The sequence below is a fragment of the Psammomys obesus genome, unplaced genomic scaffold (assembly GCF_907164565.1).
Source record: "Psammomys obesus unplaced genomic scaffold, mPsaObe1.curated_primary_1811, whole genome shotgun sequence".
NCBI lineage: Eukaryota > Metazoa > Chordata > Mammalia > Rodentia > Muridae > Psammomys > Psammomys obesus.
Genome location: NW_026585987.1, coordinates 12,740,943 through 12,813,031, shown reverse-complemented (window position 1 = coordinate 12,813,031; position 72,089 = coordinate 12,740,943). Strand labels below are relative to the sequence as shown.

The window sequence follows — 72,089 nt, the reverse complement described above, 5'->3', positions numbered from 1 at the left end:
ACAAATGATGAGGTGGCAAGATTAAACTAGTGCCAGAGGAGTGACCTCCAAGAGCCTTTAGTCTCCACTTTCAATGAAGAGGTGAATGGAAAAAGTAATGCTCTTTTCTCTATTTCTTCTTTAACTTTACTTATAAGTGCTACATTTAGAGTATGTGTATTGAGCAGGGAATATGGACCATCTGTGCATATGCACTGTGCAGAGCTTAAAACAGGTGGAACATTCTGATAAATGCACCATCTTCTATCAGTGACCATTACCATCATCTCTACCATCACCACCACCAACACTGCCACCAACTTCCAAATGTCAAGAGACTTTAGAGCATCTTCCTCCTTTGTCTTTTTGTGAGTTTCATTTCTGCCAATTTACAGAGCTGCCTGTCATGCCTCCTCCCCAGTAGCTTCCTGCTTCCTGACAGTGTGACAATCTTGCTTTCAGAAATCTGTGTCAGTCTTCCATACTTCTGTTGTAGCCAGAATAGTAGTGCTATGCAGACTGGCCTTTGTATTTCAAATATGCCTTTTCCAGTTCCTACAGGGCACCCAGGTGCCCTTCACACTGAATTCTGGGTCTGCAGAGTCTTGGAGCCTACTATGTGAACTACTCTCAGGACATATGTCTATTACTTTGGGGAAAATCTCCCTAACCTCTTTTTCTAGTTGGGGATCATAAGAAGGCTTGACTTGTGAATACAATGAGAATGTTTCAAAGGAAACCATAGGTTAACTGTTCTCTTTGAAGGTGATTGCAGGCTCTCCAGATCTTTCTCTTCATAAAGCAGTTTTAAGGCTTCCATGTTATAGCCTTTCTGGGACAAAGCAAAATGCATCATTGTATTAAATGAAGACATATCTGGTGTCATGGTGGAGGCTCATTTAATTAGTTGTATAGGAACAAACATGGTTATTCTGGGGGAGAGATGAGGGAGTAGACAGAATCTATTTTGTCATCTGTGTGCAGCAGTGGCTACTAATTTTAAAGTACTTAATAGGAACGTTCTCCAGGCCCTACAGAAAACCTACAGCTTTCAGTATCAGTGCAATTAAAGACAATTTAAAGCACATTGCAATACATTCAATATTTTCTTATTCCAGAGAAACCCTGTCTCAAAAAATAAAAAATAGATAAACATAAGGACATTATCTGTGGATTAGTGTCTCTCCCTCTACTCTGCTCTCTATTTTTTTCCTTCTTACAGGGAAAAGACTAGAGCATTGCTGATCCAAAGGCCTATTTTATCAAGCCAATTCTGGCTGTGATGTAGCCATAGAAAACAAAGATCCTAAGACATAGATGGTGCATTCATTTCCATGACTCTGCTGACAGGACACTGAGAAGTCTGAGATTCTCAAACCAGGGGCTTGAGCAGAATAGCAGAAGCCCAGAAGCCATCACTGTGCCCAAGGAGCCTGGGCAGAGTGGATGACATTGAGGCTGAGTGAAGAATAGTATGGGTTCCATTCCCACTTGGAGGGAGCAACTCAGAATATGTTGTTATGCATTTGGAGACTACTGTGTTATGAAAGGCTTTATCAGTTCGATTATGTTGGGAAGGTTTCTCTCCACCATGAGTTCTTTTTTGTATTCTAAGATAAATATGACATGGAAGGCCTTCCCACAGGATTATATATATAGGGTTTCTTTTTTCCTTTATGTGTTCAGACAAAATGCCTTGCAAAGGCTTTACTATATTGAATAATAACTTTCATATGGTTACTGTCTCATATGAATTATTTTGCACCTTTGAAGATGCCATTAATATGCAAAGGCTTTGCCACATTGATAACATTTATAGAGTTTCTCTCCAGTGTCTATTCTTCTATTTATTCGGAGAATACTGTGACAAAGGCTTTACGACCTTGGTTATATTCATAGTGTTAATCTTCAGTATGTATTCTTTATGTATTAAATCAAGGTGACCTGCAAAGGCTTTCCCACATTGGTTACATACATATATTTTCTCTCCAGTATGTGCTCTTCTGTGCATTAGAAAATCACTGTGATGTGCAAAGGCCTCACCACATTGATTGTCAAGATGCTAAGCCTTCATCTTCCAAAGAATCAGAAGGGTTCAGTCTTCTTGGAAATGAGAGACACTCTGCCAGATCACTCCAGTTACTTTATTCAAACATTATACGAAGTTCATTGGGGTTGGGAAAGGTTCAAACTACCAAAGTTATCTTGCCCTTGCTGCCTGTGAGAGGAGACAACCCACAGGTAAGAACTCCACATTTGCCAGGAGCATTTTAGGACCAAGGTCAGTGCAGCTGCAAGTTACTGTGTAGCACCAAGTACAGATTCTCCAGAGAGACAACATTTCTGCAAGGTTCAAATAATCTCAAGACAATTTCTCAGCCTTTACTGACTAATACAAACATAGCAAAGGCTCTGCTGCAGAATATAACTCAAAGACAGAAAGAAAGGTTTTACATTTTAATTTTAAAACATTTTAAAGCCAAACAAAGGTATCACTACACTTTATCACATTGATTTACATTTAGAAGGTATTTCCATATTATAAATTTTATGCCTTTGAGGACTATTGTTATGTGAAAAGGCTTTGTCACACTGATTACATTTGTAAGGTTTCTCCCCAGTATATATTCTTTTATGTATATGGAGACTACTGTGACATGTAGTATTATGACCAGCAAAGTCTTTAACATATTGATTATATACTAAAGATGTTACATTTGTACAAATTTTTTGCGATATAAAAGTAACTTGATATGCAAAGACATTACCACATGGATAACATTCATAGCGTTGTTTTTTCTCCAATATGAATTCTTTCATGCCTTTGAATAAGATTGTAATATGAAAAAGCATTTACCACATTTATTACATTCATAGGCTTTCTCTCCAGTATGTATGTGTTCTTTTATGTATTAGGAGATACCTCTGACGTGTAAAGGCTTTAGAACATTGGTCACATTCATAGGGTTTCTCTCCAGTATGTGTTCTTTTATGTATCAGGAGATAACTCTGACATATAAAGGCTTTAGCACACTGATCACATTCATAGGGTTTCTCTCCAGTATGTGATCTTTTATGTACCAGGAGAGAACTATGACGTGTAAAGGCTTTAGTACACTGATCACATTCATAGGGCTTCTCTCCAGTATGTATTCTTTTATGTATTTGGAGATTACTGTAACTTGCAAATGATTTACCACATTGATTACATGAATATGGTTTCTCTCCATTATGAATATTTTCATGCCTTTTAAGATGACTGTGACGTGCAAAGGCTTTACCACACTGATTACATGCATGAAGTTTCTCTCCAGTATGTAATTTTTTATGATGTTGGAGACTACTGTGATATGCAAAAGCTTTACCACATTGACTACATTCATAAGGTTTCTCTCCAGTATGTGTTCTTTTATGTATCAGGAGATAACTGTGACATGAAAAGGCTTTAACACATTGATCACATTCATAGTGTTTTTCGGCAGTATGTGTTCTTTTATGTGTTAAGAGAAAACTGTGACATGCAAAGGCTTTCCCACATTGGGTACATTGATAGGGTTTCTCTCCAGTATGAATTCTTTCATGAATTTGAAGACGACTGTGACGTGCAAAGGCTTTACCACACTGATTACATACATAAGGCTTCTCTCCAGTATGAATTCTTTCATGACTTTGAAGTCGACTGTGATGTGCAAAGGCTTTCCCACACTGATTACATTCATAAGATTTCTCTCCAGTATGTGTTCTTTTATGCATTTGGAGACGACTGTCTTGTGAAAAGGCTTTATCACATTGATTACATTTGAAGGGTTTCTCTACATTATGAACACGTTTATGCTTTTTAAGACTACAGTACCATGAAAAGGCTTTTCCACATTGATTACACTCATAGGGTTTCTCTCCAGTATGAACTCTTTTATGACACTGAAGATAATAGTGCCGTGCAAAGGCTTTTCCACACTGATTACATTCATATGTTTTCTCTCCAGTGTGTGTTCTTTCATGACACTGAAGATAATAGTGACATCCAAAGGCTTTCCCACACTGATTACATTCATAAGTTTTCTCTCTAGTATGTGTTCTTTTATTCATTTGGAGATGATGGTGTTGTGAAAAGGCTTTATCATATTGATTACATTTGTAGGGTTTCTCATTAGTATGATTTCGTTCATGCCTGTAAAGATAATGGAAACATGTGAAAGCTTTATCACATTTATTACACTGAGGAATCTTTTTATCTGTATGAATTAATTTTACAATTTGGTCTAATTGTAAAGAGGAATCAGATATGAAGGTTTTATCACTTAGTTTACACTCAGGGTGTTCCCCTTCACTATGGGCTGTTTTTCATCTTTGAAGATACAAGGGATAGCAAGAGCATTTATTACATGGCTCACACTTATAGCATCCTAATTGTATATGAGGTGATTAACATATTTGAAGAGAATGAGAATTTAGAGTTTTATGACACTGAATGCATTTATAAATTTTCCATCAAAGTGAGTCAAACTACATTTGAAAAATAAACCAGAACAAACAGAAGAATTTCCACATTCCTAGTACACATTTCTGCAGTGTGAGGTTACAGACATATTCCCAATGAAGTTCAAAAAACAATTAATTATAAATTAGTATCACATTGAAAATGTCTACCATTACTGGGAATTACCACGTATCTTCTAATTTCTATGGGAGAGACAGAGGTACATTGCTTTTTTATAATCACTTATACATACATGCCTTTTAGCCATTGTGACATATGATATAACAATGAAAGGAAGAATAACAAATCACATGGCAGTTACACAGTTTGACCTTTGCTTCTCATAGACATGTGATGTAAGCTTTAAGTGTTCTCTACAACAATCTGCTTGACTTCTATAAACCACCCCTCTCATGAAACTTAGCAATATTCTTACAAGTACATGAGTATCACCAGCTCTACAATGGACTATGTTCTTATTAGAAGGTTTTAGACATAGACTTAACAATTATTCAATGTGTACAACCTTTTGTAATATCTGAGTGGTACAAGACTAAGTGGATTGTCAGATCTATAGTGTAGCTCTAACGGTGCTATGATTCAAATGGTGATATCTGTAAAGACATTGTTACCATGTATTGTTTCTTAAAGGAAAACCTTGCAAACTCAAATCAGATACCTGACATTGAGGTACATGGTTTTGTGAGAATTCAATAATCACCAATACACGTAGAGCTGTGCTTATTTACACTGTTTCTTTTCCTTAAATCTTCCAGAACACACTAAAATTTCCTCAGAGGCATATTTGTGTCATCTTGCATATGATAATTACCTTCCATGTCTTCTAGAACTTTGACAATATGCTTCAATATTGTTGTCTTCCCAATTATAGCCTAAAATACAGTACAAGAAAAGAAATTAAGCAAAACTTAAGTTACTATTTTCAGTGAACATTAGACTCATTCTTGATTTAGTCACCTCATTCTTCCTCCTTCTGAGTTGAAATTATAGAAGAGAATCAATAACAAAGAAACAGTTGTCCTTTATTATAAAAGGGGAAGGAAAATTCACAGTCCTACCTATAGCAGTGAGGTTCCTGTAAGTCTCCAGCATCACATCTTTGTAGAGACTCTTCTGGGAAGGATCCAGCAAAGCCCACTCTTGCTGTGTGAAATTCACATGCACATCATCATAGGTCACTGAATCCTAAATTATCACAAACATGTACATAACAGAAAGCATGATAGGTACAACATTGGACAATATATTCATATAATTCATTGACAATATATTCATATAATTCTGGTTCTTCCCTAATCATTACCTGACATAGAAATTCTAACAAAATTACTAAGTCATTTTAGAAGGAAACTTAATAATGAGGTTTACCTCTGTCATTTCTGTACCCTTTGAATAGGATATTGCCTTGCAAGAGAAATGCTAAACAACAAACATAAAAGAGACAGTCAAACAGATAAATAGTATTGAGCACACATCAGCGAAATTGTCTGAACACCTACTAATCACAAAAAGCAATGAGCAAGCTGGTCTATTGGCTCATGCCTTTCATCCCTGCACTCAGAGGCAGAAGTATCTCATTGAGATAGATGTCACCCTGGTTTATGCAACGAATTCAAGAACAGCTAGAGGTACATATTAAAACAAAAAGAGGAGCTCCACAAGAAGAGCACAGGGGTCTTTTCTGAGACTGATACAACAACCAAGGATCATTCATGGAAATAACCTAGAACCTCTGCACAGATGTAGCCCATGACATCTCAGTCTCCAACTGGGTTCCCTATCAAGGCAAACAGTGTCTGTCTCCAACACGAACTCAGTGGCTGGCTTTTTGATCACCTCCTCATAAGGGGAGAGCAGCCTTACCAGGCCACAGAGGAAGACAATGCAGCCAGTCCTGATGAGACCTATCAAGCTAGGGTTAGAGGAAGGGGAGGAGGACTTGGGGGGGGGCATGGCAGGAGATGAGGGAGGGAAGGTGGGATTGGGATGGTATAAGGGAGGGGGCTACAGCTGTAATACAAACTGAATAAACCCTAATTAATAAAATATAAATAAATTAAAAAATATTCAGAAGTACAAACGAATAAGTAAATAAAACCCTTTCTCTCCACCAAAAATCAACCAATCAAACAAAAAAGATAGAAACAACTCAGATGGTTTTTTTTTCTTAAGTTCCTAAGAAGAAATATACATCTACTCCACTTCTGTATTCATCCTCCAGAAATCTGAGGTGCCCAGTTTAAACATTAACATTAATAAGATCTTACTAAAAGGAAATGCATGTTTAAACTGTTATAAATGGACAGATGAAATTGTAAATGCTGGTGCTAATTAACAACATAGTGCAGGAGATACAGCTCAACAGTGAAGAGCTCTTGCTGGACCTGAAAATAAAAATGCTCAACTGCCAGTACTTACATGGCTGATGACAACTATCCATTACTCCATCAAGTTAAGGAGTTATGAGGGAATTGTATGCTATTGTGAGTACTAGTCACACATGAGGTGCATATCATAAATATAGGTAAAATACTTATACTCATTCCAACGTAAATACAAAACAAACCCATAACAGGTAGAAAGAATGTCACATACCTGCAATCTAATGACTCAGAAGGCTCATATAGTATTAATGTCATGAGTACATGCCATCCTGGGAAATAGAATGATACTATCTGCCAAATTTTAAAATTCAAAATGAGGGTGAAGCTCAGCAAAACAACATATACATATACAAATACAAAACCTACTTTCGAGGCGCCACAGCCAAAAACATAAAAGCAAAGACAAAATTCAGGCATGTTGATCCACTTATAGTTTCAGCAATCAAGAGCCAGAGTTAGTTGGATCTTTAAGCTTGAGGTGTGGCTGGTCTATAAGCCTACTTGGAGGACAGTCTAGGCTACATAGAGAAACATAGTCATCAAAAACAGAAAAAACAAAATTCAAAACATAAAAGCATTAGGCTAGCAAAATAGCTTACCACTGAATACTAATTGGTTCTACTGTATCTTATGTGACCTAGGAATAGAGTTTATAATGGTGAAGGCATGACAGCATGAGAAAGAAATCGAATGAACAGTTTTAACCACAATATAGTAAAAACAAAGAACAGGAAATGGATTGAGTCTATAGAAACTCAAATCCCAGCCCCAATGAGGAATTTCATCTAGAAAAGTTTTTGTTTTTGTTTTTTGTTTTTTTTTTTCCTGCAAAAGCTCTCATAAGCTCCCCAAAGAAAGCCACGATGAGTGTTCAAAGACATAATCCTGTCTGGGAGCTTTGTGATTCAACCAACTATATTCTGATTCTTGTCATATAGTCTCATAGTCATCCCAAGGCGAACATGTATTTAGTCTAACTCCCAGCGATCTAGTCGGCAACAGCCCCTACACTGTCCAAGTGTCCAAAGGCTCTTTTGATACTCTAGGAAATTACTGGACTGTCACATATTGTAAAATAACAAAACAAGTTATATTTTCAACAGACAATGGTATGGAATACCTTTTCCAATTGAGTAGAGAGGAATGGGTACATAGTGAGGGAAGATTGGGCCAACACAAGAAACCCAACAGGACAAACACCAAATCCTGAAGTTCTGTCTCAGGCACATGAAGCTTCAGTTTCAAAGGGCTTAGATGACCCTCTCGCTGCAACTTCTCATACATCTATTGGTTGGGTTACTTCCACTCCCTATGTGCAGCATCACATCAACCATTTAAGTAGCAAAACCCAAATACTGATGACTGCAACAAACGAGGTGGGGGGGGGGAGATTTATCAAGAAACGAGAAGAACCAAGCCTTTAGTGGCAAAAAGGAAACTGAAAGTGTTTGTCAACAGAAAGTCCCCAAACAAACAAAAACTCAATAAACTCATAAGACAATGTAGTAAAATTTCAGAAGACAAAAATAGGTAAAGTGCTATTATTTCCTAGGGAAACAACCATACAATTAGATTATAATAATTAGAATCATAAAACGTAGATTGCACCACTTGAAAAAAGATATACAAAAACAGACCTATAAAGATAACACTCGTTTAATTAATAAACTACAAGATTATAATCAAAATCCAAATCAAAAAATCAGTGGTCAGTACACATCCTGAGCACTCTATTCTCTCCTTTTTCTATAATAGAAAATAGATTGGGAGTGGAGGCCTGGCTATTTTACTAAAAGTGGAAAAATTAAGAATTCTAATGTTTTAATTTTAGAGAAAGTAGTTTTGACTACTAAAAGTATCTCATTCTCTTATGATTAAGAAAAAAGATGTCTATTAGCATCACTTAGAAAGCATTTTGTTTCCTATAATTGATGATTGTATTTAAGTCTGCAGCAGACTGAGGAAATGCAAAGTTTTAAAAACCAAAGACAAGATAACAGATATTTTTTTAAAAAAATGTAAGATTTGTATTAAACACCTGAAGCAGTTTATTTGCTCAAATTCCCTTAAAAGTCATAAAAGCAGTTTTGAAAACAAGTCTCCCCACTTTTATGTTTATGGTTGTATGTGAGAGACAGAATGTTGTCCATGTGTGTACAGATGACACAACAGAGAAGAGGGTGTCTGATCCCCTGAATCTCAAGTAGCAGGTGCTTATGAGCCTGCAGACATACGTGCTGGTATCTGAACTTAGGTCTACCCCAAGAAGAATACTTCCTGAGTGACCTGCTTAGCCCACATAGTAATTTTCCTTAGTTTTATACAATTAAAAGTCTTTTACAGATTAACAACAAAAAACGAAATAAAGAACAAAGTAAAAAAAAAAATTCCTGAGAACTTGATCATCAGGATTAAGATGTAGGGTAAGAGACCAGGCATGATGCTTGTGAACCATCCCCACTCTCTGTTATCTGAGATCCAATACTTAGGGCTGCCCCTAGTGCTGTATCTCTCTCTTTCCCTTTCCACACCCACTGTAGATACCACAGAACATCCTGAAGAATATGAGGGGCAGCTTCATTTCCTTCTGTCCACACCTCCTGTGCATCCAATGGACCATCCCCACCCAACCTTCCTTTCCTGCCTCATCTTAGTGTCTTAGCATCTACTTGGGTAGACACCCCTTGCTCAAACACATGCCATGCCCTCCAAAAGACCAGGAAGGCTGTCCACAGGTCTACCACACTATCTGTTACCCAAGACCTAATTTTCACAATTGACCCTAGCACTGGAATAGCACACCAGAGGCAGCATTCCCTCCCCATTGGCCACACCTCCCTAGATCCCTAAGACACCTAATATCATCTGAATACAAATGGAAGAAAGAATCTCAATCATTAAAGATACAATAGAAGGAATGGATACATCACGTAAGGAAAATGTTAAATCTAAAAATTTCATGGTACAAAACATCCTGGAACTCTGGACCCTTATGAGAAGCCCAATTAGAATAGAGGAAGGAGAATACCAGCTCAAAGGTCCAGAAAATATTTACAACAAAATCACAGAAGAGAATTTCCCTAACTTAAAGAAGGAGATGCCTATCAAGGTACAAGAAGCATACAAAATTACCAAATAATAAAAGATAGTTCCCTTATCACATAATAATTAAAATACTAAACATACAGAATAAAGAAAGAATATTAAAAGGTGCAAAGAAAAATGACCAAGTAAGATATAAAAGAGATCTCTTAGAATTACACGTGATTTCTCAATGGAGACTCTAAACATCAGAAGGGCATGGACACATGTGCTGCAAACTCTAAAAAGCCACTGATGCCAGCCCAAGTTACTATATCCAGAAAACTTTCAATAATCATAAGCGGAGAAATAAGATATTCCATGATAAGGTTAAATTTAAATAAAATCTATCTAGAAATACAGCACATTAAGAAGGTGCTACAATGAAAACTACAACCTAAGAATGCTAAATACATACATGAACACAGAGGAAATAAAAAATCTCACAGTATCAGAAAAAGCAAAGAAAGGAAAATGCATGCACATACACACACACACACACACACACACACACACACACACACACACACACCACTACCATCTCTACCAACAAAATAACAGATATGTCATTGCTCATTCCTATCTCTAACTATCAATGGCCTTAATTCCCCAATTAAAAAAATAACGGCACACATAGAATGATTAACAGAATGGAAGGGAAAACAAGATCTATCCTTCCACTTCATACAAGAAAACCAGTTCAATGTGAAGGATATACCTAACCTTGAGGTAAAGGGGTGGAAAAAGATATTCCAAGCAAATGGAACTAGAAAGCAAGCTTGTGTAGGTATTTCAATATCTAACAAAATGGACTTCAAACAAAAATTAATAAAAAGAGATGGGGAAGGATATGACATACGCATCAAAAAAAATCCATAAAGAGAACCTTCCAATACTTATATCTATGTCCCAAACATAACAACACCCACAGTTGTTAAGGAAACACTTCTGCAGCTTAAATCACACAATGATGTTCATGAACTCAGAGTGGGAGAGTTCAATATCTCCCTCACCAATGGACAAGTCCTCTAGACAGAAACTAAGAGAAATGCTTGATCTAACTGACATTAACAAATAAACCTAACTGAGTCTACAGAACAATTCACCCAAACACAAAAGAATATACCTTCTTCTCAGCACCTCATAGACTTTTTTCAAAACTCACCAAATATTTGAACACAAAGCAAGTCTAAATGGATAAAAAAAAAAAAAAATTAAATTAAATCCCTGCATCCTATCAGACCACCATGGATTAAAGCTCCATTTCACCAACAATAGAAATAACATAAACCTTTTAAAGTCATGGAAACTGAACAACTTTCTAATGAATAAAAAATGAATTAAGACAGAAACAAAGTAAGAAATCAAAGACTTTATAGAATTCAATGAAAATGAATACAGAGAATGCACAGACTTATAGGATACAATAAAAGTAGTGATAAGAGGAGAGTTCATAGCACTAAGGGCCTACATTAAAAAAAAAAATTGGAGCAATCTCATAGGAGCAAGTTAACAGCACAGTTGAAAATTCAAGAACAGAAGTAGTAAGCACACCCAATAGGAGGATACAGAAAGAAACTATCCAACTGGGGATTAAAGTGAATAAAACAATAATAAAACAACAATACAAAGAATCAATGAAACACAAAGTTGGTTATTTTAGAAAAATTCATAAAATAGAGATATCCATTTCCAAATCAACTAAAGGATAGAAAGAGAATATCCAAAGTAATAAAATCAGAAATGAAAAGGGGGACATAACAAGAGAAAACTGGGATTTCTGAGACTCAGTACACATTTTATTTATTTATTTTTATTTTTTATATTAATCACAGGTTATTTACTTTGTATCCCAGCCGTAACACCCTCCCTCATTTCCTCCCAATCCCACCCTCCCTCCCTCATCTCTTCCCTGCCCCTTTCCAAGTCCACTGATAGGGAAGGACCTCCTCCACTTCCATCTGACCCTAGCTTATCAGGTCTCTTCAAGATGGGCTGCAATGTCCTCTTCTGTGGCCCAGCAAAGCTGCTCCTCCCTCAGAGAGGGGGGGTCAAAGAGCTCGCCATTGAGTTCATGTCAGAAATAAGGACACATTTTATAAACCTGCACTCTACCTAATTAGAAAATTTAAAGTATATATATTTTATACTTTATATATATTAATACAGAAATAATTTTCTCAATAGGTACTACATTACCAATGTTAAACCAGAATATGCCCTAATGAAATAGAAGAAATCACGACAAGTTCTGAACAAAACAATCCCAGGGCAGGATGGTTTTAACACAGAATTCAAACAGATTTTCAAACAAGACTTAATGCCAATACTACTCTACAAAAGTAGAGTGTTCTACAAAACATAAACAAAGGTAACCTTATCCAATTCATTTTATTAAGCTATAGTTACTCTGATACACAAAGCACATAATGACTCAACAAAGTCCAATTTTCTTCATGAACATAGATGCAAAAATACTCAATAAAATTCTAGCAAACTCATTTCAAGAACACATCAAAAGAACACCCACAATGATCAAGTATGCTTCATCTTAAAGATGCAGGAATGGTTCAACATATGAAAATTTGTAAGTTTATACAAGTAAACTGACCAGAATAAACCACAGCATCATCCCACTAGACACCAAACAAGCCTTCCTCAAAAGCCAATACCACTTCATGAGAAAAGTCTTGGAGAGATTAGAGATACAAGGGACATATCTAAACATAATAAAGAACATTTATAGAATTTCTATCACCAACATCAAATTAAATGCGGAAAACCCCGAATCAATTGACTAAAATCAGAAACAAAACAAGTCTACTCTCACAATATCTATTCAATATAGTACTTAAAGTTCTAGCTCGGGCAATACAATTTGAAAAGGAAGAAGTCAAAGTATCCTAATTGGCAGATGATTTAAGAGTATATATAAGTGATCTCCAAAATTCTATTACCAAACTCCTTTATTTGATAAACACTTTCAGGAAAGTGACTAGATACAAGAATAACTCAAGCAAAACCAGTACCCTCCCAGACAAAAATGACAAATGGCCTGAGAAAGGAATCAGGGAAATAACACCCTTCCCAATTGTCTCAACTAATATAAAATGTGTTAGAGTAACTCTAATAAAGCAAGTAAAGGAGCTGTATGATTAATAACTTCAAGTCTTTGAAGAAAAAAAATGAAGAATATACAAGAAGATGGAAATATCTCTCTTTTCCTTTCTTTCTTTCTTTTTTTTAAAAGACATTTATTATGTATACAATGTTGTGTCAGCATGTACACAAGTATGCCAGAAAAGGTCACCAGATCTTATTATAAATGGTTGTTAGCCACCATGTGGTTAGTGGGAATGGAACTCAGGATCTCTGGAAGAGCAGCCAGTGCTCTTAAACCATTTCTCCAGCCCTGAAAATATCTCTCATAGTTATAGGTCAGTAGAATTAACATAGAAAAAAAATGGGCCAACCTAAGAGCCTTGAACTCATTGGCACAGAAGACAACTTCCTGAACAGAACATCCCTGATCTTAAGCAGTACTACAGAGCAATAGTAGTAAAAACTGCATGGTTTTTACTGGCATAGAAACAGAACGATAGCTCAATGGAATCGAATAGAAGACCCAGAAATGAACCCACACACCTACGGATACTTAATTTTTGACAAAGAAGCCAAAACCATACAATGAAAAAAAGACAACATCTTCAACATAAGGTGCTGGTCTAACTGGATGTCTACATGTAGAAAAATGCAAATAGATCCATACTTATCACCCTGCACAAAGCTAATGCCAAGTGGATCATACTTATCATCCTGCACAAAGCCAAGTGGATCAAAGGCCTCAACATAAAACCAGACACACTAAACCTCTTAGAAGAAAAAGTGGGGAAGAGCCTTGAACTTATTGGCACAGGAAACAACTTCATGAACAGACAGCAACAGCACAGGCTCTAAGATCAACAATCAATAAATGGGATCTCATGAAACTGAAAAGTTTCTGCAAAGCAAAGGACACTGTTACCAGAATAAAACGATACCCTACAGACTGGGAAAGGATATTCACCAACCCTATATCTGACAGAGGGCTAATATCCAGAATAAATAAAGAACTAAAGAAGTTAAACAGCAACAAATCAAGTAATCCAATTATAAAATGGTGTACAGAGCTAAACAGAGAATTCTTTGTAGAGGAATATCGAGTGGCAGAGAAACACTTAAAGAAATGCTCAATGTCCTTGGAGATGCAAATCAAAATGACCCGGAGATATCACCTTACACACATCAGAATGGCTAAAATAAAAAACTCAAGTGACAACACATGCTGGAGAGGATATGGAGAAAGAGGAACACTCCTCCGTTGCTGGTGGGTATGTAAGCTTGTATAACCACTTTGGAAATCAGTCTGGCGCTTTCTCAGACAATTACGAGTAGTGCTTCCTCAGGATCCAGCTATACCATTCCTAAGTATATATCCAAAATATGTTCAAGTACACAACAAGGACATTTGCTCAACCATGTTTATATAAGCAGCTTTATTTGTAATAGCCAGAAGCTGGAAACAACCCAGATGTCCCTCGACTCAGGCTTGGATACAGAAATTGTGGTACATTTACACAATGGAATATTACTCAGCAATTAAAAACAAGAAAATAATGGGATTTGCAGGCAAACAGTGGGAACTAAAAAGATCATTCTGAGTGAGGTATCCCAGAAGCAGAAAGACATTCATAGTATATACTCACTTATAAGTAGATATTAAGACATACATTATAGGATAATCATACTAAAATCTGTACACCTAAAGAAGGTAAACAGGAAGGAGGACCCTGGGTAAGATGATCAATCCTCACTCAGAAAGGCAAACTGGATGGATATCAGAAGAGGGAGAAAACAGGAAACAGGAGAGGAGCCTACCACAGAGGGCCTCTGAAAGACTCTAGTAGGGTATCAAAGCAGTTGCTGAGGCTCATAGCCAAATTTTAGGCAGAGTGCAGGGAATCTTATGAAAGAAGGGGAAGATAGAAAAGCCTGGAGGGGACAGGAACACACAAGGAGAGCAACAGAACTAAGAAATCTGGGCCCAGGGGTCTTTTATGAGACTGATACTGCAACCAAGGACGATTCATGGAGGTAACTAGAACCCCTGCACAGATATAGCCCATGGCAACTCAGTCTCCAAGTGTATTCCCTAGTAATGTGAACAGGGACTGTCTCTGACATGAACTCAGTTGCTGGCTCTTTGATCACCTCCCCATAAAGGGGGAGCAGCCTTACCAAGCCACAACGGAAGATAATGCAGCCTGTCCTGATGAGACCTGATAGGTTAGGGTCAGATGGAAGGGGAGGAGGACCTCCGCATCAGTGGACTTGGAGAGGGGCATGGGAGGAGATGAGGGAGGGAGAGTGGGATTGGGAGGGGGCTACAGCTGGGATACAAAGCAAATAAACTGTAATTACTATAAAATTAAAAATAATAGAAAGTTTAACTAAGACAAAAGCAAGGTCATTGCCCTAGGGAACAACAGTGTGGGATCAAGGTTCCTTGAATCAACATAGAAATATCTTTCTAAAAGGCTGAATATGGAGCTGTTCTAGAATTAATATACCTTCCTTCGATAAATCACTCCAAACACAATTAAAAGGTTAATTAAGAAAAATCTCTGTATAATAGTATACATCCAGCTGGTTAATGCTGAAAGACATGGCAGAAACTATCCTACAATGGGACAAACTCAGGAGGACTCTAAGAAAACAATGCCACACAAGGGGAACACGGGGTATCTCAAGGGCATTACTGACCAAGGCTATAGTGCCTGCGGGACTGATAATCACAGCCACATGTGGTGGGAAGAGCGGAGTTCTTAGAATCTGAAGCCAGCCCTCCCCAAAAGACCTGGCTTCAAACCATTACCAGCTCTCCCAAGTATATTCCGGTTTTAGAGAAGAAACTCTTTTCTTATCTATACCTCAGGGCCTTAGGGAATGCTCTCAAGACCTAGGCCTCTAGCTGTTATTGGCTCTGAAAAGCATGTTTCTGGGTTTGAGAAGGAGCTATGTCATTCTCCTTACATGAGGACCTCAGGAAAAGCCATGTTCGGTAAAGCCAGCACTCAACACAAAAAAATGTTTTTAATTAACAAAAGGTGTCACTAGGTGTTTAGCCCATGTGGAAGAACTACACTTTTCTCAGATTAAAACTGGACCTTCATGGCACACCAGGCTTTGCTGTTGGCTGTGACCCTGTAATGCCCTATTGAGCAGCTTGTTAGAGGCCTGCTCTTTGATAGGGGGGCTGGGGCTAGTAGTTGGTTGCAAATCAGGGTTGTCTCCTTTCTCATGGGTTTGGAGCGTAGTTCTGTACAATCCTGGTGAACAAACAGGTGTATCCCAGCATCCTAATCGCTAACAGGCCTGGTTAGCACAGAACTAATCTGTGGGGTGATTTAGAGACAGTCCTCCCTCAGCTAAATTCTACTTGGTCTGACTTATTATCTCCTAAGCTATGATAAATCCTTTACATCATCAGGTCTACTCTTTTACATCAGAGCTTAATATTGGAGTGCTACGAGACACATGGCATGCGGTTTATAGCCTCCACAAAATTAACCCCAGATGGATCTTACACCTAAATGTTAAATGCCATGGGCAGAACTTCTAGACGAAGCTAGAGATACTAGGCCTCTCCGAGTTTGGTATCCTGCCCAGGATATTTCTACACACAAACCCCAGCTCCAAATACTTTGTGCAGATGCAGCTTCCACAGTTAAGTTATTAGATGCCACAGTCGGGTCCATGGGGCAAATAGGACCACAAGGAACCTCACAGGTGGCAGAATCTGGCCGCTGGTTCCCACTCAGCTCCCGCTGCTCAGATTCCTGCTCCTCCCGGTTAGGGGCAATGGTCACATACTCACCATGTCGCCTCTTCAAGTCTTGCCTGGGATCTCCCTCACAATACCCATTAGCAGCGCTGAGACCACACCACAAAAACCTTTTTGAACCTGCCCAGCTACAAATTTGAAATGCAGCCTTGCCCAGGGCACCCGGAAGAGCCCTCCTCCACTTCTGACAGAATGGCCCGCCTCGAGGCCGTGATTGGCCGGTGAGTCTTGACTGACATGAGCACCTTCCACGGGATTAGTGTGGGCTGAAGGGACAAGCTCAGTTGCTTTTGGCCCAACCTTCTAGTCCAGAGGTAGGTCTTTTTCCAGATCTGCAGAGATCTGCATTCCAGTAGCACTGTGTCTGACTGCTAAGAGCGGACTTGTCTGTTTCAGCACTCTGCCCCGGAGAGGACCGACCACTCCAGCTCCCCCTGCTTAGCCGCCTGCTCCTCCCCTTTGTGGGCAGTGACGCTGTCGTCACAGCACAGCAACTTCAGAGCTTGTCTCAGCTCCCACCACAGCTCTCAGCAGACACTTACCCTTCTTACTCCTGGAACCAAGGTGGATGGATAGTTTGCACAGTCCATTATTCAGCTTACAGTGGAGTGAACAGTATGTATGACCCACAGGTGGAACCACGAATATTAATAATTAATTGAAGAGAGATTTTAGGAAAGAAAAGATTTTTGTTCGTGACTGGGATCAGATAAACTGCAGATACTTTTCACCTGGTATATATGGGACTCCAGACAACCGTGGGAGAAATGCAGGAAACAGATGACAAACACTGTGGAGCACTATTATTAGCCAGCACACCTTCCTCAGTGGGAAGGGGAAACAACAAAACAAACAAACAAAACACAACCCGCCAGGGCTGTATTAGGAAGGGTTCTCTAGATGAACAGAACTGATAGAATGAATGTAATTAAAGTGGATTCATTGCAATGGTTCACAGGCCGTGGTCCAACTAGTAAAGCAGTGGCTGTCTATCAACAGAAAGTTGAAGACTATGAGAGAGTGAACCGTTTAGTCCATGTGGCTGGATGTCTCAGGTGGTCTTCAGTAGATACCAGAATTCTGAAGAAGGAGGCTCTCATGCCAGGAAAAACAAAACCAAATCAAACCAAACAAACAAACAAATAACTATCTCGCTAGCCAGAGCAGAACAAGCAGAAAGAGAGAAAGCACTACCACCCTCAGCGACCTTTATATATGCAGGCTGCTACCAGAAGCTGTGGCCTAGATTAAAGATCAATCTCATCACGTCAAAAGATCCAGTTTAAAGAAGCGGTTTTCACTTCAAAAACTATAATTAAGAAAAATCCCTCAATTACCCAACTGCTGGGGTTTTAATTAATTGAACTACTGTAATATAGTAATTTGGTTTCACAATAAATTTGTTTCTTATTCAGATTCTTGGTTCCTGGTCTGTGGCCCTAAAAAATGGCAGTTGGGGCAATTATCGAGCATTTAAAATTGATGATATCATTACTCACTGCTAACTTGAAGTACAGCCAAAGCAGGAAAGCTTTCACCCTTCTACTTGCTCCTCCCTTTAGTGCTGTGACTACACCTACTTTAATGTTGGCCAGTGGACTCCGGTCATACACTGGTCCCTCTTCATTTGTAAGTTTCCAGTAAAAGCCAGAATTGGGCCATTTCCAAGCTCCTTTTCTTAAAATGGCAGTTGGAAGTGCTATGGCAGGATCATGGGACCCTCAGAGACCACCAGGAGATGACTCAATGCAAGAGCAAGAGAGCTTTATTACAAGAGCTATCGAACTCAGGACCTATGTCTCACTGGCACAGCAGTAGAGAAGTGGGACCCCAAGCCCTGAGTGTGCATTTTTTTTAAATTTATTATTTTAATTTTGAAGGCATGTTTTAAAATTTTTTAGAAAGTCTTTTTTTAATTTTAATTTTTATTAATTACAGTTCATTCACTTTGTATCCCCCCTGTAGCTCCCTACCTCTTCCCCTCCCAATCCCACCCTCCTTCTCTGTTCCCCACCTGTGCCCCTCCCCCAGTCCACTGATAAGGGAGGTCCTCCTGCCCTTCCTTCTGATCCTAGTCTATCAGGTCTCATAAGGAGTGGCTGTATTGTTTTCTTCTGTGGTCTAGTATGGCTGCTCCCCCTCCAGGGGGAGGTGATCAAAGAGCAGGCTAATCAGTTCATGTCAGAGACAGTCCCTGTTCCCATTACTATGGAACCCACTCTACCCTGCAGGGTATCGATACAGATGCTGAGACTCATAGTCAAACTTTGGGTATAGTGCAGGGAATCTTATGAAAGAAGTGGGAGATAGTAAGACCTGGAGAGAACAGGAGCTCCAAAAGGAGAACAACAGATGGAAAAAATTTGGGTACAGGGGTCTTTTCTGAGACGGATACTGCAGTCATGTTTCACGCGTGGAGATGGCTGGGAACCCCTGCACAGGGGTAGCCAATGACAGTTCAGTGTCCAAGTGAGCAGGGTTTTTAAAGGGAAAAACCACAAGCAGGGGGTCTCCCTGACAGCAAGCGGGGGGAGGGGGGTTCATGCCTTGATGTTATAAGAGAGTAAATGCCATAGGGGCGAGGTGACCTTCTACATAATCACAAATGTCATTCTTCTAAACTACATCTGGAATGTTGGGAATTTTCCCAACCAATTCTCATTGATTATTACCAGGGAGATTGTCTCTATTTTCTATCAAGTATTTATTCTGTGATATTTCCTGGAGGCTGTTGGCTAGGAGAGTTAACTTTGTTTTCTGCCAAGTGCATATTCTGTGATATATCCTGGTACCTGAGTTCAGCTCCCAGTCAAGATGGCTCCTTATTTCAAAATGGAGTCACCTAAACTGACTTAAACTCTTCAGAAGGAAGTTTGCAGTGAAGGCAGACATGAAGTTCTAACTTAAGGACCTCAGTGCCGTTTCCGGTCTGCTTACTAGATAGCTGTGCCAATGCCATTGCCAACCTCGTGAGCGGTGTTTTGCAGTGCAGGAACGGGACTGGGATACTGAGCTGCCTAAGAACCCCCGAGTTGGGGCAAAATGCAAGAGCAGAGGCGATGGGCTCACTGTGGTGCTGGAAGAGGCCAGTTTGGAGACAGTCAAGGGAAGGAAAACTTATGAGGTACTCACCTGTGACAAGTACAAGTCCGCATTGTTGAAGAATTAACGGGACCCAGGGGAAGTCAGACCAGACATCACAGATCAGATCTTACTGATGCTGATGGACAGCCCCCTGAAACGAGCTGGCTTGCCACAGGTTTATATCCACACATCTAAGAACGGGCTGATTGAAGTAAACCCCCAGACTCGAATTCCTAGAACCTTTGATGGCTTTTGTGTCCTCATGGTTCAGCTTTTACACAAACTCAGCGTCTGAGCAGCTGATGGCCCTCAGAAGCTTTTGAAGGTAATTAAGAACCCAGTATCCGACCACTTCCCAGTTGGCTGTATGGAGATTGGCACTTCCTTTTCCTCTGTGGACGCCAGCATGGTGGGAGACTTGGTGCCCAGTTAGTGACCCAGCTGTTTTTGTAGTGGGGGCATTTGCCCTTGGCAAGGTCAGTGTGGAGTACACAGAAAAGATGGTGTCCATCAGCAACTATCTGTCCTCTGCTGTCCTTACCTGTGCTAACATTACCACAGGTTTGGAGGAAGTGTGGGGCGTCATTTGAGAAGATCAGTGCCCCTTTCTCAGACAGGACTCTTGAGTCTGTTGACTCCTAAGCTGTGCTGGAAGATAATCTTCGATACCAAGATGGCCGAGTGGGGAGCCCACACCGTATATTTGTTTTTCCTATAAAGACTGTTTTTTTTTTCGTTTGTTTGTTTGGTTTTTTTTGTTTTGTTTTTAAAAGCCAGAATGGTTAGTGAACACTCATTCACCAGTCTTTTTTTCCTTCTTACGACCAGCCAAGGCCTAGCCTGAAAGGTGTTGCATGACTGTCTTCCTGGCACTGTGTAGCAGAGGCAAGATTGGGTGTTCAAAGCAATTCTTAATTACGCACAGCATGAGGCAAGCCTGGGCTTCAGGAGACATTGTTGTAAACAGGAATAAATGATCATCAACACTTGTGAAAATGGAAAGGTATTCTTAGTGGCTGGGAAACATTGGAGAATAGGAACAAGTAAGAAATGAGAGCATTTAAAGAAAATCAAAGTTAAAAAAGTGAAACCTTGGCTTTTTAAAAAGTAAATATAATTGAAAAAAAAACCCATAGCTGTACTGACTTTGAAGAAGAGCAGGCCTTTCCCTGGAAGAAGGAATGACATTAATAAGATACTGTTTGACCTTGCTCATGTGTGCAATTAAGCTGCTGAGATCTTAACCTGACACACACAGCTACCTCCAAAACCTGTCTTTAACTTACTGAGCTGACTTAATTATGTCAATGAGGATTGCACATATTTTCATAGGACAGTGCCCTAACGGTAAATTCAGTATGCATTGGCTGAAGCTAACCTTTTCAAATTGTACACACAACAATATGGTCTGTCGTTTTTCACATAACACAAATTAAAACATGCTGCAAAATTACAAAATCATCCCCCCCTCCAGTAATCAGCTTCTTTTTCATACTGGTGACTCCAGCAGCTGATTGCGTACTCTTGTTATACCCAGATCTTAAGGTTCCCAAAGACCACCAGGATCTGGATCATGTATGCAAGAGCAAAGAGCTTTAGTCAGGGTTAAGCTCTGTCTCCCCAATGTCACCAATGCAGTGAATCAGAGAGGAAAGTCCTGAGCAGCCACATGGTAGGGTTATTATTGGGGTTTGAGGAAGCACCCAGAATCTCAGGTTTAACTGTTACATGATTGGGTGACATTAAGCAAGGGCAAGCTTGTTACGACATGATTGGCTAATTAACAGAACTTTGAGTGAGCTATCTATAGACCTCAGGAATGTCAGGTATTTTTTGTACCATGAAACGTTCTACTAAAAGGTCGATGGGCTTTTCAGCACAAATGCTGAGATAAGATACCTACCCATTCTTGTGCTTATCCTCAGACTGTTTCTTGGATAGGGAATCTTATGACCTTGTTACTGGAATTAGTGACCTATGGCTTAGTTTCTTGTGACCTTGGTGTGGGGTCACTAGTTCCTGGTGATTTTTGGGTGACTTTGTTTAGACCTAGTCCCTGATGACCTTTGGGGTGTCTGGCATGGTTTTCTCACTATCACTTTGGAGGTTAGTTCATGTCCATGAATCTGTAGCCACGCTGGTCTTCATAATCATTTCCATAATATAACCCATCTCAGATGGCTCTAAAGACTAAAAACCATCATTATTGTTGTGGTATCAAAAACCAGGAGCATCCACCAAAATATTGTAAGGTAAAAATTCATTTTACAGTCTGCTCAAACTTGTAGTGTCCTCTGAACTAGAAGAGAGAAGTGTTGAGAGACCAAAGAATTGAAAAATAGGTTTTTGGGGCACTGAGATAAAAAGCTTAAAACATAGCAGGCCAGTTGACCTTGCTGCTTCTACGCAGATTCAGCCAACTGCAGGGAAGAGCTAACCTTGCTGCTCCTTAGAGATATCGTTACCAGGAAACCAGCCTGGATGGCCCTAACTCGTTCCAACTCCTACTTTTGCTCCTGAAAATGACACAGACTACCCAAGGCCAGCCATTTCCAATTCCAGCTGCGAATAAAGATCCTCATGTGTTTTGCAATGGACTTGACTCCCTGGTGGTCTTTTGGGGGGGGCCTCATGAATTGGGCACAATAGTGTTCCTGATTAAAAGTAGGACATCCTCTTTATATTCTAGCTCAAGGCTGAGGTACATAGCAAGTGATTACAAAAGCACTACATAATCACTTCCATAATATCACCCATCTCAAATGGACCTAAAAAGTGGTCAATATTAGTTGTGTTTTCAAAAACCAGGAGCTGGCGGGTAGCCCAAGGGCCTTGAAGGCCAAGCGGCCCTGACCCCTTGCTTTCTTTCTATGCAGTCATCTTGCCAGAACACAAGGAGAAGAGGCCCTTGCTACATGTTCTCCAGGCCTTTCAGAAAACATGGAGTTGTTCCTTTGGCCACTTACATGTGGAATCTACAAAAAGGGTAACATCGTAGATATCAAGGGAATGGGCACTGTTAAAAAAAATAAATGCCCCGTAAGTGTTACTACAGCAACACTGGACGAGTCTACAATGTCACCAGCATGCCATGGGCATCATTGTGAACAAGTAGGCTAAGGGCAAGATCCTCCCCAAGAGAATCATTGTGAGCATTGAACACATCAAGTACCCTAAGAGTGGGGACAGCTTCCTAAAGCATGTGAAGGAGAATGACCAGAAGAAGAGGAACGACAAAGAGAAGGGCACCAGAGTTCAGCTCAAGCTCCAGCCTGTGCCACCCAGAGAAGCACACTCTGTGAGGACCAACACGAAGGAGCCAGAGCTGCTGGAGCCCATTCCATATGAGTTCATGGCCTGATGTACAAAAACATAAAGGACCCGAACTGTAAAGTGTGTTTACCTTGTGCTGTCTTTTCCCTGAAAGAACATTAAAGCAAATTTTAATTGTGCCATACTTTGGGCAGAGTGCAAGGAAACCTTATGGAAGAAGATGGAGATAAAAAGACCTGGAGGTGACAGGAACTCCACAAGAAAACCAACAGAGCCAAAAAACCTGGGCCCAGGGGTACCTGCAGAGACTGATACTTCAACCTAGGACCATGCATGGAGAGGAAATAGACCCCATGCTCAGAGGAAGCCCACAGCTGCTCAGTCTCCAAGTGGGTTCTCTAGTAAGGGGAAGAGGGGCTGTCTCTGACATGAACTCAGTGGCCGGCTCTTTGATTACTTCCTCCTGGGGAAAGGGGTGTGCAGCCTTACCAGACCACAGGGGAAGATGATGCAGCCAGCCCTGATGAGACTTGATAGGCTAGGATCAGATAGAAAGGAAGGAGGTCATCCTCTATCAGTGGACTAGGGAAGGGGCATAGGGGGAGAAGAGGGAGGGGGCAACATCCAGGACACAGTGAATAAATTGTAATAAATAAATAAACAAACAAATAAACTGGAAAAAAACAAGGAGCAATCACTAAAATACTGTATGATAAAAATTTATTTTACAGCTGGGCCAAACTTGTAGTCTTCTCTGAAGTAGAAGAAAGACCTGGCTCTGATTTAAAGCAGGGCAGGATTTTTATATTCTGCTCAAGGTGAGGTACATAGCAAGTGCTTAGAAAGGCAGAATCTTTTGCCACCCATTAGTAATTTGGTTAACTATCACCCAGTTCTCAGAACATACCATGGACAATAGAAACAAGTTATCATGTGGAAATCCCAAGATTATAGAGGAAGAACAAGCCAAAAAAAGTTGACCTTCAACTTGGAATCAAATTTTAACATTATGATCAATTAGCAAAAGGAAGAAAAACATGGAGTTAGCTGGCTTGTCATGAATATGATTTTGATTTATTTTGTTTGCTCGAGACATGCCTCATTTAGAACCATAGTGAGTGATTCAGTGTACAATACACATTGAATCTGTAATAAAAATCAGTCTGTTTAATCCTGTGCACTCCTAGCGTGAAAGTCATATATTAGAGAAGGAGCTGAAAAGTCACTTGATATTGGACTGGTTAGGAGTAAAAGAGAATGTTCTTGACAGGATTGCTTCTTCATGGCAGCCTAGACTTGTAAATCTGGAATCATTCCTACCCTCAAATGCATGGGACTGAGGCTACCTGCTCTAGAGATTTTATTTAGAAAAAAAATCCATCCGTCTTGGTTTCTGTAAATGGAAGGAAGGATTTTCAGTGTTCTGATGTTTCACAGCACACTTCTGTTTAGTGACCTCTCAGTGCTGTCACGAAACACACCATGGCCAAGGCAAATTATAATTGAATCTCAGACAGGAGGTGGACAGCACATTGGACATGCTCAGAGGCTTTTAAAGGCTCCAACTGCACCCATATGATGCACCTCCTTCTAAAAGGTCACACTTCTATTGCTTTCCAAACAGTTGTACCAACTAGAAAACATGTGAAACTCTGGGAGGCATTTTCATTTAACCACCACACATTTCTCTAGTTCTTAGATAGGAAAAAATATCTTTTATCCTACCACACTCTACCATTTTTCAAAATGAGACTGTTATGTTTGAACATCCAATGCCAGAGGATAAGCAACCTTATTACAGAAAAATTCAGAGCATAGCAAAAAGTGAATAGACCAAAGCCAGACCGAAATCCAGCAGGGAAAGCATCAAATCATGCATCTCATTGCTCTGCTACATGAGATAATGATGACACTGACTAAACTACAAAGGACTTAGGTATTCCCACTCTTCCAATCTGTCATCTGAAGCACACAGAGCCTGTCTTCTAGGCCAACTCCAGATTATGCATGCAGCTTTCCTCAAAGTTGGTCCCCATTTCCCAACTGTTTTGTGTATGATATTCTATTTTCTTTATTAAAAGTGTGTATTGGGGCTGGAGAGATCATTCATGTGGTTTCATTCCAGAAATATCCAGCGTAGACCCCCCTCACCTAATCTCTGGCTGCCTCTTTCACCTGAGGCACATCTAGCAGAGGTGTGTTGCAGGCTGTCCCAGATCCCCATCGCCCACCTTTTCTAGAAGGCCTGTTGGGACCTCAAGAAGATCCTGCAGAGAGCTCTCTCTGCCAACTACCTGCCAGCCTCATTCACCTAAGGCACATCCAGCACAGGTGATCTGAGTGCTGTCCCAGACCCCCATTGCCTGCCTTCCTCAGGAGGCTTTTGAGGGTCTCCTGGAACATTCATCATAGAGGTCTCCCTAACAATTCCCTGTCTACCTGGACCACCTGGTGCATAGACAGCAGAGGTTAGCTTCACTGTGTTCCCTGAGTTCCATTGTCAATAACACTGCTATGCCTCCCTTCATGAGGATACCTGTGGGACCCAGGAACAGTATTCAGGTTCACTTGGGGCATAAGAACTGCATAAGAAGAGCCACAAAGCCAACAAATCTGGGCTCATGGACCCTGCAGAGACTGATGCACAAAGCAAGGAGCATGAATGGAGAGGACCTAGACCTACACCTTCTCAGATGTAGCTGATAGGCAGCTCTGTCTCCATGTGGCTCCCTCCTTAAGGAGAGCAGGGGCTGTCTCTGACATGGACTCTGTTGCCTCCTCTTTGATCACTTCCACCTGGTGAGGGCCCCTTTCAAGGCCTCAGAGGAAGAGGATGCAGGCAGTCCTAATGAGCCTTGATAGGCTGGGGTCAGATGGTAGGGAAGGAGGTCTCTCTTTCTTTCTGAGGAATAGTAGAGGGGGAAGGCTGAAGAGGGAGGGAAGGACTGGAAGGAGTCAAGGGAGAGGGCTCCAATTGGGATGTAAAGTGAATAAATTCTAAAAAATAAATTTAAATAAAAAGATGCATCTTCAATATAGGCCACAGCATCTGGTGGCAGCCTACATATATAAAGGACATTAAAGATGGCCACTCTTTCACTATTTCTCCTTCCAACTACTCTGATTAGCAAGACGTTTTTGTTTTGTAAACTGCCATTCATTATTGCCTCCTTCTTTGGGATTCTGGTATATACTGAAGACTGGCTGAGACATCTAGCCACATGGACTGAACCACTATTGTATTCTTCAACTTTCCATTGATAGACAGGCATTGTTTGACTAGTTGGACCACAGCCTTTGGACCAATCTTATACATCCACTTTCCACATACAGAGATTCATTCCATCAGTTCTGTTTGTCTAGAGTACCTTTACTGATACAGCTGTGTTTTCTTTCTTTGTCTTTTTTTTTTTTTTTAGTTGTTTTTCCCCTTCCCACTGAGTAAGATGTGCTGGCTAACAATAGTGCTCCTTCCTGTTTGTCATCTGTTTCCTGCTTTTCATCCAGGGTTGTCTGGAGTCTCATAAGTACCAGCTGAAAAGTATCTCCAGTTTATCTGACCCCAGCGTGAAGTCACAGAACAGAAATCTTACTTTGTTTCCTAAAATCTCTCTGTAGTTGTTAATATTCGTGGCACTCTTATACCTGTGGCACAGATTTTTCACTCCGCTACAAGTTGAATAATGGACTGGGCCAACTAAGCTCCTTGGTTCCAGGAGGAAGATGAAGTGTCTAATGAGTGCTATGGGAAGCTCTGGAGTAGCTACAGGGGCAGAGTTACTGCCCACAAAGGGGAGGAGCAGGCGGCTGAGCAGGGGCAGCTGGAGTGGTCCTTGAAGCTGGGTGCGGAGGCAGACAAGTCGTTTCTTGGAGGGCAGACACAGTGCTATGAAATGCAAATCTCTGCTGGTCTGTGAAAGTTCTGGTAAACCTGGTCCTTGGCCAGTAGCCTCTATGCTATGTCCCTTTACTGCACTCTAACCCTAAGGGAGGTGCTCATATCACTCAAGACTCACTGGCCAATCAGGACCTCCAGACCTTCCAGTCAGAAGAGGAGGAGGGCTCTTCTGGGTGCCCTGGGCCAGGCTGCAGTTTCAGTGCTTTTGCTGAGGGAGCTCTTAGTGTCATGTGCTCTTAGCACTCCTGGTATCTGCTGTGAGGGGAGCGCTGGCGAGATCCGAAGTAGTGACATGGTGAGCAGGTGGCCACTGTCCCTAACAGGGAGGAGCAGAAAGCTGAGCAGCCAGAGCTTGGGTTGTGGGTCCTCGCTGGGCTTGGTAGAACTGGTGGCCAAATTTGGCCTCCTGTGAGTGCCCTTATGTCCTTTTTTTGCTCCATGGAACCGGTGGTGGCATCTTTTATAACTCTCCATGGAAGCTGCAACTGCACAAAGTATTTGGCGCAGGGGATTGTGTGTAGAAACATCCTGGTCAGGATACCAGACTCAGTGAGACTTAATTTAAGTATCTTTTAGAAGTTCTGCCCTTGGCATTTAACATTTAGGTGTAAGATCCACCTGGGGTTAATTTTTTGGAGGTCGTAAATAGCATCACATGTATTGGGTAGCACTTTAATATTAAGCTCTGATGCAAAAGAGTAAAATTGATGATGTAAAGGATTTATCAATGCTTAGGAGATAATAAGTCAGACCAAGTAGAATTTAGCTGATGGAGGACTGTCCCTAAATCACCCCACAGATTAGTCCTATGCTCATCAGGCTTGTTAGCGATTAAGATGCTGGGATACACATGTTTGTTCACCAGGATTGTCCAGAAACATGGCTCAGAACCATGAGAAAGGAGACAAAACTGATTTATAGCCAGCCACTAGGCCCATCCTCATATCAAAGAGCAGGCCTCTAACAATCTGTTCCATGGGGCATTTCAGAGTCACAGCCAACAGCAAGGCCTGGTGTGCCATAAAGGTCCAGTTTTCATCTGAGAAAAGCACACTTCTGCCACATGGGCAAGACAGTTGGTGACACCCTTTCAAAAAGAAAAACACTGTTCTGTTGAGGACTGGTTGGTCCAGCATGGGTTTTCTTGAGGTCCTCAGGTATGAAGAATGACTTAGCTCGAAGAAGGAGCCATGAGGAGTTCACCATGAGAACAGAGAGGTATAGAGAAACTGTCAAGGCAAGACTGAGATAGCAAGTAACAGGCACATGTCTGGGAAGTAGCTAGACTAGCATAATTGGGTCAGAATAGACAAATATATGCCTAGTTATAATGCTTATAAAGCCTGTTGAATTAAAAAAGAAAGAATGGCTGAGCTCCTTCTCAAACCCAAGAGTATTATCATAGCCTGTAACAAGGCCTTGGCCTTGGGAGGTTTCCTTAAATCCATGACATATAGATTAAAGAAAACTGAGCTTCTTCTCTAAAACCAGGAATGTGCTGGGGAGTGATGATAATGGTCTGGAGCCAGGGATTTTGGGGAGGGCTTGCCTGAGATTCTGAGAACCCAACTTTTCCCATCACACAAGGCTGTGGGATATCATTCCCAAGGCCACTGTGTTCTTGGTCAGTCATGCCTTTGAGATACCCTGTGTTCCTCTTGTGCAACATTGTTTTATTATACTCCTCCTGAGTTTGTTTCATTGTAGGATAGTTTCTGCTGACTTCATAAAAGTCTCCTGTTTCCTTTCCTTTCTCCTCTGGAAGTAGTAGACACAAGCTGCTATTCGTATGAAGCTTCCCTGGCATAAAATACAGCTTCTGAGAATGGGGTCTTTCTGTTTGGAAGAAATATCAGAAGTAACTGGAAGCTCAGAAATATAACAGTTTTGGGGTCACTTTGTGTTATTTTGTGGGTGCTGTGAAGTCTGTGTTGACGTACTTTCTAAACATATGATCACAGATAACATTGGTCAAGTTCACATTTTTCCTGGTTGAGTTTCTGTATGATTTAATTGAGAAAACAAAAAGAATGAAAATAAAACATGCTCCATAACTGAGCAATGAATCTGAATGTGTATTAGACATAGTTTGAGATTTTGCACAGTTAGCAACTAAATTCAGCTATCTTGTCTATACTACAGGTAACAATAAAAAATGAGCAGGAAGAACACAGAATCTAGCTGAACAATCACCTTCAAAGGGTTTTTCTAATGTTCTGTTAGTTGGTGTGTGAAGAAGAAGGAGGAGGAGAAGAATAATTAAATGTCAATATTTTTGTAGTTAGAGTTGTTATGGAGATGATAAGCAAATGTGCTACTATGTTGTAAAAATGCAGAAAGATGCTTTATTTGGAAGGTATGAGAGCTTTCTGCCAATGAGCTTTCTGCCATGCTGCATGAAAAGGTGAAAATGGGGTTAAGAAACAGACTGATGGGCTGGAGAGATAGCTCAGAGGTTAAGGGCACCAGTTGCTCTTCCAGAGGTCCTGAGTTCAATCCCCAGCAACCACATGGTGGTTCACAACCATCTATAGTGAGATCTGGTGTCCTCTGCTGGCGTGCAGGCAGAACACTGTACACATAATAAATAAATATTAAAAAAATAGACTGACTTGTATGAATTAAAATAAAGAAAATAAATTATTATTTAACAAAGATGTAATAGTCTTAGACAAATGACTCATTTCTTTGTTTTCTTCTGGTCAATTAACCAGCCTTAGATGGTAAAACTTTCATTTTTGTTTTGGAGAATATGTTTAAACATTTAACATTTTTATGTTATCACTTTGTCTATGTTTCATGTATTATATATATATGCCGGGAGCCAAGGCTATTTACTGAAGCCAAAGTCAAATAGTGAGCCAAAGCTATTTAGTGGAGACAAAGCTATTTACTGAAGCCAAAGCCCAATAGTGAGCAAAGGTCATTTAGTGGAGACCTAAAGCTATTTAGTGAAAGAGTTCCTAGGACCCTAAATCATGGATGATAGATTTGTGAGGACATCCATCTGTTAGTTTTAGAGCATCTGTGACATATCTTAAGAAAACACCCTTATGGTATCTTGCAGGTGCAATATTCAACCCATGAAAGCACTCTTCCTATCTCCTGCAGCAGTAATTTAGCCTTCCCCCTTTCCTGCCTTCTCCCTATATAAGTTGGGTAAAAATTTCTAGTAAACGATGCTTTGATCAGACAAACAGATTTAGCCTCTATTTCTTGCGTTTCTTGTTCCCTCCCCCCCCCCATTCCTTCCATTGAAGCCCCGCAGGTTGGGACATATATATAATTAACATAGCCGTACAGTATAACATCATATATATTTCTATTATTTGAATAGTTATTTAAAAATTAGTTTTCCTCAAAGAAAAGTAAGAGTAATCTTTTGGCTTTAAATGTGCAGGTACCTCTGTAATTCCACAATCCAAACTAGTAAAAGACAACTCAAGAAAATGGCCTGTTTTTTTTTTTTTTCTTGAATGACATATATTTCACAGTACTGAGAGCAAAAGTTCTGATTTCACAAAACTAGATATGTCCAAGAATGAGCCTGTCATAAACTCCTGTTTGATGCTCACCCTCTAGGCTTGTAGAATTAGAACAGTATCTGTCAAAATTATGATTTTTCCATCTTAACTATTTCATCTTTCCTGTTCATTGTTTCCCTTCTTCTTTGCATTTTCATTTAGGAAAAATATGAATAAATGTTTTTCTTAAAAACAGAATCTTCTCTCATAGAATATATACTGACCATTGTTTCCCTTTCTCCACTTCTCCCAGCTTCCCCCCACTCCTCCAGATCCATTCCCTCTCCTCTGTATCATCTTCAGAAAAGAGCAGGTCTCCAAGAGAGGACAGCCAAACAGGACAGAAAAAGATTAAAAAAAAAAAAAAGACAAGGCAAAATTCATCTTATGGTAGGACAAGGATTCCCAATAGGAGGAAAAGAGACTGAAGAGTACACACTAGTGTCATGAATCTTCTTAGAAAGGGGGAAAAGAATAGATACTGTGGGTGGACTGGAGGTGAATGGCAACCGGAGTAGGAAACAGTGGGAGATGGAATGGAGGGAAAGAGTTCAGTGTAGGAAGAAACAGCTGAAATTAGGAGGGATTTGGGGGCTAGTGTAGAAACCTAGTGCCCTTGTAACTTCCTGGAATCTATTCAGATGACCCTAGTGATGAATATAGAGTCTGAATGGGCTATTATTTGTAGCCAAGCAGGGCTTCCTGGTAGGACTGGGTTACTTTCAGTTCAATTGTTGGCCAAGAAGGTTCCATGGAGATTCCTAAACAATCCAAGATGATGCTAGGGCAAAATTTTGCTCTCTGAAAACAGACAGCTGGGCCCCACTGCATGTAGAGAGTTCTAGCAAGTGCCAGCTTACAGACTTCACTCCTATGTTCTAGTCTCTTTGGAGCAAGAAGGTACTCTACAGCCTACAGAAAGAAAAACCTGGACACCAAGACAGTTACAAAGCTCTCCCCGGACAATCCTGCAAGATATGTAGGGGATGATGGCACCGAACTTGTTTGAGTGGTCAAACAATGATTGCTTTAACTTGAGATCCAGGTCACTGATAAAAGCACCATCCTCTATCAGTGACCATCCCCATCATCATCTCCACCATTACCACCACCAACACTGCCACCAACTTTCAAATGTCAAGAGACTTTAGAGCATCTTTTTCCTTTGTCTTTTTGTGAGTCTCATTTCTGCCAAACTATAGAGCTGCCTGTCATGCCTCCTCCTCAGTAGTTTCCTGCTTCCGGACAGTGTGACAATCTTGCTTCCAGAAATCTGTGTCAGTCTTCCATACTTCTGTCGTAGCCAGAATAGTAGTGCTATGCAGACTGGCCTTTCTATTTCAAATATCCTTTTCCAGTCTCTACAGTGCACCCAGGTACACTTCACACTGAATTTTGGGTCCTCAGAGTCTCAGAGGCTACTACATGAACCACTGTCTGGACATATATGTCTATTAGTTTGGGGGAAATCTCCCTAACCTCTTTTTCTAGATGGGGATCATAGGAAAGCTTGATTTGTGAATACAATGAGAATGTTTCAAAGGAAACCATAGTTAAACTGGTCTTTTTGAAGGTGATTGCAGGCTCTCCAGACCTTTTTCTTCATAAAGCAGTTTTAAGGCTTCCATGTTATAGCTTTTCTGGGACAAAGCAAAATGCATCATTGTATTAAATGAAGACATATCTGGTGTCATGATGGAGGCTCATTTAATTAGTTGTATAGGAACAAACATGGTTATTCTGGGGGAGAGATGAGGGAGTAGACAGAATCTATTTTGTCATCTGTGTGCAACAGTAGGTACTAATTGAAAAGTACTTGCCAGGAATGTTCTCTAGACCCTACAGAAAACCTACAGCTTTCAGCAACAATGCAATTAAAGACAATTTAAAACACACATTGGAATACAGTTAGAATTTTCTTCTGTGGTGTGTTTGGATGTGTCTCTGAAATCCCAGAAATAGAGGTGTCTGTGTAACAATTAAAAAAATATATATATATACAGACGGAAAAAAAGGTATTCATTTTCATCTTTGTTATTTCAGATCAAACCTATCTCAAAAAAAAAAAAAGATAAACATAAGGGCATCAGTTGTAGACTAGTGTCTCTCCCTCTACACTGTTCTCTCTCTTTACTTCTTACAGAGAAAAGACTAGAACATTGCTGATCCAAAGGCCTATTTTGTCAAGCCAGTTTGCCTGTGAGGTAGCCATAGAAAGCAGAGATCCTAAGACATGGTGCCTTCATTTCCATGACTCTTCGGAAAGAACCCTGAGAAGTCCGAGTTTCTTACACCAGGGGCTTAAGAAGAATAGGCTGTGCCCATGGAGTCTCGGCAGAGCAGATGATGTTGAGGCTGAGTTAAGAATAGTTTGCACTCCATATCCACCTGAAGAGAGAAACTCTTTCCCACATTTGTTACATTCATAACAAATTTCTTTCCAGTATGTTTTCTTTTGTGCATTAGAAAATCACTGTGATGTGCAAAGGCCTCACCACATTGATTGCCAAGATGCTAAGCCTTCATTTTCCAAGAAGCAGAAGGAATCAGTCTTCTTGGAAATGAGAGACACTCTGCCAGAACACTCCAGTTACTTTATTCAAACATTATACAATGTTAATTGGAGTTGAGAAAGGTTAAAACTACCAAAGTTATCTTACCCTTGCTATCTGTGAGATCAGAAAACCTTTAAGTAAGAACTCCACATTTGCCAGGAGCATTTTAGGACCAAGGTCAGTACAGCCACAAGTTACCATGTGGCACCAAGTGCAGATTTCCTAGAGAGACCACATTTCTGCAAGGTGAAAAAATTTGAAGACAATTTCTCAGCCTCCACTGACTAATCCAAACAAAGCAAAGGCTCTGCTGCAAAATTTTACTCAAAGAAAAAAACAAATGTTTTATATTTTAATTTTAAAACATTTTACAGCCAAACAAAAGTTTATCACATTTATTTACATTTTACACACTTTATCACATTTATTTACATTTAGAAGGTATTTCCATATTATGAATTTTATGCCTTTGAAGACTACTGTTGTGTGAAAGGGCTTTATCACATTGATTACATTTGTAAGGTTTCTCCCCAGTATATATTCTTTTATGTATATAAAGACTACTGTGACATGTAGTATTATGACTGGCAAAGTCTTTAACATATTGATTACATAATAAAGATGTTACACTTGTATGAATTCTTTTCACAATATAAAAAAAGTAATTTGCTATGCAAAGATATTATCACACAGATAACATTCATAGTGTTGGTTATTCTTCAATATGAATTCTTTTATGATTTTGATATGACTGTGATATGTAAACACCTTTACCACATTGATTATATTCATAGAGTTCTCTCCACTATGTGTTCTTTTATGTATTTGAGGATAGATAGACTACTGTGATATGCAAGGCTTTGATTATACTGACTACATGTAGCAGGATATTTGAGCACATTGTGAACTCCCAGATTGCATACTGGAAAAATCTGTTTTTAGTTGAGGTTGGTTCATCAACTAGCATGCATCTTTAACACAAAAGCTTTCTCTAAACAAGATTAAATAACATCAATGAAGGGTCAAAAGGCAGATCAAGCAACCAGTTACAAGGAGTAAACATAAGAAAACACAGAAAGTAGAAAGGAGGGACACTGAGTTGGAAGGTATTGAAGACAGCATGGAGCAGGAAGAAGACATTTTTTTTCTTTCTAGGACATTGGCTGAGTATGAAGGTCAGCTGTGTCTTTTCTCTGCCTCTCTAAGCTAAGAGGCTTTTTTACCCCAGCATCTGGTTCCTGATTCTTCATTGGTCAAATTGGACATCTGGGATTTTTGCTTTTACAACAATTACATTGGTAGGGTTTTGCCCAGGTATATAGTCTTTTATGTATTTGGAGACTACTGCATTGTGAAAATGCTCCACTATTGTTTGATGTTGGCTGTGGATGCCAAAATGGAGAGAGAAGCTCACCAAGATGCTATGCCTTCATTTTCCAAAGGAGAAGAGGGGTTCAGGCTTATTGGAAAAGACTTGACACCCACTAGTTCACCCCACTTAAATTATTCAAGCCTTATACAAGGTAACTGGGGCTGGGTAAATTTCACCTACCCAAATTATATTCCTTTCTGTCCATGAGAGCAGACAGCCTGCACAAATCTCAATCCTAGCCATAATGAAAAAAGAACACCAGGTTACCTGGGAGTGTTTTAGAACCAAGTTCTGTGTAGCTACAAGCTCCCGCATAGCAGCAAGTGCAGATTTTCCGAGACATTCCTTGAAAGTTCAAACAATCTCAAAACAATTCCTCAGCATCGACTTATTAATCCAAATATAGCAAAGGCTTTCCTAAAACATTTTACTCAATGCCAGAATAAAGGATTTACTATACATTTCACTTAAAGCCAGACATAAAGGCTTTTACATGCCATTACACTTGATCACATGATTTTATATTTGTAAGGTTTCTGTACAGTATGGTTTCTTTCATGCCTTTGAAGTTGAGTGTGATGTGCAAAGGCTTTTCTACACTGATTACATACATAAGGTTTTTCTCCAGTATGTGTTCTTTTATGTATTAGGAGATAACTATGGCGTGTAAACGCTTTAGAACACTGATCACATTCATAGGATTTCTCTCCAGTATGTGTTTTTTTGTGTATCAGTAGGTAACTCTGACATATAAAGGCTTTAGCACACTGATCACATTCATAGGGTTTCTCTCCAGTATGTGATCTTTTATGTATCAGGAGATAACTATGACATGTAAAGGCTTTATCACATTGATCACATTCATAGGGTTTCTCACCAGTATGTGTTCTTTCATGTATTAGGAGATAACTCTGACGTGTAAAGGCTTTTCCACATTGTTTGCATTCATAGGGTTTCTCTCCAGTATGTGTTCTTTTATGTATTTGGAGATTACTGTAACTTGCAAATGATTTATCACATTGATTACATGAATATGGTTTCTCTCCATTATGCATATTTACATGTCTTTTAAGATGACTGTGACGTGCAAAAGCTTTACCACATTGATTACATGCATAAGGTTTCTCTCCAGTATGTGTTCTTTTATGTTGTTGGAGACTACTGTGATATGCAAAAGCTTTACCACATTGACTACATTCATAAGGTTTTTCTCCAGTATGTATTCTTTTATGTATTAGGAGATGACTCTGACATGCAAAGGCTTTAACACACTGATCACATTCATAGTGTTTTTCGGCAGTATGTGCTCTTTTATGTGCTAGGAGAAAACTGTGACATGCAAAGGCTTTCCCACACTGATTACATTCATAAGGTTTCTCTCCATTATGTATCCTTTTATGTACTGAAAGATAAAACTGACGTGTAAATGCTTTCCCACATTGGTTACATTCATAGGGTTTCTCTCCAGTATGTGTTCTTTTATGTTTTTGGAGAGTACTGTGACATGCAAAGGCTTTATTACACTGGTCACATTCATAAGGTTTCTCTCCAGTATGTGTTCTTTTATGTTGTTGGAGATTACTGTGACGTGCAAAGGCTTTACCACACTGATTACATACATAAGGCTTCTCTCCAGTATGAATTCTTTCATGACTTTGAAGACGACTATGACGTGCAAAGGCTTTACCACACTGATTACATTCATAAGGTTTTTCTCCAGTATGTGTTCTTTTATGCATTTGGAGACTACTGTGTTGTGAAAAGGCTTTCTCACATTGATTACATTTGAAGGGTTTCTCTCCACTATGAATTCTTTCATGCTTTTGAAGACTACAGTACCATGTAAAGGTTTTCCCACATTGATTACAGTTGTAGGGCTTTTCTCCAGTATGAATTCTTTCATGACATTGAAGATGACTGTGACGTGCAAAGGCTTTCCCACACTCACTACATTCATAGCTTTTCTCTCTAGTACGTGTTCTTTTATTCATTCGGAGATGATGATGTTGTGAAAAGGCTTTATCATATCGATTACATTTGTAGGGTTTCTTGTTAGTATGACTTCGTTCATGTCTGTAAAGATAATAGAAACATGTGAAAGCTTTATCACATTTATTACACTGATGAATCTTTTTATCTGCATGAATTGTTTTTACAATTTTGTCTAATTTTAAAGAGAATTCAGATAGTAAGTTTTTAATCACTTTGTTTACATTCAGGGTGTTCCCTTCATTATGTGTTATTTTCCATCTTTGAAGATACCTGTAATGTTAAAAGCATTTATTACATGGCTCATACTTATAGCATCCTTTTCCTGTATGAGGTGATTAACAAATGTAAAGAGAACAGGAAAAACTGAAAGAATTACCACACTGAATGCATTCTTAAGTTTTCCAATGTAGTGAGTCATACTATGCAAAGCAAACCAGGACCAAGAAAAGAATCTCCACATTCCTAGTAGATTTTCTGCAGTATGACATTATGAAAATTTTCCCAATGAAGTTGTAAAACCCATTAATTGTAAACTTCATCACATTAAAAAAAGTGTAGCCTAGCTGAGGACTACCACATATTTTCTAATTGCTCTGGGATAGAAATAGGTACATTGCTTCTTTCAACATCACTCATGCATACATGGCTTGTTATCCATTGTGACATATAATATACCTATGAAAGGAAGAATAAGAAAGAAAAGGTTTGCACATTGCAGTCACAGAGATTGACCTTTTTCTCTCCAAAAACATGTTGTATGGGAACTAAGGTTTCTCCACAGCAAGCTTCTTGACTTCTATAAACTGCCCCTCTTATGAAACTTAGCAATATTCCTACAAGTATATGAGTATTACCAGCTCTACTATGGACTATGTGCTTATTAGGTTTTGGACATACACTTATCACCTATTCAATGTGTATACCTTTTGCAATATGTGAGTGGTTGGTACAAGACTAAGTGGATCGGCAGATCAACAGCATAGCTTTAATGGGGCTATGATTCATATAGTGATATCTGTAAAGGCGTTGTTCCCATGTCTTCTTTCTTAAAAGAATGCCTTGAAAACACAAATAAAATACATACCACTGAGGTGCACAGTATTAATAATGATCAATACAGCTAAGGCTGTGTTTATTTATACTATTGCTTTTCCTTAAAACTTCCAGGACACACTAAAATTTCTTCAGAGGCATATTTGTATCAGCTTGCACATGAAAATTACCTTTCATGTCTTCTAGAATTTTGACAATGTTCTTCAATATTGTTGTCTTCCCAATTATAGCCTAAAATAAAATCAGAAAATGTATGATATATTATTGGAAATTATGCAAAATTACTATCTTCAGTGAACCTTAAAATCATGCCTGATTCATTCACCTCATTCTTCCTTCTCAGTTGAAATTACAGAGAAGCAAGAGAAAATTCAGTCTTACCTATAGCAGTGAGGTTCCTGTAGGTCTCCAGCATCACATCTTTGTAGAGACTCTTCTGGGAAGAATCCAGCAAAGCCCACTCTTGCTGTGTGAAGTTCACATGCACATCATCATAGGTCACTACATCCTAAAACATCACAAATATATACACAACAGAAAACACGATATGGACAAAATTGAAGATGTATGCTTCATTGCCAATATATTCATATAATTCTGGTTCTTCCCCAATTATTACCTGACATAGAAGTTCTAACAAAATTACAAAGTAATTTTAGAAGGAAACGTAATAATGAGGTTCACCGCTGTCATTTTTGTACACTTTGAATAGGATATAGCCTTGCAAGAGAAATGCTAAACAACAAATATAGAAGAAAAATCAAACAGATTAACACTATTGAGCACAAATCAGAGAAATTGTATGAACAACTATTAACTACAACAAACAGTGAGCAAGCTGGCTCTACTGGCTCACGACTTTAATCCCTGCACTTAGAGGCAGAAGTATCTCATTGAGTTAGATATCACCCTGGTCTATGTAATGAGTTCAAGAACAGCCACACACACATATTAAAACCCTTTCTCTCCTCCAAAAATCAACCACTCCAACAAGAAAGGTAAAAACAACTCAGAAGTATTTCCTTAAATTCCTAAGATTTATGCATCCCTTCCTGTTCTGTATACATATTCCAGAATTCTGAGGTGCCTCAGTTTAAACAATAAGTTTAACAAGATCTTACTAAAAGGGAATGCATATTTAAACAGTTACAAATGGATAGATGAAAGTGTAAATGTTGGTGCTAAATTAACAACATAGGGCAGGAGATACAGCTCAACAGTGTAGAGTTCTTGCTCGCCCTGAAAATAAAAGCGATAATTTGCCATTACTTACATGGCTGATCACAACTATCCATTATTCCAAGCAGTTAAGGAGTTCTGATGCCATCTTCTGAATATTGTGAGTACCAGGCACACATGAGGTCTATTCATGCATACAGGCAAACTACTCATATTCATTCCAACATAAATTCAAAACAAACACACAACAGGTAGGAAGAATGTCACACCTGCAGTCCAATGACTCAGAAGGCTCAGGTAGTATTAATGTCATAAGTACATATCATCCTGGAAAATAGAATGATACTCTCTGCCAAGTTTTAAAATTCAAAATGTGGGTGAAGCTCAGCAACAACATATGTTTGAGATGTAAAAAACCTACATTCTAGGCCTTGCATCCAATAACATAAAAGCAAAAACAAAAAACAAAGACAAAACCCAGGCATGATGATCTACTTATAGTCCTTACAGTCTCAGCAATCAAGAGCCAAATTCGTTGGATCTTTAAATTTGAGGCGTGGCTAGTCTATAAGCCTACTTTGAGGACAGTCTAACATACACAGAGAAACATAGTCTTCAAATACAAAACAAATTCAAAATATAAAAACATTAAGCTAGCAAAATAGCTTACCACTGAATAAAAATTGTTTCTATTGTATCTTATGTGATCTAGGAATAGAGTTTATTATGGTGAAGGCATGACAGCATGAAAAAGTAGCTGAATAAACAGTTCCAACCACATTATAGTAGACACAAAGAACAGGAAATAGCTTGAGTCTATAAACACTCAAATCCCATCCCCAATGAGGAATTTCATCTAGAAAAGTTTTTCCTGCAAAAGATCCCATAAGCTCCCCAAAGAAAGCCACCAAGGAAAGAAGAGTGTTCAAAGACATAATCCTATCTGAGAGCTTTGTGATTCAACCAACTATATTCTGATTCTTGTCATATAGTCTCATAGTCATCCCAATATAAAAATGCATTTAATCTGACTCCCAGTAATCTCCCTGTCTGCAACAGCCCCTACACTGTCCAAGTGTCCACAGTGTCTTTTGATACTCCAGGAAATCTCTGGACTATCACATTTTGTAAAATAAACAAAACAAGTTGTATCTTACCAACATTCAATGGCACAGAACACTGTTTCCAATTGAGTAGAGAAGAATGGGTACATAGTGAGGGAAGATTGGACCAATAGAAGAAACCCAACAGGGCAAAGACCAAATCCTGAAGTTCTGTCTCAGGCACATGAAGCTTCAGTTTCAAAGAGCTTAGATGACCCTCTCACTGCAACTTCTCATACATCTATTGGTTTGGTTACTTCCACTCCCTATGTGCAGCATCACATCAACCATTTAAGTAGCAAAACCCAAATACTGATGACTGCAACAAACGAGGTGGGGGGGAGATTTATCAAGAAATGAGAAGAACCAAGCCTTGAGGGGCAAAAAGGAAACTGAAAGTGTTTGTCAACAGAAAGTCCCCAAACAAACAAAAACTCAATAAACTCATAAGACAATGTAGTAAAATTTCAGAAGACAAAAATAGGTAAAGTGCTATTATTTCCTAGGGAAACAACCATACAATTAGATTATAATAATTAGAATCATAAAACGTAGATTGCACCACTTGAAAAAAGATATACAAAAACAGACCTATAAAGATAACACTCATTTAATTAATAAACTACAAGATTATAATCAAAATCCAAATCAAAAAATCGGTGGTCAGTACACATCCTGAGCACTCTGTTCTCTCCTTTTTCTATAATAGAAAACAGATTGGGAGTGGAGGCCTGGCTACTCTACTAAAAGTGGAAAAATTAAGAATTCTAATGTTTTAATTTTGGAGAAAGTAGTTTTGACTACTAAAAGTATCTCATTCTCTTATGATTAAGAAAAAAGATGTCTATTAGCATCACTTAGAAAGCATTTTGTTTCCTATAATTGATGATTATATTTAAGTCTGCAGCAGACTTTGAGGAAATGCAAAGTTTTAAAAACCAAAGACAAGATAACAGATATTTTTTTTAAAAAATGTAAGTTTTGTATTAAACACCTGAAGCAGCTTACTTGCTCAAATTCCTTTAAAAGTCATAAAAGCAGTTTTGAAAACAAGTCTCCCCACTTTTATGTTTATGGTTGTATGTGAGAGACAGAATGTTGTCCATGTGTGTACAGATGACACAACAGAGAAGAGGGTGTCTGATCCCCAGAATCTCAAGAAGAAGGTGCTTATGAACCTGCAGACATGGGTGCTGGTATCTGAACTTAGGTCTACCCCAAGAAGAATACTTCCTGAGTGACCTGCTTAGCCCACAAAGTAATTTTCCTTAGTTTTATACAATTAAAAGTCTTTTACAGATTAACAACAAAAAATGAAATAAAGAACAAAGTAAAAAAAAAATTCCTGAGAACTTGATCATCAGGATTAAGATGTAGGGTAAGAGACCAGGTATGATGCTTGTGGACCATCCCCACTCTCTGTTATCTGAGATCCAATACTTAGGGCTGCCCCTAGTGCTGTATCTCTCTCTTTCCCTTTCCACACCCACTGTAGATACCACAGAACATCCTGAAGAATTTGAGGGGCAGCTTCATTTCCTCCTGTCCACACCTCCTGTGCATCCAATGGACCATCCCCACCCAACCTTCCTTTCCTGCCTCATCTTAGTGTCTTAGCATCTACTTGGGTAGACACCCCTTGCTCAAACACATGCCATGCCTTCCAAAAGACCAGGAAGGCTGTCCACAGGTTTACCACACTATCTGTTACCCAAGACCTAATTTTCAGTTGCCCCTAGCACTGGAATAGCACACCAGAGGCAGCATTCCCTCCCCATTGGCCACGCCTCCATAGATCCCTACGATCCCTAATATCATCTGAATACAAATGGAAGAAAGAATCTCAATCATTAAAGATACAATAGAAGAAATGGATACATCACGTAAGGAAAATGTTAAATCTAAAAATTTCATGGTACAAAACATCCTGGAACTCTGGACCTTTATGAGAAGCCCAAGCCCACAAATAATTGGAATAGAAAAAGGAGAATACCAGCTCAAAGGTCCAGAAAATATTTACAACAAAATCACAGAAGAGAATTTCCCTAACTTAAAGAAGGAGATGCCTATCAAGGTACAAGAAGCATACAAAATTACCAAATAATAAAAGATAGTTCCCTTATCACATAATAATTAAAATACTAAACATACAGAATAAAGAAAGAATATTAAAAGGTGCAAAGAAAATCGACCAAGTAAGATAAAAAAGAGATCTCTTAGTATTACACATGATTTCTCAATGGAGACTCTAAGCATCAGAAGGGCATGGACACATGTGCTGCAAACTCTAAAAAGCCACTGATGCCAGCCCAGGTTACTATATCCAGAAAACTTTCAATAATCATAAGCGGAGAAATTGAAGATATTCCATGATAAGTTTAAATTTAAATAAAATCTATCTAGAAATACAGCACATTAAGAAGGTGCTACAATGAAAACTACAACCTAAGAATGCTAAATACATACATGAACACAGAGGAAATAAAAAAATCTCACAGTATCAGGAAAAGCAAAGAAAGGAAAATGCACATGTGCGTGCACATACACACACACACACACCACTACCATCTCTACCAACAAAATAACAGATATGTCAGTGCTCATTCCTATCTCTAACTATCAATGGCCTTAATTCCCCAATTAAAAAAATAACGGCACACATAGAATGATTAACAGAATGGAAGGGAAAACAAGATCTATCCTTCCACTTCATACAAGAAACCAGTTCAATGTGAAGGATATACCTAACCTTGAGGTAAAGGGGTGGAAAAAGATATTCCAAGCAAATGGAACTAGAAAGCAAGCTTGTGTAGGTATTTCAATATCTAACAAAATGGACTTCAAACAAAAATTAATAAAAAGAGATGGGGAAGGATATGACATATGCATCAAAAAAGAAAAAAAAATCCATAAAGAGAACCTTCTAATTCTTACATCTATGTCCCAAACATAACAACACCACAGTTCTTAAAGAAACACTTCTGCAGCTTAAATCACACAGTGATGTTCATGACCTCAGAGTGGGAGTCTTCAATATCTCCCTCACCAATGGACAAGTCCTCCAGACAGAAACTAAGCAGAGAAATGCTTGAGCTAACTGACATTAACAAACAAATAAACCTAACTGAGTTTATAGAACAATCCACCCAAACACAAAAGAATATACCTTCTTCTCAGCACCTCATGAATCTTTTTTAAAGTCACCAAGTAACTGAACTACAAGGAAGTCTAAACGGATAAAAAAATTAAAATAACCTATGTCCTATCAGCCCACCATGGATAAATGCTTCATTTCATCAACAATAGAAACAACATAAAGCTTACAAAGTTGTGGAAACTCAGCAACTGTTACTGAATAAAAAGTGAATTAAGACAGAAAAAAAGAAAGAAATCAAAGACTTTCTAGAATTCGATGAAAATGAATACACAGCATACTGAAACTTATGGGATATAATAAAAGTAGTGGTAAGAGGACAGTTTATAGCACTAAGTGTCTACATTAAAAGAAAATGGAGCAATTTCATAGGAGCAAGTTAATAACACACCTGAAAACACAAAGAAGTAAGCACACCCAAGAGGAGGAGAAAGGAAGAAACTATCAAATTGAGGATTAAAATGAATAAAATAATAATAATAATAATAATAATAATAATAATAATAATAAATTCAAAGAATCACTGAAACACAGTTAGCTCTTTTAGAAAAATTCTTAAAATAGAGAAACTCATTTCCAAATGAACTGAAGGACAGAAAGAGAATATCCAAAGTAATAAAATTAGAAATGGTAAGGGGACATAACAACAGAAAATGGGGATTTCTGAGACTCAGGACTCCTTTAAAAACCTGCACTGCACCTAATTAGAAAATTTAAAGTACATATATTTTATATGTTATACATACATATATATATATATATAACTATTCATATATATATATATATTCATATATATATATGAATAGTTAATTTTCTCAATAGGTACCACATTACCAATGTTAAATCAGAATAACATAGAGAATTTAAATAGACATATAACCCCTAGTGAAATAGAAGAAATCACAACAAGTTCTGAACCAAAAGAGCCCAGGGCAGCATGGTTTCAACCTAGAATCCAAACAGATTTTTAAAGACTTAATACCAATACTACTGAAAGTATTCTACAAAATAGAAACAGAGGTAACCTTATCCAATTCATTTTATTTAGCTAGAGTTACCCTGATACCCAAAGCACATAACAACTCAAGAAAGACCAATTTTCTTCATGAATATAGGTGCAAAAATACTCAATAAAATTCTAGCGGCAACTTATTTCAAGCAACATCAAAAGATCACCCACAATAATCAAATATGCTTCATCTTCAAGATGCTCGGATGGTTAAACATATGAAAATTAGTAAATGTAACTTACTATAAAAGTAAACTGAAAGCAGTAAACCACACCTTCATCCCATCAGATAACAAACAAGCCTTCCTCAAAAGCCAATACCACCGCATGAGAAAAGTCTTGAGAGATTAGAGATACAAAGAACATATCTAAACATAATAGAGAAAATTTATAGAAATCCTATTGCCAACATCAAATTAAATGCAGAAAACCTCAAATCAACTGACTAAATTCAGGAACAAAACAAGGCTGTCCGCTCTTACAATATCTATTCAATATTAAAGTTCTAGCTATGGCAATAATACACCCCAAAACAATCAAAGGAATATAATATGAAAAGAAAGAAGTCAAAGTATCCTAAATGGCAGATGATATATATAAGTGACCCCCAAAATTCTATTACCAAACTTCTCTATGTGATAAACACTTTCAGGAAAGTGGCTAGATACAAGAATAACTCAAGCAAAACCAGTAGCCTTTTCATATAAAAATGACAAATGGCCTGAGAAAGGAATCAGGGAAACAACACCCTTCACAATAGTCTCAAATAATATAAAATGTGTTAGAGTAACTCTAATAAAGCAAGTAAAGGAGTTGCATGATTAAAAACTTCAAGTCTTTGACGAAAAAAATTGAATATACAAGTAGATAGAAAGATTTCTCATAGTTGTAGGTCAGTAGAATTAACAGCAAAAATGGCCATCCTGACACAATCTACAGATTCAACACAATCACATTCAAAATTCCAACAGAATAGTTTACAGACCTTTAAAGGTACATTTCCCTGCTTCATATGGAATAACAAAAACCCAGGATAGCTAATACAATCCTGAGCAAGAAAAGAACTGCATGGCATTGGCATAAAAACTGGGTGTGGTCGCTTTGCCGAAGACTGCGGCTCAAAGAGCCGCCTCTGTTGCCTCCTGCTACCATGAAGTGGATGTTTAAGGAGGACCACTCGCTGGAACACAGATGCATGGAATCCGCGAAGATCAGAGCGAAGTGCCCCAACCGGGTTCCAGTGATCGTGGAAAAGGTCTCAGGCTCTCAGATTGTTGACATTGATAAAAGGAAGTACTTGGTTCCATCTGACATCACTGTGGCTCAGTTCATGAGGATCATCAGGAAAAGGATCCAGCTTCCTTCTGAGAAGGCCATCTTTGTGGACAAGACAGTCCCACAGTCCAGCCTAACTATGGGACAGCTTTACGAGAAGGAAACAGATGAAGATGGATTCTTTTATGTGGCCTACAGTGGAGAGAACTCTTTTGGCTTCTGAGGGCCAGTACTGGGCTAGGTGCACCGTTCCTGCTCGTGTATCTTGTAAATAACCGGCTGTTTTCAGTTACTCTACCAGAGCCTTCACATAGACCCACTCGTGCATTTGTAACTGAATTTATTTCTTAATATATTGGAAGGTTTTGTCTCCTTAGATTAGTAAATTATCATACAGTTTTATCTTCAGTTTTCTTTTTGTGCACTGTCCTCATGGCTGTATGCTCTAGGGAACCAGTACTCTGGGAATCATATTTAATGAAGACATTTCTACAATGAGGGGAGGTAGCTGTGGTTTTAAAGTGAAAAGGAGGGGATGATGGATTGTTTTGGATTATGTTCGAAGTGTTAGATGGCTAAGTATTAAGAGCACCCAAATTAAATCCTTAGCAATCAGAACACCTGCTTCACTAGATTTTGCCAACTGCAAATCATGTTGGACTGAACTAAAATCTGTTCTTCTTTCTGAGACTATTAAGGTAAATAATTAACAATAAAACTTCCTCTTATAAAGGCAAAAAACAAAAACAAAAACAGATACACTGATCAATGGAATTAAATTGAAGACCCAGACATAATTTCTACCACATATAGACACTTGTTTTTAATTAATTAACTAATTAATTTATTCACTTTATATCCTGATCCTACCCCCTCCTCTCTTTCCAGTTCCATCCTCCCTCCCTACACCACCCCTCCTCTACTCCTCAGAAAAATGGGGCCCTGCCCCCAGCAATCCACCCTAGCAAAGCAAGTTGCACCAGGAGTCAGCACATCCTCTTCCCCTGTGGCCTGGCAAGAATATGGAGCTAGAGTAACACTCCTCTATTGTTGTGGGAGTGTGAACTATTAGAGCCACGATAGAAATCAATATGATGGTTCCTCAGAAAACTGGGAATTCATCTACCTCAGGACACAGCTATAGCACTCTTGGGCAAAAGGTGCTCCATCCTACCATAAGGACAGTTGCTCAACTATGGCATAGTTGCATTATTTATACTAGCCATTAACTGTAAACAACATAGATGTCCCTCAATTGAAGAACAGACGAATAAATCTGGCACATTTAAACAATAGAGTATTATTCACTTATCTAAAAAATTACATCATAAAATTTACTGGCAAATGGATTCAAGTAGAAAAATCTCCCCAAGTGAGATATTCCAGATCCAGAATGACAATGATAAGTGGAGATTAGATAAATGATAATCAAGGTTCAATCCATAGACCCAGAGAGGTTAAGTAAAGAGGAAGGGCATAGGCAGGAAGCATGAATCTCCCTGGAAAGGGAAAAAAGAGCACTACTGTGGGTAGACTGGGGCTGACTGGCAATAGGAGGAGGAGGAAACGGGTTGGGGTGGAAGGGAGGGAGGTTCAGTGTAGGAAGAAACAGCTGAAATTCTGGTTTTTTTAGGGGTTAGTATAGAAACCTAGTACACTGGTAAATTTCTGGAATCTATTAGGGTAGATCGAGTGGGTACTCATAGTAAAGTAGCATATGGAGTCTAAACTGGCTTCCTCTGTAGCCAAGAAGAGCTTCAGTGGTGGGACTGGGTTACATTCAGTTGACGTGTTGGTCAAGGAGGTCTTACAGAGATTTTTAAGCAAGCCATGAAGATGCTAGGACAGACTCTCTGAAAACAAACATCGGGGACCCATTGCACTGGACAACTTCCACATAGCACACTGAATTTAGAGTGGTCTAGTAGATGCAGTCTTAGAGCCTTCACCCCTATGTTCTAGTCTATTTTGGGTGATAATGTACACTACAGGCCACAGAAAGAAAAAATCTGGATACCAAGTCAGCTCCAAAATCCTGTACTTACAATCTGTCCTCCTAACAAGATGTGCAGGGGTATGGTGGCACAGAACTTATTTGAGTGCCCAAACAATGTTTGGTTTAACTTGAAGCCAGGGCATGAGAGGCAGCACATGACTTAGATTGTCTGGATGGCCAAGAACCTCAAAGGGACTTAAATAGCAAGTATGGAGCCTACATGGATCTACACGAGGTCCTAAACTTATATGTTATGGCTGTGAGGGTAGTGTTTTTATGGGAGTGGTTGTAGCTCTGACACTTTTACCTGCTCTTCAGATTCTTTTCCTCCTACTGAGATGGCTTGTCCAACTTTACTATGAAGTATTTTGCCTTGTTTTTTTTTTTTTTCTTTCTTGTTTTGTCCTTTTTGGCTCTCCTCTATTGGAGACCTGCTCTTTTCTGAAGAGGAAACAGGAGAGGGAGCGGATCTGGGAGGCAGGAGAATAGAAGGGCTGGGGTGAAGGTGGAAGAACTGGAGGGGAAATGGTAGTTGGTATATACTGAATAAGAGAACATTCCATTTTCAATTAAAAACATTAAATCAACTTTTCCTAAATGAAAATGTAAAGAAGAAAGGAAGCAATAATGAGCAAGAAAAGTGAAATTGTGAAGACAGGAAAAGCATGTTTGACAGATATGGTCCTTACTCTGATTGTTTAGAGGGTAAGCATCACATAGGGGTTTATGACAAGCTCATTCTTGGGCCTGTCTAGTTCTATGAAATCAGAACTTTTGCTCTCAGGACTGTGAAATATTTATCATGCAGGAAACAAACCCTGGGCCATTCTCTTGGGTTATCTTTTACTAATTTGAATTGTGGAATTACAGAGATACCCACACATTTAAATCCAAAAGAATACTCCTGCTTTTCTTTCAAGAAAGGTAATGTTTAAATACTATTTTTAAAAAACAGAAATATATATGTAATATTTTACAGTATAGCTACATTAATTAAAAAATACAATAAACATACACAAACTGATACATAAAAATGTTAAATGTTTTTTTGGAAATTACCAGACTTTGGTTTATTGTAAAATTTTGCAAAGTTTTTCATATAATCCCTGACCCCTCACTCTGAAACAAAAAAAGAAACAATTATTATTTTTCCCCTCTACTTTGTCTGTGCTACTATAAGAAAGGGAGAAAACTTATTACAATAAATAAAAATATAATTGTAACAGAGAAAAATAAATCAGTCTGGATAAATATTAGGAGCATTACCATTAGGAGAAATACCATTAAGCAGTTTAAGAATAAGTTTCTTTAAAAGGTTGCCTTATTAAAATAAATCACACTAAAAATACAGCAGCAGAGAAGGATACATACAAGGTAATTGCAGTCCCATGCAAAAAACTGGATCGTTAGCCAGAGCAGTAGTACTCCGAATCCAACTTGGGATGCTTGTGCAGTCCTTTATGATGGAGCTGTCACTGAACTGATCCAAGTCCGAAGGGGTCTGATGACCTGGTACATCACTGCCAAAGTGTCCAGGTAGCTTTCTACCGAGCTGCCATCCAGCCCATCTCTACCATCATGGAGGCTGTAGTAGCTGCCACGTAAGGAGGTGCTCTGGTTTTTCAGCAAACTATACAGGCTGCCACTGAGACTATTGCCTCGGCTGGTAATCGTGGCCTTTTCCTCAATCATCCACTTGATGGACTTGATGCTCTCATTCATGAAGAGCAATTGGCGCATGAGCTTTACATTTGTGGCTCTGAGGTTAACCATCTTTTGTCTGAGGCTGTGCAGTTTGGTTTCTAACCTCTCCAGGGTGCTGGGATGGCTACGTTGTAGAGAGCCAGAGGCAGGGGAAGATGAAGAGAAGGAAGACACAGAGGGCATGAAGCTGCTGCAGCTGCTGCTCAAAAATGTTAAATGTTTAAGCACATTCCCCAAAGCAAAAATGAAAGTGTTACCATCTACCGCTGGTTAACTGACCAGAAGAAAACAAGGAGATGAGTCACCTGTCTAAGACTATTACCTTTTTGGTAAACTATATTTATTATCATTATTTAAATTCATACAAGTCAGTCTGTTTCTTAACCCCATTTTCACTTTTCCATCTAGTATACCTCATTGGCAGAAAGCTCCCATACCTTCCAAATAAAGCAACTTTCTGCATTTTTACAGTATACTATAATAGTACATTTGTTTATCATCTCCATAACAACTCTTACTATAAAAATATTGACATTTAATTATTTTTCTTTTTATATCATCCCTTTGAAAGTGGTTGCTTCAGCTAGACTCTATGTTCTTCCTGCCCTTCATTTTCTATTGCTACCTGTAGTGTAGACAAGATGGCTGAAGCTCTCTCTCCCACCCATCTGACAAATGAGATTTCATTAAAGATTAAAATCAGGTGGGAGGAATAAGTGCATCCATACTGCTCAGGCTCCAATTACATGCTGTTTGATAACCAACACTGCACTAATTGTGGGAGTCCTTTAAAAGTGTATAATCCTTAAACCATTGCTATTGTGTTCTCTCATTTAGCACAATGTCCTCCTGAGCCACTCAGCTTGTCCTAAACAAATGAGTACTGAGGGTATTTTAAAATTGAGGCCACTGTGATGAATATGACTACAGTGAGCATGAGAGTTCTGATACTTTTAAAGCTAATTTCAAGTGTATGAAAAAATATACCTAGAAGATTGCTGGGATCCATAGCAATCCTGTCACTTTATGAGAACTCTGTATACTGTAAACACACATATACGTGGATAGAATGAAATCATGGGAGAACAAGGTTGACTTTATTGTTTGTGGTACTTGGGCTACTTGGGAGTAGGTAGTATGTCCAAATGTAACAGAATACATACACTAAATATGTGTAATTTTACATCAACTATAAAAACATAATATGGTTTTAACTAAATTTAGTTGCCAACTGTGCAAAATCCCAACCTACTTCTATCAATAATTTATTTTGCATGCTAATACACAATCCCCTGTCACATTCTCATTTATTGTTCAATTCTGGAGCATGTTTTATTTTCATTCTTTTTGTTTTCTCAATTAAATCATACAGAAACTCAACCAGGAAAAATGTGAACGTGACCAATGTTACCTATGTGTTTGGAAGGTAAGTGAACACAGACTTCATATCACCCACAAAATAACACAACATGACCTCTGATCTGTTTTATTTCTGAGCCTCCAGCTACTTCTGATCTTTCTTCCAAACAGAAAGGCCCCATTCTCAGAAGCTGTATTTTATGCCAGAGAAGCTTCATAAGAATAGCAGCTTGTCTACTACTTCCAGGAGAGAAATGAAAGGACAAGGGAGATTTCTATGAAGTTAGCAGAAACTATCCCACAAAGGGACAAATTCAGGAGGAGTGGGACAAAACAGTGCTACACAAGAGGAACCACAGCTCCATGTGATGCTAAGAGTTGGGTTTGCAGACTCTCAATCAAGCTCTCCCCAAAGGTCCTGGCTCCAGACTATTCCCAACTCTCCCAAGCACCTTTCTGTTTTCAGAAAAGGAGCTATGTTTTTGTTTGTTTGTTTGATCAATACATTATGGCCTTAGGGAAAGTTCCCAAGGCTTAGGCCTCAGGCTGTTACTGGCTCTGAAAAGCAAGTTACTGGGTTTGAGAAAGAACTATGTCATTCTCCACACAGACAACATAAGGGGAAGCCATGTTTTGTCAGGCCAGCACTCAACACACCAGGTGTCTACCCCATGTAGCAGAACTATGCTTCTCTCAGAAGAAAACTGGACCTTTATGGCACACCAGGCCTTGGTGTTGGCTGTGACCCTGTAACACCCCATGGAGCAGATTGTTAGAGGCCTGCTCTTTGATATGAGGATGGGCCTAGTGGTTGGTTGTAAATTTGGGTTGTCTCCTTTATCACGGTTTGGGTCATATTTCTGGACAAACATGTGTATCTCAGCATCCTAATCGCTAACAGACCTGGATAGCATATGACTAATCTGTGGGGTGATTTAGAGACAGTCCTCCCTCAGCTAAATTCTACTTGATAAATCCTTCACATCATCAGTTCCACTCTTTTACACCAGAGCTTAATATCAGATGCTACCCAACACATATGATGTCGTTTACAACCTCCACAAATTAACTCCAGATTGCTCTTACACCTAAATGTTAAATACCTAAGGTAAAACTTCTAGACGATGCTAGAGATACAAGGCCTCTTCGAGTTTGGTACCCTGCCCAGGATGTTTCTAAACACAAGCCTCTGTTCCAAACACTTTGTGCAGTTGTAGCTCCCAAAATGAAGTTATTCAGATGGCACCGCAGGGTCCACGGAGCAAATAGGACCACAAGGAACCTTACAGGTAGCTACATCTTTCTGCCTGTTCTCACCCAGCCCGGGGAGACCCACCACCCCAGCTCCTGCTGCTCAGCCGTCTGTTCTTCCCTGTTAGGAACAATAACCCTGTGCTCACCATGTCTTGGTTCGGATGTCTCCTGAGCTCCGCTCACAGCATCCAGCAACAGCGCTCAGAGCAGCTTAGACCAACCATTTGAGCTTTCTCGGCAATAAAGGTAAACAGCAGCACGGCCCCGGAAGCGCCCTCCTCCTCTTCTTACTGGATGGTTCGCCAAGGGGTTCTGATTGGCCAGTGAATTTTGAGTGACATGAGCACCTCCCTTGGGGGTAGCATGTGTTGAAAGGACAGAGCTTAAAGATTGCTGACACAGGCTTCTAGTACAGGGCCAGACCTTTTTGAGATCTACATTTTTGCGTTTGCATTCAAGTAGCACTGTGTCTGACCGCTAAGAGCAGACTTGTCTTTTTCAGCACTCAGCCCTGGCGAGGACCGACCACCCCCACTTCTGCTGCTCAGCAGCCCGCTCCTCCCCTTTGTGGGAAGTGACCCTTCCATCTTGGCGACTTCAGAGCTTCTCACAACTCCTATCACAGTGTTCATTAGACACTCCCCCTTCAGGAGGATAACTCCCACAGTTCATTAATCAACTTGCAGAGTAGTGAACAGTCTGTGCCATAGGTGTAAGGGTGCGGGAGTATTAACAATTAAAGAGAGATTTTAGGAAAACAAAGCAAGATTTTTTTTTTTTTTTTTCTTTCTGTGACTTCATGCTGGGGTTAGATAAACTGGAGCTTCTTTTCATTTGCTAGGTATGAAACTCTCCACAAGCCTGGGAGATAAGCAGAAAACAGATGACAAACACCTGGAGCACTATTGCTAGCCAGCACATTTTCCTCAGTGGAAGGGTGGAAAAACAACAACAAAAACTCATAGGTTCTCTAGATGAACAGAACTGATGCATCTTTCTGTGTATGTAGAAAGTGGCTGTATTAGAATGGCTCACAGGCTGTAGTCTACCTAGTCAAACAATGGCTGTCTACCAAGAGAAAGTTAAAAACTAAAAGAGAGGTTCAGTCCATGTAGCTGGATGTCTCAGCTGGTCTTCTGTACATACCAGAATTACGAAGAAGGAGGCTCTATTGCCAGAGGGGGGAAAGTGATCATACTAGCCAGAGTAGGGCAAGCAGAAAAATAGAAAGAGCTACCATCTTCAATGTCCTTTATATATGTAGGCTGCCACCAGATGCTCTGGCCTAGATTGAAGACGGATCTTATCACCTGAAAAGAAGGGTTTTTCCACTTCAAAAACTACAATTAAGAAAAATACCCTATATTACCCAACTGCTGGGGTTTTAGTCAATTCGTTATTCAGATTATTGTTTTTTTCTGGTCTGTGAACCTGAGAAATGGCCAGTTGGGAAAATCGTCTAAAAATGATGACCTCCCACTTATTGCTAATGTCAACTACAGCCAAACCATGGAAACACCCTCTTTCTTGCTCCTCCCTTTAGTGCTGTGACTACACCTGCTTTATTGTTGGCCAGTGAACTCAATTCTTACACAGGTCCCTCTTCATTTGTAAGTGCTCCATAACAGTCAGAGAGTTTGCTGCACTAGTTTAATATTCCTTCGTACTGACCAGTCAAGGCCCAGCTTGGAAAGAGATACAGGACTCTTTCCCAGCATGTGGCAATAGAGGCAGGATTGGGTCTTCAAAGCAATTCTCAGTTACACAGCATGAGGAAAACCTGGGCTTCGGGAGACATTGTTCTAAACAGAAATAAATGATCAACAGCACTTGTGAGAAAAGGAAAGAAATTCTTAATCACTGGGAAACATTGGAGACTAGAAACAAGTAAGAGATGAGAGAAGTGATGCATTTAAAGAAACTCAAAAGGGTGGGACCGGGAGGACATGATGGAGGGGGCTACAGCAGGATACAAAGTGACTAAATTGTAATAACTAGTAATAATAATAAATAAAAAGTTTTTAAAAAGAAATAAGCAAAAGAAAAAGAGAAGAAGAAACCAGCCGAGCTGCCTGGTAGTGGTTAGAACACCTGAGACACTCGGAAGGGACACTCTTCAACTTGTTGAGGTAACATAGGCTGTGCAGCATGCTCCAGTTTCCCAGCTTTTGTGAGCTGTCACCATGCTGGGATTAGTTTGCTGATACAGCTGTCTCTGTGTCATTTGTACTTCCATAAGTAATTCTTCACTGATATTCCTATAGGTAACCCCAATATAACTCATGGCTCTTCAAAAAAAAAAAATCAAAGTTAAAAAGTGAAACCAATAATTGGCTTGTTAAAACTATAAATGTAATAGAAAAAAAACCACATAGCTGTACTGGCTTTGAAGAAGGTAAGGCCATTTCCTGGAAGAAGGAATGGCATCAGTAAGGTAAGTTTTGACCTTGCTCATGTGTGCAATGTTAGCTGCTGAGACATATAACCTGACACAGCTACAGCCAAAGGCCTGTGCCTTAACTTACTGAGCTGAGTTTGTCAGGAATGATTGTATGTATCTTCTTAGCACAGTGCCATAATCGTAAATTCAGTACTCATTGGCTGAAGCAAGCCTTCCCAAATTGTACACACAACAATATGGTCTGTCTTCATTCACGTAACATGAATTAATACATGCTAGAAAATTAAAAAAAACAGTCCCCCCTCTAGTAATCAGGCTCTTTTTCATACTGGTGACAACAGCAGCTGATTGCCTGCACTGTTTCTTCTGTGTACACAATAAACTATTCCTTATCTTCTGGTCTGAAGGCAGAATCTATGCTCCTCATGCAAATCCTTTACCCATTACTGCAATGACTACATGACTCAGATGGGTAATTTAGAAACTCGGGGTAGTATAGACCTTTACTTTAAGAATTTAGTTGGTTTAATCAAGAGGACAGCAATACCATTGCCCTGTGTAGCAATAGGATGGATTCAAGGCTATCTGAGCCAACATAGGAAACGTCTCAGAAACATTTTTCTAAAAGGCTGGAGGTGCAGCTGTTCTAGAATTCATATCCATTTCCAGGATATGAATTCATATCCATTTCCACGCACATAAGAGATCAATACAGAAAAATCTCTTTCATGATAACATGCATCCAACTCTGCCTAATGCCCAAGGAAGGGCAGGCAAGAACAGATTGTACATTCCACATTTGCTGTCATCCTTGACTCTTTTAGGTTCAGGTCCCAGGTTGTACTTTAAATAATTAAATAGGGAAAGGAGACTGCAAGTGTAGCCACTGAGTCAGATGGAGATTTACAGAACAAATCTACCTGTTTGATCATGATGTATGATCTAAAAGAGAATTAACAGATACAGCAATGCCACAGTTCTCACACATACCAAGGACAAAGAACACAAGCATGGAAAGCATCAAGAAAAAGTCACCTAACAGCACTTTGGTTCTTATATGTACAGCTCTGCTGAACTATTCTAACCTCAGAATGAGGCTGCTTTTCCTTCTGAGCAAGATGGGTCAGAGGAAGGCCACAGCTGCTTCCATGCAGGAATAGGGGTGCATTTTAAGCAGCCTAGCCTGCTGTCTGTCTCCCTGCTGTGGCATCATCATAGTGAATTCCATTTTAAAGCTTTTTTTTTTTTTTTTTTTTTTTTTTATGTAGATGAATGTTTTGCCAGCAAGGTCTGTGTGAAGTACCTGCAGAGACCAGAAGAGAGCACTCTATCCTTTGGAATTGGAGTTACAGAGCTCTTTAACAATCATGTGGTTTCTGGCGATGGAATCTATGTCCTATGAGAGAATATACAGTGCTCATAACTGCTAACCCCTCTCTCCACCTGCTTTTTTTTTTTAATTTAGAATATATTTTTATACATTTTAATGAAAATATATTACAACAGTTTTTGCAATATTTATCTTTTCAAATTCATCTAATATTTATTCCTAATAATGACATGTGGGGTGTGGGGTGGGAGCTGGGAGCTGCTACCTCAATGAGGTAACTTTGTTTTCTTAACTTTATACAAAATATCTATTTTCAAGATTGATTCTACAACTAAATTTCTAGTTCATCAGAAATGTCTTTCTATCTGAGTCCTTTTACCTAGCCAGTCTACCTTTCTCTTGACTCCTCCAAATCCATGAGGGCTCCTTAGCTTGCTTTCCTCATATCCTGTTTCACCAGCCAGCTGCTTCTTTGTGGTTTCCGTAAGTCCAGTGAGAAAATCCCTGTCTCTTACCTGGAGCTTCTTTCCATGAAGGTCTTGCAAGCCAAGAGAGAGAAGAGAGCAAGAGAGGGGAGAGAGGGAGAGAGGTGGAGAAGGAGGGAAGAAGGGAGGCAGGGAAAGAGTGAGAGTGAAGGAAGAAAAAAAGAGGAAGGGGAGATGAAGCAGGAGGGAAGAGGAGAGTGAAACAGAGGGAGATAGACAGACAGACAGACAGACAGACAGATAGATAGATAGAACACCCAAATTTAGAGCACCTGCCAAGTTGTCCAAGTGATATAAAAAAAAAGAAGTCTCTAGCTCCTCCACTATACTCTTGGCAGGCTGAACCTAGTCACCCTCAAGGTGGGGGGGTGGTTTAAAGAAAGTCACTAAGGGAACAATCCATTTCACGTCTCCCTTGTGGCCACACAAGGCCGTCCCGATGACTTTGCCTAGGGTCACAAAGCAATGACCACTTCTCTCAAGTAATTTGCCTTAAAATATGCAGGAATGTCCATTCTATAGCATTCTTATCGATGGAGGCTTTCAAAGACACAGCGAAACTGAATCTTTTCAGAATACACCTAACTTTATCTGACAAGAGCACTCTGTCTAAGTTTGCATACTTTGCTAAAAATTAGGTTTTCTATAAACCATATTCAAATATTCTGCAACAACTTCTGCCTTCCTTGTCCTCTCTGAATCCCAGATTGTTCCCAGCCAATTTCTTCCTTGTTATGCATATGTGAACATGTATGCTGAATGAAATTTGTTGAATCCATTTCTAATGGTTGTGCATATATGGTTTTAAGACTAACCACCTTGCATTATATAACCAAATAGGGAACTCATCTTTGCCTGATGCTAATTCTCCCATTTGCAGAAGAGTTCTACTCTTTAATTAGCAATAGGATTTGGGGAGTGCAAATCATCCACAGATCACTAGGAAACCAAGGTGTGTTAAACACACAGCAGCCTCTTCTCAATGAAGGAAATAAAACACCTGCATTCAGTCCTAAAGGCAGAGCGTGTGTTTTATAATTCACCTGGATACACTTTTGCTGCTTATGAAGGCAGACCTCACCCACCTTTTGCTATAGAGCAGACCTTATCCAAGTTCCCCAGATTGATTATTCCAAACTCTTTTCTCCCATCCTTAGGGAAAATGTCACATGTACTTTATGGCCTGCTAACGTCTATGCTGTTGGGCAGAGCCTACATTAACCTCTAGAAATTCTAGCCCTAAAACCATTATAGTCACATCTAATTTGGGAAAGAGTTCCTTTGTAGTCACACCTTAAGCTTTATTATGAACCTGCAATTGGACTGATTATTGTCTGGAAATCTTTCCCTAAGTTGTGCTGTGTTTTAATATGTTGACAATGAATTGCCTGGTATTGGAATCCAACCTGTCTAATCCAGGTTGACAATGACAGTCTGCAGGAGGTTTTCATTCTCAGCTCATGTGTGGTTCGCTTCCCTGTCTGATATCTGCAGGAACAGAAGTCTGACAATCCAGTGACCTAGAAAGACTTGGACAATGAGCATAACAGGAATAGAAAACTTGGGGAGGAAAATTCCTCAGAAATTAAAGAATTCAAGTTTCATTCCCAGTACGTAAAGCAGCACACTACAGTCTGTAACTCGCGATCAGGGATTCTGACAATATCTGGCCTCTCTGGCCAACAGGCATGACACAATCAAGAAAAATACTCATACAATTAAAATAATGATGAAAATTCTCTTTGGGGAAATAGGTAGGTAGATAGATAGATAGATAGATAGATAGATAGATAGATAGATAGATAGATAGATATACAGAGAAACAGAGATACAGAGACACACAGAGAGACACAGAGAGACAGAAAGAATTTATACAATAAAACTTATTGTTCAGGCTGATCATGGTTGCACATTATTTTCAAACACAGTACTCAGAACACAGAGTCAGGGAGATTGCTGTGAGTTTGAGGAAACCCTGTGCTACATAGTCAACACACACACACACACACACACACACACACAGAGAGAGAGAGAGAGAGAGAGAGAGAGAGAGAGAGAAGAAATGAAGAATAAAATTATGTAAATAAAAAGGAGCATTGGAGAACTGAGATGATGTGATACATCTTAAAGTCATTTTTGCTTGTTGCCAATAGTGCCTACCCATGCAATGATTTTCAAAATTGAACATTGCCAAACATGGTAGCACTTATTTTTAATCCCATCATTTTGGAAGTTATTTCGTATCTGTTAATCTTTTTATTTTATTTTATTAATTATACTTTATTCACTTTGTATCCCCCCATAAGCCCTTCCCTCCTCCCCTCCCAGTCCTACCCTCCCCATCCCCTTCTTCACATATGCCCCTCCCCAAGTCCACTGATAGGGGAGGTCCTTCTCTCCTTCTGATCTTAGTCTATCAGAGCACATCAGGAGTGGCTGCATTGTCATCTTCTATGGCCTGGTAAGGCTGCTTCCCCCGCAGGGGGGAGGTGATCAAAGAGCAGGCCAATCAGATTATGTCAGAGGCAGTCCCTCTTCCCATTACTATGTAACCCACTTGGACACTAAACTGCCATGGGCTACATCTGTGCAGGGGTTCTAGGTTATCTCCATGCCTGGTACTTGGTTGGAGTATGAGTCTCTGGGAAGACCCCTGTGTTCAAATTTTCTGATTCTGTTGCTCTCCTTGTGGGGTTCCTGTCCTCTCCAGATCTTACTATTTCCCACTTCTTACATAAGATTCCATGCACTCTGCCCAACAGTTGGCCATAAATCTCAGCGTCTGCTTTGATAGTCTGCAGGGCAGAGGCTTTCAGAGGCCCTCTGTGGCAGGTTCTTAGGTTGTTTCCTGCTTTCTTCTTCTTCTGATGTCCATCCTCTTTGCCTTTTGGGATGCAAATTGAGCGTTTTAGTCAGGGTCCTCTCTCTTGATTAGTTTCTTTAGATGTACAGATTTTACTAGGTTTATCCTATGTTATATGTCTATATGAGAGAGTATGGTTTTGGCATCTTTGTCAAAGATCAGGTTTCCATAAGTGTGTGGTTTTATTTCTGGGTGTTCTGTTCGGTTCCATTGATCCACCATTCTGTTTCTATGCCAGTACCATGCAGTTTTTATTACTTTTGCTATTATTATAGTACAGTTTGACATCAGGGATGGAGATACCTCCAGAAGATCTTTTATTGTAGAGGATTGTTTTAGCAATTCTGGGTTTCTTGTTATTCCATATAAAGTTGAGAATTTTTCTTTCCAGGTCTGTAAAGAATTATGTTGGTAATTTGATGGGAATTGCATTGAATCTGTAGATTGCTTTTGGTAAGATGGCCATTTTTACTATGTTAATCCTGCCAAGACATGAGCATTGGAGATCTTTCCATCTTCTGATATCTTCTTCTAATTCTTCAGAGACTTGAAATTTTTTTCATACAAGTCTTTGACTTGCTTGGTTAGGGTTACACCAAGTTACACCAAGGTACCTCATGTTTTTTCTCTAATTTCTTTCTCAGCCCTTTTGTCTTTTGTATACACTAATTTATGTAATCACTTCCATAATATAACCCATCTCAAATGGATCTAAAAAATGGTCAAAATTGTTGTGGTGTCAAAAACCAGGAGCAACCACTGAAATATTGTATCGTAAAAATTTATTTTACAGCTAGGCCAAACTTTTGCTCTTTTCTGAATTAGAAGAGATTTATGGCCTTGATTCAAAACAGGGCAGCCTTTTTTATATTCCAGCTCATGTTGAGTTACATGACAAGTGATTAAAAAAGCAGAATCTTTTGCTGTTAGTAATTTCATTTACTATCAACCAGTTCACAGAAAATGCCATGAACAATAGAAACAATTAATGATGTGAAACCGCAAGATTATAGAGAAATAACAAGCCTCAAAAAGTTTACCTTTTACTTGAAATCAAGTTTTAACATTAAGATTAATTAAAGAAAACAAAATCAGTCAGCTGGCCTGTCACAAATATAATTTTGATTTATTTTCTTTGTTTGAGACAGGGTTTCATTTGGAACCTATGATTCACTAAGTACACTATAGTGTACAATACACCGAATCGGTAATAAATAGCAGTATGTGTTTAATCCTGTGCCTTTGGACCACCATTCCTAGCACAATAGTCTTCTATAGAAGAGGAACAAAGAAGTCACTTCATATTGGACTGGTTAGAAGTAAAGGAGAATGTTCTTGACAGGAATGCTTCTTCATGGCATCCTAGACATGTAAATCTGGGATCAGTCCTACCCTCAAAGGCATGGGACTGAATCTAACTGCTCTAGAGCTAGATTTAGAAAAAGTCCTCCATGTTTTCTGTAATTGGAAGAATGATTTTCTGGGTTCTGGTAATCCACAGAAGTTCACTTCTGTTTAGTTACCTCTCAGTGCTGTCACAAAACACATGTGCCAAGGCACATTATGATTTTTAAATATTTATTTTAAAATTTATTATTTATTAATGTTTTATTAATTATAGTTTATTCAATTTGTATCCCACCTGTATCCTCCTCCCTACTTCTTTCCCAATCTCATCCTCCCTCCCCATCCCTCTGACCCTAGCCTATCAGGTCTCATCAGGACTGGCTGCCTTGTCTCTGTAGCCTGGTAAGGCTGCTACCCCTTCATGGGGAGGTGATCAAAGAGCCAGCCACTGAGTTCATGTCAGAGACAGTCCCCGTTCCCATTAATAGGGAAGTCATTAGGAGAATGAGCTGCCATGGGCTACATCTGTGCAGGGGTTAACTCCAGTCATCATCCTTAGTTGGAGTATATGTCCAGAGTTTTTGGTTCTTTTGCTCTCCTTATGGAGCTCCAGTCTCCTCCAGGTCCTTCTATCTCCCCCTACTTTTGTAAGATTCCCTGGCTATGAGTCTCAGCATCTGCTTTGATTACCTTGTGGGTAGAGTCTTTCAGTGGTCCTCTGTGGTAGGTGCCTGTCCTGTTCCCTGTTTTCTCCCTCTTCCTGTATCTGTCCCATTATCTGAGTCCTTCTTGCTTAGCTCTTTTAGTTATATAAATTTTAGTATGTTTATCCTATATTATACATCTAATATCCACTTATAAGTGAGTGTATACCATATGTGTCTTTCTGCTTCTGAGATACCTCATTCAGGGTGATCCTTTCTAGTTTCTATCATTTGCTTGCAGATTTCATGATTTCCTTCTGTTTAATTGCTGAGTAGAATTCCATTGTGTAAATGTACCAAAATTTCTGTATCTGTATCCATTTATCGACTGAGGGACATCTGTGTTGTTTCCAGGTTATGGTTATTACAAATAAAGTTGCTACAAACATGATTGAGCAAATGTCCTTGTTCTATACTGGGACATATTTTGAATATATGCCTAGGAGTGGTATAGCTGGATCTGGAGTTGGCAGTATTCCTAATTGTCTGAAAAAGCATCAGATTGATTTCCAAAATGGTTGTACAAGTTTCATTCCCACTAGCAATGGAGTGGGGTTACTTTTTCTCCACATCCTCTCCAGCTATATTGTCATTTGTGTTTTTATCTCAGCCATTCTGATGGGTGTAAAGTGAAATCTCAGGGTGGTTTTGATGTGCATTTCCCTAATGACTAAGGATGTTGAGCATTTCTTTAAGTGTTTCTCTGCCATTCAGTATTCCTGTATTGAGAATTCCCTCTCTACCACATTTTTAAGTTGAATTATTTAATAGATTGCTTTTTATCTTCCCGAGTTCTTTCTGTATTCTGGATATTGGCCCTCTGTCAGACACAGGGTTGGTGAACATCCTTTCCCAGTCTATAGGCTGGCATTTTGTTCTGATGACAGTGGCCTTTGCTTTACAGAAGCTTTTCAGTTTCATGAGGTCTCATTAATTGATTATTGCTCTTAGAGCCTATGCTGTTGGTGTTCTGTTCAGGAAGTTGTATCCTGTACCAATGAGTTCAAGGCTCTGTCCCACTTTTTCCTCTAACAGATTCAGTGTGTCTGGTTTTATGTTGAGGTCTTAGATCCACTTGAACTTTAGTTTTGTGCAGGGTGATGAATATGGACCTATTTGCATTTTTCTACATGTTGATATCCAGTTAGACCACACCATTTGTTGAAGATGTTGTCTTTTTTCCATTGTATGGTTTTGGCTTCTTTGTCAAAAATCAAATATCTGCAGGTGTTTGGGTTAATTTCTGGGTTTTCTATTCCATTCCATTGTCTTCTTCTAGTCCAGTACCATGCAGTTTTTATTACTGTTGTTCTGTAGTACAGCTAGAGAACAGGGATGGAGATACCTCAAGATGATCTGTTGCTGTACAGGATTGTTTTATTAATTAAGGATTTTTAATTTTCCAATAATGCCTATTGGGTTCCCCTGAAACATTCAGTGCAGAGCCTACTCAGCCTATTACCTACTTGTTTTATCCTCCTGAGACAAAGATAGCAGAAACAGCAATGAGCCCTTTCTACCTATTTCCTTCCTCATGAGCCACCTGGGGCACAGCCAGCATAGCCAGCAGAGGCCTGCAAGACCTCAGGAACATTCCATTCCACCTGAGACACACCTACCAGATGTGACACCATGGACAGTCAGATGACTATAGGCTGGCACGTGAACACTATTCATAAGAGCCAGGGCAATATGGCACCACTAATGCCCAGGAAGCCGTGGATATACTATCACAGACAAAGTAGAAAAAAATGACCTTAAATCAAACCATATAAAGATGATAGAGACCATTAAGAGGAAATAAATAAAATCCCTTAAAAATACAGGAAAATATGATCAAACAGGTAGTGTTCTTTAAAGGGGAAACAAATCCCTTAAAGAAACACAGAAGAACATTATTAAATAGGTGAAGAAAATGAATAAAACTGTTCAATACCTGAAAATAGAAGTAGAAGCAATAAAGAAGAGAAAAGTAAGAGAATAGTGGTGATGGAAAATATAGGAAAGAGAACAGGAACAACAAATGCAAACATCACCAAATGAATTCAAGAGAAGGATGAGAAAATATCAGATATAGAAGACAGAATAGAATAAATTGATACATCAGTCAAAGAAAATGTTAAATCTAAAAAATTCCTGACACAAACCACCAGGAAATCTGGGATACTACAAAAAGACCTAACTTAAGAATAATAGGAATGAAATAAAGTGAAGATTCCCAGATCCATTTAAGATGAAAAAATATTTTCAAGAAATTCATAATGAAAAATTCCCTAACCAAAAGAAAGAGATGTTTATAAACATAAAAGAAGCTTACAGAACACCAATTAGATTGGACCAGAAAAGAAAATCCGTCTACCACAGAATAATCAAAACTCTAAACCTACAGAAAAAAGAAACAATATTACAAACTGCAATGAAAAAAGATCAAGTAACTTAGAAAGGTAGACCTACCAGAATTACACCTGACTTCTCAACAGAAATTGTAAAAGCCAGAAAGCCATGGACAAAGGTTTTGCAGACCATTAAAGACCATAGATGTCAGCCCAACTACTATACCCCACAAAACTCTCAATCACTATAGATTGAGAAAACAAGATATTCCAAGAAAAAATAATTTAAACAATATCTATACACAAATCCATCCTACATAAAATGCTAGAAGGAAAATTCCAATCCAAGGACATTTACTACATCCAAGACAACACAGGAAATAAATTATTCCACACTAGCAAAAACAAAAATAAACAAAACAAAAGAAGAAAAACACAGACAAACACATACACTAACACCAGCAACATAAAAATAACAGGAATTAACAATAATTTGTCATTAATATCTCTCATCAACAATAGAATCGATCTCTAAATAAAAAGTTACAGTCTAACAAAGTGGACGCAGAAACAAGATCCATCATTCTGCTGTATACAAGAAACACATCTCAACCACAAAGATAAACATTACCTCAGAGTAAAGGGCTGGGAAAAGGTTTTCCAATCAATGGAACCCAAGAAGGAACATGGAATAGCCACTCTAATATCTAATAAAATAGATTTTTAACCAAAATTAATCAACAGAGATGGAGAAGGATACTTCATACTTATCAAAGGAAAATTCCACCAAGATGATGTCTCAATTTTGAACATCTATGCCCAAATGCAAGGGGTACCCACATTTGTAAAAGAAACATTACTAAAACTTAAAACACATATTGAACCCCACACATTAATAGTAGAAGGCTTCAACCTCCCTCTCTCACCAATGGAAATATCATCAATACAGAAATTAAACAGAAAAAGAATGAAACTAATGGACATTATGAATCAGATGGACCTAACAGATATTTATAGAACGTTCCATCCAAACACAAAATCCGTCTACCACAAAACACAAAAGAATATACCTCCTTCTTAGCACCTCAGTGAATCCTCTCCAAAATTGACCATATAGTCGGTCACAAAGCAAGCCTCAACATATTCAAGAAAATTGAAATAACACCTTGTATTTTATTGGAACACCATGGAGTAAAACAACAACAAAAACAGCAGAAAGCCTACAAACTCATGGAAACTGAACAATTCTCTCTATGACCACTGGTTCATGGAGGAAATAAAGTTGAAATAAAAGACTTACTAGAATTCAATTAAAATGAAGACATGCTTATGGGACACAATGAAAGCAATGCTAAGAAGAAAGTTGATAGCAATAAATACCTTTATAAAGCAACTGGAGAAATCACATCCTAGCAATTTAAAAACATACCTGAACATTCAATAACAAAAAGAAGCAAACACACCAAAGAGGAGTAGATGTCAGGAAGTAATCAAACTCAAGGCTGAAGTCAATAAATTAGAAACAAAGAGAACAATAAAAAGAATCAAGAAAACAAAGATATGGTTCTTTGAGAAAATAAACATGATAGACAAAATCTTAGCCAAACTAACCAAAAGGCAGAAAGAGAGCATCAAAATTAACAAAATAAGAAATGAAAAGGGAGACAAAAATAACAGACACCAACGAAGTGCAAAGAAGCATTAGGTCTTACTTCGAAAGCCTGTACTCCACAAACTTCAAAAAATTAAATAAAACAAATGATGTTCTTGATAGATATCACTTACCAAAGTTAAATAAATAACAGGTAAACAACTTAAATAGACCTATAAGCTGTAAGGCAATAGAACAGTCCTTAAAAGTCTACCGACCAAAAAAAGTCCTGGGTGAGATGGTTTCAGTGCAAAGTTCTATCAAACTTTCAAAGAAGAGTTAATACTCCTCAAACTATTCCATAAAATAGAAATAGAAGGAACATTGCAAAACTCATTCTATGAGAACACAGTCACCGTGATACATAACCACACAAAGACCCAAGAAAGAAAGAGAATTTCAGAACAACCTCCCTCATGAACATTGATAAAAAAAAAAAATACTCAATCAAATACTTGCAAATGGAATCCAAGAACACCTCAATAACATCATTCACTCCAATCAAGTAGGATTCATCCCAGGGATGCAGGGATGGGTCAACATATGAAAATCCATCAATGTAATCATATAAACATAAAAACAAACCAAAAGGGGGAAAATTCCTACATGATTATCTCATTAGATGCCAAAAACACCTTTGAAAAATCCAACACCCTTTCAAGATAAATTCTTAGAAAGATAAAATATACAGGTACATAGCTGAACACAATAGAAGCAATATACAACAAGCCAATAGTAGCCAACATCAAATTAAATGAAGAGAAAATTAAAGTAATTCAATTAGAATCAGGGATAAGACAAGGTTGCCCATTATCTCTGTATCTATTCAATATAGTACTTGAAGTTTTAGCTAGAGCAGTAAGACAACTCCAGGATATCAAGGGAATACAAGTTGGAAAGGAAGAAGTCAAAGTATTGCTTTTCACAGATAAAAATGGTAGTATACATAAGTGACCCTCAAAATCCTGTCAGGAAACCTCTACAGCTGATAAACACCTTCAGTAAAGAGGCTGGATACAAAATTATATATGTAAAAAAATCAGTAGCCCTCTTGTATGCAAGGGATAAATGGGTTATGAAAGAAATTAGGGAAACAATATCCTTCACAATAGTCACCAAAAATATAAAATACCTTGGTGTTACTCTAACCAAACATGTCAAAGACTTGTATGACAAGAACTTTAATTTTTTGAAGAAAGAATTTGACAAAGGTATCAGATATCCCATGCTCATGCATTGGTAGGATTAACATAATAAAAATGGCTATCTTACCAAAATCAGTCTATAGATTCAATGCAGTTCCCATAAAAATACCAACACAACTCTGGACAGACCTTGAAAAAGCAATTTTAAACTTTATGTGGAAAAATAAAAGACCTAGGAGAGCCAAAACAATTCTATACAATAAAAAACCTTCTGGAGGTATAACCATCCCTGTTTTCAAGCTGATAGAGAGCAATAATAATAAAAACTGCATAGTATTAGTGTGAAAAAAAAAACCAGACAGGTTGTTCAAAGGAATTGAAGACTCAGAAATAAATCCACACACATAAAAACATCTGATTTTTGACAAGCTGAAATTATGTAGTGGAAAAAAAAAAGCATCTTAACAAATAATGCTGGTCTAACGAGACCTCTCCATGGAGAAAATACAAGTCAATCCATGTTTATCACCCTGAACAAAACTCAAGTCCAAATGGATCAAAGACCTCAACATAAAACTAGATATACTAAATCTAATAGAAGAGAAACTACAGAACAGCCTTGATCTCATTGGCACAGAAGAAAACTTCCTGAACAAAACACCAACAGCTCAGGCACTAAAACAACAAATAATAAATGTGACTTAATGAAACTTAAATGCTTCTGTAAGGCAGAGGACACCATCAATAGGAAAAAATGGCAGCCTACCAAATGGGAAAAGCTCTTCACCAACCTTAAATCTGACAGAGGGCTAATATCTTACCAGCAATGGAGGAGTGTTCCCCTTTCTCCACACCCTCTCCAGCATGTATTGTCATTTCAGTTTTTGGTCTTAGCCATTCTTACTGGTATAAGATAGAATCTTAGACTAGTTTTAATTAGCCTTTCTCTGATGGCTAAGGAATTTGAGCACTTCTTTAAGTGCTTCTCAGCCATTCAAGATTCCTCTGTTTTGAATTCTCATTTTAGCTCTGTACCCCGTTTTTTTTTTTTACTCCTTTGATTACTTGATTTGTTGATGAATGGAAGGAGGGTACAACAACACAAAAACGAAACCTGTAATCCAAAAATTACCCTGCCTACAGGAAGTGTGGGGATAATGAAGGGACGATTGAGGGAAAGTTCAACCAATAACTGGCCCAACCTGAGAACCATTTTATGGTAGAGAACCAGCCCCTGATACTAATAATGATACTGTGCTATGCTTGCAAACAGGAGCCTAACTTGCCTATAACCTGGGAGGCTCCAGGCAGCAGCTGAACAGATTGTGGGACTTGCAGCCCACCATGGGGCAGAGCTCTGGAGATCCTCTGGAAATGTTGGGGAAAGAAGAAGGACCTGGAGAGGACAGGAAGCTCACAAGAAAACCAACAGAGACAATCAACCCAGTCCCAAGGAGGCTTTCAGAGACTGAAATTGGGGGCCATCCATTCTGGCAATCTTTGTCTTTTTTATCAGTAATTGAGCCCATTTATATTGTGATACATGAAAGACAAACGGTTTTTAATTGTTGTTATGTTGATGTTGGTGTTGGTAGAATGTATGTGTGTGCTTGTGTGTATATATGTACTTTCTTTCTTTTGGTTTTGTTGATATGAAATTATTTATTTTCTGTTTTTTTTTTTTCTTGGATGCAGTTAACTTCCTTAGGCTGGAGTTTTTCTTCTTGTATATTCCATAGGTCTGGATTGTGGATAGATATTGTTTAAATGGTTTTGTCATGGAACAGCTTGTTCTCTCTATCTACGGTGATTGAAAGTTTTGCTGGGTATAGTAGTATGCACTGGCATCTGTAGTCTCTTAGACACGTCAGAACATCTTCCCAGGTCCTTCTGGTTTTTAGAGTCTCTGTTGAGAAGTAGGGTGTAATTCTAATAGGTCTACCTTTATATGTTACTTGGCCTCTTTTTTTGTAGCTTTTAGTAATCTTTCTTTGTCAATAACATTTAGTGTTTTGCTAATTCTGTGATGAGAGAATTTTTTTTTGGTTCAGTCTACTTGTTCTTTGGGCCCTCAATCTAGCTTCTAGTTCCTGGTTAAATCAGATGTCCTGCTAGTTGCATGAACCTCAATTTAGAACAGTCCTTGGTTGACTACTCCAACAAAGTCTGAATCACCATTGCCCCAGGACATCTTGCATGCAAGACAGGTTGTGGGTCAAAGGTTTTGTGGCTGGTTGGTGTCCCAGTCCCATGACTGGGAACATTTCCTGGTTACAGAAGGTGGCTGGTTTAGGCTCTGTATCCTTTGTTACTAGGAGTCTTCACTAGGGTCACTCTTATAGGTTCCATGAAGTTTCCACTGCACTAGGCTTTCACATCACCTCCCACATGGCCCCCAATTCCAGTCCTCTCTCCCTCCTTCTTTTTCTCCCTCACGTGATCCATACTGTTATACTCATAGATCAATGTCAATGCCTAGACACCAGCATAAAAACACAATAAAAAACCAAAGTGTTGTTTTTTGTGAGAAAATAAAAAAAGACTGACAAATCTTTATCCAAATTAACTAAAAGGCTGATGACAATATCCAAATTAACAAAACAATGTAAGTGGAAAAATGATTTAAAAGTAGACACTGAGTAAATCCGGAGAATCACTCATATGGACATATTTTAGAAACTTATACTTCACAAAATGAAAAAGCCTAAAAGAAAATGCACTATTTTCTCCGTATAGCCTACTTACCAAAGTTTAGTCAATATCAGATGAGCAACTTAAACAGACCTATAACCCTGACTGAAATAGAAGTGATTAAAAGTCTCCCAATATCCCTCCCCCCAAACAAACAAACCACCAAAAACCAAACAAACACCACAGGGCCAGATAGTTTTAGTACAAATCTATATCAGACTTTCAAAGAAAAGTTAACATTAATACTCCTCACATTATTTCACACAATAAAAACAGAAGAAACATTGTCAATTCATTTTACAGGGCCACAGTTACTCTGATAATAAAACCACATAGACCCAACAAAGGAAAAATTATAGACCAATTTTTTAATGAACATAGATGCAAAAAAAATCTCAAGAAAATACTAGGAAACCAAATGCAAGAACACATCAAAAGTTTATCCACCATGGTCAAATAGGGTTCATCCTAGAGATACAGGGATGGCCCAACTATGTTAACTGATAAATGTAACCCACCATATAAACAAACTATAAGACAAAAACCACTTTATCAGCCCATTAGATGCACAAAAAGCTTTTGACAAAATCCAACACCCCTTCATGATAAAAGTCCTGGGGAGATTAGTGATATAAGGAACATAACACAACACAGTAAAGAAGGCTGACAGCAAACCCATATCCAACATCAACTTAAACAGAGAGAAACTCCAAGGAATTCCACTAAAACCAGGAATGAAACAAGGTTATCCAATCTCCCTGTATCCATTCAATATAGTACATGAAGTCTTAGCTAGAACACCAAGACAACTCAAGGAGATAAAGTTGATACAAATTGGAAAAGAAGAAGTCAAAGTATCTTTGTTTGCAGAGGATGTGATGCTATATATAAGTGACCTGGAAAAAAAATTCCACCTGGAAACTCCTACATATGATAAATACTTTCAGTGGATTAGTGCTTTCTTCAATCACTCTAGACCCTTCCTCCTGCAGCAGAAGGGAGAAAATATAGAAACCCACAGTCAGACATTACACAGAGAGTGAGTGACCTTGGGAGACTACTCAGCCTTAAATGGTATGTCTCCACCAAATTCTTCCCCCTCATAACTCATATTATTCCCCTCATAACTCAGGAAATCTATCAGAAGAGGAGGTGGAAAGAGTGTAAGAGCTGGAGGGGATGGAGGATGGAGAGAAAACAAGAGCCTCTAAATCAATTTGAGTAAAGCTCATAAGAACTCATTTGAAGACTAATGTAGCATGCTCAGGGCTTTCACTAGTGTGCACCAGGTCTTCTGCATTTATATTATGGCTTCCAGTTTACTGTTTTATGGGATTCTTGAATGACAGTATGGGTGGACATTTGATTCTTGTGCATTCTCTTGGGTTCTTTCTTTTCTTTTGGTTTGTTTTCTTCAACTTTGATGTCATAGTTTTTGTTTTATTTTATTAGGTTTTATATTGTTACATTTAAAAAGGAATTAATGAAAACCTACACACTAGGCTAAAGATGAACAACTGTAGAGCTCCTATCCTTTCCATATCATACTAACTTCCCTTCTTTCATATGATTCCCTGCACTCTGCCGAGGGTTTGGTTATGAGTCTTAGTGTCTGCTTTGAAACACTGCTAGGTAGAGTCTTTCAGATTCCTTTTGTGGTAGACTCCTGTCATAAGTTCAATGCATATCCCATTTGTCTTTCTAAATGAGGATTAATCACCTTCACCTGTGTCCACTTTCTTGATTATCTTCTTTAGGTGTGTAGATTTCATTATGTTTATCATATCTTGTAGGTCTACATAAGCGAGTATATACCAAGTTTATCTTTCTCCTTCTGGGATACTTCACTCAGAATGATCTTTTCTAGATCCCACCACTTGCCTGCAAATTTCATGATTTCCTCCTTTTTGATTGCTGAGTAGTATTCCATTGTGTAAAAATGGAAAGGATAGGAGCTCTACAAGGACCAAATATATCTGGGCACAGGGTCTTTTCTGAGACTGACACTCAACCAAGGACCATATATAGATATAACTTCTGCTCGGATGTGGCCCGTGGAGCTCAGTAACCAAGTAGTTTTCCAAAGTAAGGGGAACACGGACTATTTCTAACAGGATCTCAAGGGCAGGCTGTTTGACACCCCCCCCCCCAGGGGAGGAGCAGTCTGTTAGGCCACAGAGGAGGACTTTGCAGCCAGCCCTGAAGATACGTGATAAAACAGGGTCAGATGAAAGGGGAGGAGGTCCTCCCCTATCAGTGGACTTGGAAAGGGGCAGGGAGGAGACCAGGGAGGGAGTGTGGGGTTGGGGAGTGAATGAGGGAGCGGGATACAGCTGGGACACAGAGTTAACAAAATGTAACTAAACAGAAAAATAAAATTTAAAAAAAAAAAAAAAGATGAACAACTGAACAGTAAATCACGGGCTAGCGAAAATCACTTTTCTCCAATAGAGTGTCACTGCTGTACCAACCAATCCAAGAAAGGTCTCATGTTTAGGAGTTGGCCAGAAAACAATAGACTCCACATTCGTGTGTGTGTGTTTGTATGTGTGGACTTGTATTTGTTTACAGTTTGTTTTTTTTTTTTTTCTTTTGGGCTATTGTTCTTTTTAATATTTTGGTTTTGGGTGTTTAGTTGTCATATTGAGTTTTCCTATGTTTTTTTAATTTTTTATTAATTACACTTTATTCATTTTGTATCCCCCCATAAGCCCCTTCCTCCTCCCCTCCCGATCCAACCCTCCCTTTTCTTTCTGCATGCATGCCACTCCCCAAGTCCACTGATAGGGGAGGTTCTCCTCTTCTTTCTGATCTTAGTCTATCAGTTCTCATCAAAAGTGGCTGCATTGTCCTCTACTGTGGCCTGGTAAGGCTGCTCCCCCCTCAGGGGGAAGTGATCAACGAGCAGGCCAATCAGATTATGTCAGAGGCAGTCCCTCTTCCCATTACTATGGAACCCACTTGGACACTGAACTGCCATGGGCTACACCTGTGCAGGGGTTCCAGGTCATCTCCACGAATAGTCCTTGGTTGGAGTATGAGTCTCTGGGAAGTTCCCTGTGTTCAAATTATCTTGTTCTGTTGCTCTGCTTGTGGAGTTCCCGTTCCCTCCAGCTCTTACTATTTCCCACTTCTTACATAAAATTCCATTCACTCTGCCCATCAGTTGGCCATCAGGCTCAGCATCTGCTTTGACAGTCTATACTGCAGAAGCTTTCAGATGCCCTCTGTGGCAGGTTTCAAGGTTGTTTCCTGTTTTCTTCTGGCTTTCAGAGGCCCTCTGTAGCGGGTTCCGAGGTTGTTTCCTATTTTCGTTTTCTTCTGATGTACATCCTCTTTGCTTTTCAGGATGGGGATTGAACATTTTAGTTAGGGTCCTCTCCTTTGCTTATTTGTTTAGATGTACAGCTTTTAGTGGGTTTATTCTATATTGTATGTATATATGAGTGAGTATATACCGTGAGTGTCTTTTTGCTTCTGGGTCAACTCACTCAGGATGATCCTTTCCAGGTCCCACCATTTACCTG

The 72,089-nt window shown here is 39.0% G+C and overlaps 3 protein-coding genes and 2 pseudogenes across 3 annotated transcripts; 3 read left to right on the top strand and 2 right to left on the bottom strand.

Annotated features, from left to right (window-relative positions):
* Positions 1-2,102: 2,102 nt before the first annotated feature.
* On the bottom strand, positions 2,103-6,153 carry LOC129671944 (zinc finger protein 431-like). The gene is given in 5 exon segments (XM_055601120.1): positions 2,103-2,876; positions 2,878-4,150; positions 5,292-5,352; positions 5,539-5,665; positions 5,849-6,153. Coding segments are annotated over 5 exon segments (1,551 nt in total). The 5' UTR covers positions 5,858-6,153; the 3' UTR covers positions 2,103-2,795.
* Positions 6,154-15,930: 9,777 nt separating this feature from the next.
* Positions 15,931-20,502, top strand: LOC129671909 (ribosomal RNA small subunit methyltransferase NEP1-like; annotated as a pseudogene).
* Positions 20,503-22,782: 2,280 nt separating this feature from the next.
* LOC129671908 (60S ribosomal protein L21-like) lies at positions 22,783-23,273 on the top strand (annotated as a pseudogene).
* Positions 23,274-33,460: 10,187 nt separating this feature from the next.
* LOC129671935 (zinc finger protein 431-like) lies at positions 33,461-51,852 on the bottom strand. Its single transcript, XM_055601108.1, has 4 exons — positions 51,759-51,852; positions 37,961-38,087; positions 37,750-37,810; positions 33,461-36,607 (listed from the first exon to the last, which is right to left on the bottom strand). The coding sequence occupies exons 1-4, from the start codon at positions 51,759-51,761 to the stop codon at positions 35,044-35,046; spliced, it is 1,755 nt and encodes a 584-aa protein (XP_055457083.1). The 5' UTR covers positions 51,762-51,852; the 3' UTR covers positions 33,461-35,043.
* Positions 45,172-45,642, top strand: LOC129671936 (gamma-aminobutyric acid receptor-associated protein-like 2). The gene has a single exon (XM_055601109.1). The coding sequence runs from the start codon at positions 45,175-45,177 to the stop codon at positions 45,520-45,522; it is 348 nt and encodes a 115-aa protein (XP_055457084.1). The 5' UTR covers positions 45,172-45,174; the 3' UTR covers positions 45,523-45,642.
* Positions 51,853-72,089: the final 20,237 nt, after the last annotated feature.

Excerpts from the sequence above, each read along its gene's own strand:
- LOC129671935 (XM_055601108.1), bottom strand. Across the intron at positions 37,811-37,960 it reads CAGGAACCTCACTGCTATAG|GCTATAATTGGGAAGACAAC; the intron begins GTAAGACTGAAT and ends ATTTTATTTTAG. Across the intron at positions 36,608-37,749 it reads AATTCTAGAAGACATGAAAG|ACATGAACGAAGTCATACTA; the intron begins GTAATTTTCATG and ends TTATCTTTACAG.
- LOC129671936 (XM_055601109.1), top strand. The coding sequence starts at position 45,175 with ATGAAGTGGATGTTTAAGGAGGACCACTCGCTGGAACACAGATGCATG.